This window comes from Channa argus, chromosome 20 (genome assembly GCF_033026475.1).
Source record: "Channa argus isolate prfri chromosome 20, Channa argus male v1.0, whole genome shotgun sequence".
Taxonomy (NCBI): Eukaryota; Metazoa; Chordata; class Actinopteri; order Anabantiformes; family Channidae; genus Channa; species Channa argus.
This window is the reverse complement of record NC_090216.1, coordinates 7563738-7635826: the sequence shown is the minus strand read 5'-3', so window position 1 is coordinate 7635826 and position 72089 is coordinate 7563738. Positions and strand designations below refer to the sequence as shown.

Below are 72089 nucleotides of genomic sequence, written 5' to 3'. Positions count from 1 at the left end.
AACGATTTCCCCTTTATGTTTATTTAATACATTTTCTTGGAGAGTATGCTCTTGTATGTTAATGTAGCTTAACTTCTGGGAATAAGGCTACCTTTAGCACGACACTTAAAATCAGTCAACCCAGGGGATTACAAATCCTGTGGCGTCTCATAGATCCATGCAAGATAACCTTTTGCATCTGCATTTATAGCACAGGTTTTGGCATCCTCTGATTGGTTAAAAGAGTGAGCCTTTGTAAAACACTGGATGAAAGATGGAGAAACAAATATTACCTAAACATTGTATTTGTGCATGCACCTTTTGAGTGGAGTGATTCAGAGCCTGCAGTGAGAGAGGAGAGTCCCTACATTTGTAAACAGTAAAGCATCTGCTAGAACTGCTTCACAGTTGATTTGAATAAATTAATCTACAGCATTCAAAGTGAAGCGAATCTTGTCAAGCAGAAGTCAGCCTGCAGATGAGCATCAGTTTGTCATTCCCTGTCTTCACCCTTTCTTCTGATCTCTTCAGCCAGTCCTCCCATTTATTCCTAAACGACTCTCTAATAGACCTCGTCTGTCCATGGTGGAGCTATTAGGCACAGATTTGTTTTCATCTCTCTGACAAGCTAGGAGAGGAGTGTACTCTCCACACAAAAGAGCCCAAAAGAGCCATGATACAAAGCTGTGAATAAAAAGACTAGAAGATATCATTATATACAAATTAATCCTCTCCTGGGCCATCGTTGCCTCATCTTTTGGCTAAGAACTGGAGTGTCTTAATTGCTTTATTGCTTAGCCTCATGCTTCTCTGCAATCAAGTTGCTTCCATTTAATTCAGGTGCCACAAGATGGGGAGAAAGTGGCCTCTCCTCGGCCCTGGAGCACAATAGACAGTGGAGAGTGAGGATACACCCTCCAAATTGCAAAACACTGGGACATAGATTAACAGAAATGAACACCATTAGCCTGGCAATGTGGAAATCATTTTTTCCCCCTCAGGTGTTTTGGAAGGCACAGTCAGATTGTGGCAACTCGGGATGATCGGAGTCTGTTTTTAGCTGACCCTATGAAAGGATTTGAGACAATGTTTAGTATCAATTTACAGTTTTAATCAAAGTCAGACCAGGAGATTTATCATAACATAATCCTGTTTGTAAAAATAATTAACATAGCATTATAACATATCTCAAACAGATATGTTTTTCAAGACAATATACAGTTAAATATCTTGAGACCTTGGTAAAAATGTTTTTTTATAGAGAAACACAGTCACTTTCCTCTTTATAAATTGCATGTATTAGCATGGTTTACACTAAAAGTTTTGAACACGCTAACTCAACTAGCTTCCACTGGTGGCCGGGATTTATGCAGGGATTTACAGTATAAGCAACTCTATTGCTATTTAGGTTCAAACTTGCTATTGAAATAGTTTTTTGCAAAGAAATAAGAAACCATACATTTAGAAGGAATTACAATTTTTATATTTCACAAAAAGTATAACTCCAACAATACATGTTTCATGGCATCAGAGTGATGTGTAGGTGTTTTTGATAATAACCCAGCAGACATCTGCAAACATGAGACTGTTCACTGATCTTGATCAGCAAGGGCTGTTCTCACACTTCTGCAGCACTTGAGATGGAAGCGAATGACAGGTGCATGAAATTAAATCCCTCATCACAGAGAACTTGCATTTCGCTTTTAGACATGGCATATATCCGTTTAATATATTTGCTTTTGTCTTTGTGCAAAGCATTACTGTCTTACAGACTTCAGGAAAGTTTACATGTTTCGTGACAAACCGACTTCCTGTTTCTTTGAGCCTGCCCCAGTTTTCCAAACTCTTCCTCCACCTCCCTTCAGGTTAATCAGGTGTAATTTAAAATCCAAAATTCCTGACAGTACATTTTCTGATGGTATTGCCTGTATGTTCTGCATGGCTGTTTGGATCAAAGAGTGGTTATCTCTTCTATTGAGCTGTTCTAACCTCTGTCCACTCTCATTACAGGCAGGCAGTGGTGAATTTCCTAAGCAATCAGGACTAACGTTCCTGGGCTGGTATAGACTACGACACTTTACCAAGTTAAAATGCGAAGCCAAGTAGAACATTAAATCAGAGTGAATGAGACAACCAATACCTGGACTCATAGCGCCTAGAAAAGACATTAGAAATCTAGCGACATGTCAGCACAGACATGATGCAGGGAAATGGATAACGGTGTGCAGTATTAAATTGTACATGATAATTTATGTGTTGTGTTAGTATTGTTTACTCTACATTTAAGTGCAAAAGTTTGCATCCCCCCGTTGTTTTTATCAACATAATATGAAATGCACACACACTCATGCTATTTTATTAGAAATATAAAAGTATATTTTTAATTAATGTATTAAGGGCACCACCAATATAATTTTTATTATATTACTGTAACTTTTTTTTACCCTCCTTGACTGTCAAATACTGACACTGTCTCACATCCTGTGGTGTCTCAATATATTCACAAGGGACCTTTACTTGTCCGCATGTGATGTACTGTACAGGGTTTGGCCTTTTCTGATTGCTTAGAAAGATGAGTCTGAGTGTGGTCCCAGTCCCAGTGTGGTTTTGTGAGTCTCCAGATTCACGTTATGAGATGGTTATGGGGCATATCTCTACTTAAAATGTATCTTAAATCATAGGTGTTGCTATTAACAAGAACTGAACTCAGATTACAGATTACAGACACTTTAATTGCCTAAACCTAAATAAATCTTTGCCACAGTGATGGATCCAGACAACTCCACTTCACAACCTGTTGTCATTTAGAAATGAGGGCGACTGTCCTTTCAGTAAGATGATTTTGAAATTTAGTACATTCATATCTCTTTTTTTCTTTATAAGGAATTGCCTTCAGGTTTATTCTTACATTTTGTCCTGAACATGTGTTGGCTCACTGACTCTTGTCTGAGGTTTAGGCTTTTGAGAGCAACTCAAGCAGCCTTGGTCTTTGTAGTCATGAACGTAAAATAATACTATATTTCCCATTTATTAAATATTGGAATATGTGTCAGTCATAACTTGTATTTACTGTGTTTTTTCTTTTTTACACTGACATCATTCTTCTACCTGCGTAATTTCTGAAGTGTAAATCACAGTTTACCTCAGTTACTTTTAACTGTGATTATGTGTAATGGTTCCTTACCTTAAACTACTGAGTTTGCACAGTGAGTTTTTCTTTCTTATGGACTCATAATCTGTACATTTGTTTTTCAGCGGCTCTTTGACCCTGACAAATATCTAAAACTCCTGACGGAAACATTGAGTACTTGTAATTAGTCTGACATGAACCCTTGTCTTGCCTGCAGCCCCAATAAAAGAATCAGCCAGCATCATGAACCTGGGTTATGCTTGGTATTCTGGGTACACTCGGGGGCTCTTTGGTGGGGTCAGGAGGGAGGTGAGGGTAGCTCTGAGAGCTTCAACACTGAGGCACACCAGCTGTGTTTATAGTTTCCCACTGCACCTGCTAGGGCTACAGAGCAAATGCACTGAGGGATTAAGCACTGGGGCACTGGGAGAAGTAGAACAAGGAACAACAGATTCATGTTGCAGAAGCATGTCAACACCTCCCTGGTGTCTGTACTTAAGCTATTCATTTTTGTTGGTTGATACGTGGGGTTTCAAACTGTTTTCTTAGCTATATGCCCAGCTGAAGAAGGAAACTGCCAACTTGTTAACAGAGAAATCTGTGCAGAAAAGAAGAAGACAACATTAAGATGGAGGATAGGGATGATAAAAGCTGTTGGACATTTAAATTTAGCATATAGTAGACATTTACGTTTTGCTGGAGTGTGCTAGTTCTTGATTACAATGTTGACATTTTACTTGAAATTAACCTGATTAATGTCATTGAGCGTAAAAGCCCATAGCTCAGCATTTCTCATGATCACAGGAGATGGATTAAGAAAGAAGGCTTTCAAATTGAATATACCTCTCCCTGCTCAGCCTGCTAATTGTGCCATTTACCACTACTTGAGTCACTGACCAACGCTATTTAGTCAAACTAATGATGATGCACAGTCTAAGCCATCCCTTGATAATTACACGAAAGCTCCATCTCTTTTTCTGTATTAGCGTTTTTTGGGTGAATTAACAGGTGCTCACAGAAACATATCGAGCTGCGGTCACTTTGTTCCTTTAAATCACTCGTGGCATTGTTAGCTGGGAAATGACTTTTTTTTTCAGAATCCATTCTCTGTCACTTGTTATTGATTAGGCAAAGTAAGAACTGTTAACATTCTTGTTTTGAATGTTCAGTCAGGTGAGCCTGTTTATTGAGCACGCAGCATCTGCTCACCATGTTTTGGCTGTCAGTGTTCAGGAAAATGTTAGAATCTCAGCGTAGTTTTAAACTGATCTTACTTTGTAGTTATGCTGTCATTTTTATACTTTCATCATTACATTATTAGTTCATCTCGGATCAAACATAGGTTTGTTGTGAGTCTGTAACCTATAGATACCGTTGATTATCTTGACTAAGATCAACAAAACATGCCTGACAACCCATCATTTGCATCCTTTCTACCCCCCTGCAGTCAGCATCCATTTCTTTTCATCACAACCAAGATCTTTCACTAACCTTAACCAAGCCTAAACTACCAGACCCAGCTAAACTAAATCTTACCCAAAAAGGTGACAGATCAGAAGACACTGTATGATTAAAGGGTCATTTAGAATAATGCCCTGATGGTTGGGGTTTATGTGATTAGAAATCAACTACACAATGCACATTTCCACATACTAATACATTTTCAAACTACTATTTTGGCATTGCCAGTTATTAAGACTTCACATAAATAACTTATTTTAAAAGTCTGTGAGTAAACATGGTTCAATATTTTAGACATATTTTAATGAGGCTGTTTTTGCCATGGCTGATGTCCTGTCTACTCTTGCATGTTTACTTACACTTTAAAGTTGTGTAGATATTCAGGCCTTTTCCAGATTAGGGGAAAAAAATCATCAGTACTGTAATGCTTTCCCTTTTCTGCCCTGATGGACTCTGATATCACCAGTGCCTTTAAAATAAAATGCCCATGTGTCCCCATAAACACACGACATTTGTTCTGTGGCAGAGTGTCACTGCAGAGCAAAGCAGAGCTCCTCTCTGGCAGCACTGAGCCAGACCGAGCCAGGGAATAAGTAAATGAATAAATAGGCTGATGTTGAATTTTCCCCTCACTTGCCTCCACTGACACAAATAGGATCTACAGTAATTTATAATGCTGTTAGAGAGGTGGCTCTCTCTCTAAACGAGGTGTCTGTCACCTCACATGCAGGAGGCCTCTCAGTGCCAGAGTAGAAAACCTGCAGCATCCTGACATCCTGCTTTACTATTCCACACACACAGCCCAAAGACTAAGTGACATCAAGCCTCATTATTGTCATCACATGCCACATTTGTAACTGGTTAGTGAGCAAATTGTGATAAAATAGGCTGATGCCCCTTCTGAGCATCTCTGGCTGCACAAGCTGGACTTTCCATAATATGGGAAGCTGCATTTGTGTGGAAAAAAGGCTGAGAGACTTTTTCTGAATTACAGGTTTGCTTCTATCTTGTACACGAACATGTTACAGTAGCTCATATCAACAGCTGGGATGTTATGTGTCTCATATCACTCTGGAACATGAACTACTAAAGTGGAATTAGCTCTGTCAACTCAAAATGACAAAAAAAATAACATTGAGTTCTGCTGGAATTCCACATTTTACCAGAGGCTGTGCAGTGGGTACTGTAAGCTCTTTGTTTCCATTTCTACACATAAAATGTCTAAATGCATGTCTTGTCCTGGCTGTCTCTGCTGAGCTAACACACATGTTCCTATGTGGTACCAGTTTCTCAATCATCCAGACTTTTTAAAATCCAGCCACAAAAATAATGAGGAAGAAAAATTCTTAGTTGCATCAACCTCAAATTGGCAAAATGAAAATCTGTTTTAAACAAAGGGAAAGACCCCCATGGCGTGTGGGTCTACAGTTTCTGTCACAGATATTCCTTGGAGGTTTCATGTGACAAAACACAGAAAGTTGCTTTGTCCCTCCTCTTGTCACGTTACACCCCTTACCCATAGGTTTTTTTTCCCCCTTCCTGTTGTCTGGCTGTCTGCGCTGTCAGCCCATAGCCTGGCACCTGCTCTCATGTTCCTAATTAGTCTCATTTAATTAATTATATACTGCATCACATCTCCTTATTTCTGGCTTCCTCTGGATTTCATCTTCTTTGTTTCAAACTTGTAGATAAGAGCAGCTCTTAGGAAGATGCTGATGCTCACTCGTGTTTACTAGAACTATTGTGACGTCCATGACAGTGAAATGATTGGAGGAGAAATCATTTAGCATTCCTTCTTGAACTTTCTGTGTGCGTTTCTCTTTATAAAAGTGCTTTGTGAAGCTGTAATGTGACATTCTCCTGTGGGTTGTTGTGTGATCTTGGTAAGGAATACCTGATGGCTTACGCAGCTTCCCAGCTGCCACTTCATCCTCCTGTTACACTGCAATGCATAATGTGCTAAAGAAAAGGTTCCATCAAATATTTACCAACTGATCAACACGCGTACAAAGGGGAAAGATCAAACCTTGCCTGAATAGCTCAACTACAGACTTATTAAATTTCCAGGGCAGAGCAAAGAAACCTATATCAACTATAGAAAGTCGGCAGTTAAACTGTTGAAATCCTGTTCTGTAGAAATCCTTGCTACATTTTTGTGATTATTCTTGTGTAACTACATTATATATCACATATATTAATCACTTAAAGCTTTTTTCTTATTTATTTGGAAAAGAACAAGCTGTTCTGTAATATCATGGTCATTTAGTCATTAAGTCATGTTGCTTTCCTATATTTGGTGTAACAGTACTTAAAGCTTCAATTCACAGACCATTTAGAAACTTAAAGAGTTCAGAAGTGAACAGATACAGTGCATCCAGAAAGTATTCAGCACTGAACTCTTTCCACATTTTTTATGCAGCCTTATTCCAAAATGGATTAAATTAATAATTTTCCTCAAATTTCTACAAACAATACCCCATGATGACAGATGAAAGAAGTTTGTTTGAGATCTTTAAAAATATGCCACACCTATTTTTGGGCAGTTTCTCCCATTCTATAAAAAAAAAGGAAAATTTTACAAAAGTGAACTGGTGAAGTTAGTGACTAAGGGGAATGTTAATGACTCGCTTAGTTTAAGGTAAAATACACTGTAATGAAGAAAATGCATGTGACAAACATGATAATGAGTTGGATTAAATATTATGGTATTTTACAATCTTTGATTCATTTCTAGAAAACCAACAACAAAACATCTTGTATTGCCCTAAAAATGTATCTAAAGGATCACTAGATTTTATATTAAACTCATTGATGTAATCAAATTACCCTAGCTTCAATCAGCTGCTCTTTTTGGATTTTTGGGTTAATATCCATTATTTGAAAAGGTTATTAATAAGCAACATCATCTGTACTTGAACAACAAATGGTTCAAAACTTATTAGATTGTACAGCATGTAGGTTAAAGGGAGTGAATTAATTTCGTAGAAAATAAAACCGCTGGTAATTTACTTTGGTATTGGCTTCTGATGTGTCACTTTAAAATACATTTAAGGAGTTTTGAGCCAGGCAGGACAAAAAATTTATTAAATACTGCTACATCAAGTTTTACACCGCTTGCTTACTCAAAAAAAAATTGTCTTAAAATTGGATTGTTTATACTGCTGTTTATACTACTGCCGAGGTCGTGACCGGACTTGCTGGCGTCCCTTCGCAGCTGACGTGCGATCAGCTGACATAACCCGCTGTTTCCTCGATGACAAGTGTTTACTTTTCAAAGAGGGGTTACACCTCTGAACAACTCTGAGCAAGACAATTGATTTTTATTTAATTTTTTTTTAAACAAGACAGCCGGTGCAATGAAAATATTTGTCTGCTCTTTGAATAATTACATTTTCACCTGCTTTGATTTGGGTTTGTTTCTAAAGGGTCTGTTTATGGAAAGGAAATGACAAGAAGTCAAGTTGACAGGCCTGGAGTAAGACAGTTAAATGCCCCTTGCTGCTCTGGATAATTAATAAATAAAGTACCAGGGGAGTCCTGTCATGGCTTCCTCTATGACAGGGGCTGTCTCCAGTGCGCTAAAGCATTAAATGACCAATTCCTGTCAGGCTAACTTCCACTGCACTCCCTTGGCACCCTTCCTCTCATTCTCCCTCGCTCTCTCCCTCACGCACACACACTGTCTCTCTTTCCTCCAACGAGAGCTACTTTGCTCTCTTTGCTCTGAGTTTTTCAGCAACTGATGGCTCTAGTTCATTTCTGCTGAATTAATTGGTCCCTGAATGAATTCTGTTGACAGGGCAATTCATCATGTGTTTGGCCTGACAGTGACTGGGGTGTTGGGAGTGTGGTGGTGGTGGTGGTGGTGATGGTGGTGGTGGTGGTGGTGGTGGTGGTGGGGAGGCGGGGGTGTAGAGGGAACTGCAGGAGACGCTGGGGTTATAGGGGGAGAAAGGATGGGGGTTGATGACTGTGCCCTCTCTTCTACCCGCTTCTATTATTCTCTCTTCGGCTAACAGGAATAGCCCGCATCAAATTCTGCTTTCCTCCATCACTTCTCTGAATATTTTCCCCCCTGGTTGCAAACAAACATGCCTGGCTGACAGATCCAGCTGATTAGGGAGCTCTTCTGTCTGCTTTGGAGGATATCCCCATTACTAGCCAGTCAGGTAGCAAGCCCAAGACCACCAGAGCCTGTTTTGTGGGACCTGACATATTCACTAAGTGAGGTGCATTGCATTAGGCTTTAATTGCATCATGTATCACACAATAGCCATTAGGGTAATTATTTACTGGTGAAGGGTAAATGAGGTTTGGCGCTGGGTTCAGCCAGCCAGCCAGGACATTTTGGCAGAGGTGTGGATCTCACCTATACACTAACAGATCTAATCGCTGGTCATTTGCGTCATTTGTAATATGCTGTCATCCAAAATCCTACACCCGCGTCTTTTTGTTTTTTTTAGCCATTTTCTCACACACTCTTTCATGTCAAGCTGGGCACTTATTATGTCCAATCAATCAATGCTCACTCATTAGGAACCTCCCCTCAAGTAACCTCTGGATGGCCTCACACAGCAAGAGTCAAAAATGACCTCATAATTGCTGCTCAGGCATCATAACAAGCTAGGCTGCCCCACTGACACGGCCATACAAACAGGTCTAACACGGGAATTGATGGATACTGGAGAATCATATTATATATTGCCATATCCAATTAGATACAGCACATAAAGCAGCAGATCCATTCTCTATTTTCATAGCATCCGAACCACTACTCGGATATAAAGATGTGAAATGCATTTTCATATTTTCTCCACACACACACCCCCACCATCACCCTCATCGCGGTCGTGTCACAGCAAATGATAACATCCTGAGGATTTATTATACATTTGACACACCAGTAACCAAATTATAATTCAGCTGTTGCGGCATATTCATAGAACCACTGTACAAATCACAGAGAGCGAGCATTTTTCAGCATGCATTAATGCAGAGCAGCTCAAAAGGTCAACAACTAGATCTGAATCTGTGGTTTGAAGTTACGTACCATGAGGTTCACTGTTTTAATAACTCGAATAGAAGTATGTCTTATTACTGTCAGAAACATCCTACCACGTGTAGCTCCAGTCTGTTCCTCGTCTTTTTTGTTTTAACGTTAGCACTGAACTGTACGCATAACAGATGACACATCAATGTATATGTGCATATTTTAGTCCTGCGCAACTTTTATGTATAATAATTCAACTTCTTTATGAGCAATCTACCCAGTGGGGTCTACACATTAAAATAATCACTGCTCATCCAAAGAGGAGTAATAACATTAAAGTCACAGTTAGCTACAGATCACAGAGTGGAGAATAAAAAGATTGTTTTTCTCTAAATGAATTAAAAATTATAGCTGTAGATCAGCTTGTTTCAAGTATAAAATCTACAATAAATCATGATTTCAGCACTTGTGCATTAACTTGATTAGAGAACTGTTTTATATGCATAAAAAAATCTCCTTTTTACAATACTCTGTTTCATTTTGTGTGTGTGTGTGTGTGTAGAGAATGTGTCAAATGTCATGCTTATGCTATATCTGTATATTTATGTCTAAAAAAAAAGTGACTGCAAAACTTTGCATCCCTTTACTCTCAAATGGCAAAAAGTCTTTTAAATGTAATACTTTGTTTGACTGGGGGAGTGGTGCTCCTCTCCCTATAGGCAGTTTCTTTCTTGCCACACATACCTATGCGAATTAAAACCAAATAATTCAGCTTTGGCCGCATCATCATATAATCTTGTTTACATGTTACTTTCTATACTCCAAAGTACTTTATGTCTAGGAGTAAGCGGTGCCTTCCTGTGTCATTTTCTCCTAAACAATCCAGATTTTAGCAGACTCCACTTAATTGTGGAGATGTTGACTTTTATTTCGGTTGCCTCTAAAGATTTAGTGAGATTCCATGCTGTGTATTTTGCATTCTTATGTTGCTCTGGAACACGTTTCCTAGCACATTTCTGTTAGAATACTTCATCTTCCACCTTTTGAAAATGTCTGTTTCCTCTATTTGTGGATTATGGTCCTCACTGTTGGTCGTGTTGGTCCAATTTAATACACCGGGTTCCACTCATCGACAGTCTTATATAAAGATCAGACACCTGATTTTACCCACTAAAGTTAATTACCTCAGTGAGTTTTCAAGGGGGGTGCAAACATCTGAACATCTGAGAAAACTTTTATTATTTTACCATGCTTTTCTTTTTAGACACTCCTTGACCAATTTTCTTACTTCTGATGAAAAGAGAACATTTGTATGCTACATTTGCATTAAATATTATGTTGTATTGCTATTTATATCTTTTCAACACAAGGGGATGCAAACTTTTTTCACTCAACTGTATATAAACATGATACATATATTTATATGCAGAGGATGCTGTTGTCATCTGACATGCTGTAGTCAATTTGTGCTTGATTGACAGTTACATCCAGGTTCACAGTTTATTGGTTCTGGAGGAGAGGGCCAGACATGCCAATTTAGACAAAAAAGTGACAAAAAAAGTTTCCATCTAAATAGAATAATTTTGCTTCTGGGAATTCTCAGCTGGGGAGAGGGAAAAGTCAGACTTCAATTTTTTCTTCTGCCTTTTTCTTTAACAAGGGCTGTGAATGACAAACATATACGACAGTTAGAGGCTGACAGAACATCAGCTTTTGATGCTTCACAGGGGAGCTATGAAATAAACAACAGGCAGAGATATTGAATTACAAAGCAAAAAGGGGGTCTCTCTTTGTGGGCCCAGAGACATCAGATTGCACTGAAAAACAACTCAGCTCAGTATGTTCTAGAGAAGCTAATTTTCTTTTTACAATGTTGAAATTTGAAGGCAAAGGTGAAATAGACAGGTTGAATTGAACTATTCAGCCAAATAAACTTCAGTATTTTTAACTGATATAACTGCTGTCACTACAGGAACAGAGGATTAATCCCACTTCTTTTTACTATTAAAACAAGATTGCAAATAGTGCTTGAATTACTGCATTATACATACCCATTGTGCTTCAGAACATAATTTTTAATGTATATGTTGCTTTATCATGCCCCCCTACAGCCCAAATCCTTTGCAAATCACACAGCACTAATCAGGACAGTGTCCACTTGTTGTAAATCAATAATGATATAACTAAGTCATACAAGGAGGCAGTGGCGGAAGGGATTACTGAGCAAAGAAAGAGTGAATATAAGCTCTAAGAGGGATTTCATGCATAAACCTCTCACTGCAACTTAGCACAAATTGAATTCAGGCACACTGCTCGAAAAATTAATTCAGCTTTACAAAGCGAGGAGAGGTTAAACACTTTATGTGCTGCTCAGTGATCCAAATCATGGAGAAAACATTCAGAGGCATTCTAACTGTAGCCCCCCCCCCCCACATGCACCATGTGATCTTTATACCTGAAAAGTAAATACATTTATCTCAAAGCAGCCTGATTAGGTGCCTGAATTCACTGCTGCATATTGTTTTTTTTTAAATTGCTTTAAATAATAGTTATTTGTCATCTCGGGCACATTAAATCTACTTGACATTGTGGGTCAAACTTATGAATGTCCTAGTTGATTGGATTCATGAATCCTCCTTACTCTTGTTTTTATTTTATTTTATTTGTTAAATGCATAGAAAAGTGCCTTTGTTATGGTGGGAGTAATTACACCTCCAGAAATAATGTACCTGTAATTATTTTATATCAGTCTAAATTATAAATATTTGGTAATCAGTCTCATGTGATCTTAATCCTGCGGTCACAACATATAATTTGATCTGCATAGTTACACTAAACTATTTATAAGATTAATTAAAAGTGTGTATTCATAACTATTTAAATATGGTCACAGATATGGTTTGATTGGTATTGATTATTCATTAACTGTTTATACACCAAGTACAGATGTGCACTAAAATGTACATTATATTTGCTTACATTGTGTTATTTGCCAGTGAAAGAAGTATTCTTATCTTTACTTAAGTAAAAGTAATACAGTATAAGAATATTCTATTATAAATATTAGTAAATGTAAAATGTGATGTAAGTGAAATAGTAATAGTAAAAAACTATAAAGTTATTGCTACGAATACTTTTTGTGTGAGCTTTATTTTGATTTTGCAGTTTAACATTGTGGAAATCTAATTTTACAGAAGAGAGCAGAACAAAGTATAACCATAAGCATATTGCATATGCATCATATTTTCTAAATTTTATGTATGTTTTTAATGTGAAGTAAGTTTACTGTCAAATAAATGTAGTAGAGTAAGAACGTTAATTATAGTACTTAATACTACAGTACAGGACTCTTCCCTTTTGTTAATACTCTTTAGTTTTTTGGTCTAAATCAGGGCCACAAATGATGATTGTTTTTGAGGCTGAAGCCAATTCGACATAATTGAATAATTTTTTTTTCTTGTCATTAGTCCAAAGTTCATTTGTTGTTATAATCTCTTAACCTGAAATTTTATTGAATAATCCTATTTTGATGAAGTAATCATTTCATCTCCTCTCCACACGTAGTCTTACACTCTTACACACCATGGAGCCTTATTGCGTAAAAGATTTCAGACACTTTTTATTATTGTACAAGTGAGACCAGTATAATGAAAGTGATAATACCCATGAACATGAAAGACATTTTTTTCTTACTGTATTTACAGAGAAGTGTCTTCACATTACACACAAAAATTCTACAAAATGAGCAATTTGTAAATAACGCAACGTTAAATAAACTCCACCTACCTTTAGGTTTACAGCTGAATATGCATATGATGACCATCTCTGCACTGCATAGAATTTATACATATACTTTTCCTCATGAACAATGTGGGTTTCTCCCTAATAATAACAATAACAATAATACTGCTCTCATGATGCATATAGGCGGCCTGTAAATAAACATCAACAAGAACTAAGTCTTTGGCAAATGCAAGTACATTCACTTGACAGATGAAGAAACTATTCCAGCTTGATTGAAGGATATGACTTGGGCCTGAAACATGTGAAGTAGCTCAAGTTAGGAGGGATCATGTTTAAGGCATTTAGCTGAAATCATCGCCCTGCTTTTTGATGTTATTGGTCTTGTCAGAATCATCCTATCAGAGTGGATTTTGGAAACTTCTTGCATTAAATAAGCAAAACATCATACTGGTTGGACTTGAGATGGCTGTTATATCCTCTTCTATGGTTGAATGCCAAAGACTTAATCAACTTAAATAGATATGTAAGCTGTGAGAAAATAATATAGTGCACGTCAAGGCAGGGACATGAAAGGCCTTGAATTACAGGAAAAAAATTGTGAAACTGTAAGTGCAATTTCAGACTGAGAATTATTAGACTTACAGTCATTTTCATGAAATAAAGCAAATATGCATCATCATTTTTCTGCATAATAACGCTCCAGTGTTGCAAACCTCCAAAATAGTGCAAAATTAACAAAACACAAACAGGTTTTGCCTGATGAGCTCTCATGGCCTGACAAACAAGAAATAGTAAAACACTTGCCAAGCAGTCTGCAGTTTGGTCATTACGAATTATAAAAATGAAATAAAAATATTATTTTAAGAATATATTTACTAGTGTCTTAAAATCTTGCAAATAGTGGACCATGGTGATATATTGTCATGGCTGCCTCTATTTTCGAACTGATGTTTAATTATTTCATTTTCATTTTTACATCTTGATTGTGTATCACAGAGAGCATGTCCTAATCTTCTCATGGCATTTTAAAAAGCGATCGCTTTACTCATGCTGGATGTTTGGTCTTCACTGTTCAGATGGATAAAAACAATGTTAACCTGCCAAAGCCTGCATGTGCTGCGGCTAATGTCCGATCTCACTCTGCTGCCATTTGAATTGAGTGGGAGATGAATGTAAAAAGGAAAAATAGAAGGCTGCTGCTACACTTTGAGATCCAGACAGTGTCCCTGCAAAGACCCGTCAAGAAAAGGAATGTACTGTATCGATCCATGATGGGATTTAACTGTGACACAGCTACAGGGAGAAAATAAATTTTGGATATTGTTGTTTTTAGTATTTGTTCATTTTTTTAAACCACTGCAATTAGCCACAGTTTTCATCGTGTGTGTAGCATCTTTTAGTGTCTCTGATGATGTCATGAAGACTTTCTTTTTTTTTTCTTTGTGTGTCCCAGAAAAAATAAAAGAGGAGAGAGAAGTTGTTCAGAATCCCAAAACCTGCTAAGTCTCACATTGTGTGAGCTGGGAACATTTTATGCACAGTTGCTCAGTATCCAGTGGACCATGCTGCTCACACCGGGGCAATATGGAGGCTGAGGCCATGGTCCTGCAGGTTGATTTGGTTTCCATGGTAACTAGTGACGGTCATAGGCAGTGGCAGCAGTGGGAGGGGCGGAGCCTCTCGATGCGGCACTATAATAATAAGGGGAACCTGAAAGTTAACAGAAGAACGAACCATTTGAAAAAACAAATACACTTTTTACTGCCATTTACTACATTATCTTTAGTTACTCATTTTAGCAGCAGACTTGAATTCGTTAAGCTTTTGTTAATTTACTGTTCACTAAACCACATCCCCTTACTTACTGTTACCGTGATGACACATGCTGATTAACCAACCAGATTTGTTCAAAACAATCACTAATTTCGAGACATGCTTTAAATGAAGACCAAAAAATTCCACACACTGTTCATTACTTGAACTCATATTATTATAGTAGTGTTCTTTGTAAGTTACCTTACATCTTGAATCAGCAGCAAAAAGCTATTTCTAGGTATACAACGATCAAATAGGTAAAATGAAAACTTTAGCTGGGCAATTTTAGCAGCTTCAGCTAATTGTAATATTATAGGTCCCTGATTGAAAACATCCAGTCCATCGCAGTCTTGACTCACTTAAGATGTGAATCTCTCTCTCAAAAAAAAAAAAAAAAAGGGGGTACAAGCATGATAGTGTTCTAAAATATTGAAACTAAAGCTTTCTTATGGCCAAAATCCTCAGCAGCTAGTTCAGAAGAAATTAACACAAAGTAACACAATTGTTCTTACAGTGCAGCGGTAGCATTCCTTTAATTATTGGACAAGGGAGACTGCGAAAGACTGTTATTCTGGTCTAATATATCCTTTTTTGGTTCCTCAGCTCACAACAAAGAAATCCTTTAAGTTGCATAACACTTTAAGAGTAAAGACTTTCAGGATGAACCTGATATTATCATCAGTGATAAACAGTCATCAAATTCAATAAAAAGCAGGGCAGAGTCACTAATTATACTCCTTTTAGAATAAAGGCCGTGTAACTGCTAAGCTTGAAATGCATTTCAATGCAGAGTAACTGTTTATCCAAGACTTCTAAGTGTTTTGCCAGCTATTTACTGGCTGTATTCATGTTTGAGCATATTACAGTAATTTATCTTTGACATGTCACTTTTTTTTTTGGATTTCAGGATTAGGCCATAAAACACTCTAATGCAAGCTACCAGAAGCCATTTGTCCCTATACCTGTGGATATGACCCTCTGGAGCATTGACTATCAGCCGGTGTTTCAGGTGTGTTATCACTTTTTGGTAGGTTTAGGCTTAAAATCTATTTGGTTAAGTTAAGAAAAAAAAGGTTTCTAAACCTAACCTTCTTCACAGTGTAATTTTAAACAGTCTTGCACATTAGATAATTAACTTTGACAATGAAAGTTAAGTATTGCTCGTACTACCTGACATGTGAATAGACCCAAAGCGTGACATCATAGCCTTACTAGCATATGTACAATTACCGCTATTAGACTGTTCAGTAGAGGGGTTTAGCAATTGGTCAGTTAATCGTTCTCATCCAGTTTCTGGGACTTTACTCACTTAGTAATGCTGGGTTGCTGAATCGCCAGGCTTCATTATAGGTTGTGTACTGCGGATGACTGTAGGGGTTCCCCGAAAACTCACTCCCTGCAAAACAAAAACAACAAATCAATTAGCATTTCAATGCATCAAACCCATTACCCCTTCGGATGCAGTCGTTTCTCATCATTCAAAACAGGATGAAATTTAAAGGGCCAAAATGATAGTCATCGATGTGCAACCAGTCAAGTGGGTAATTTATTTCTTTTTCATTTCACTTAAGTTATGCAACACTAAACAATACAGGATGTGACAGAGAAGGCGGCTTTCCCTGTCCCATTTATGGATATCTACCTATTCTTTTTTCTCCAGTATATTCCATACTGAACTAATAAATACAGAGTGGTAATAAACAGTTTCATGCATACATTTTTGATATGCTGCAGTAAATCTAGCAGCCTCTCTTGGAGGAACTTTAACATCTCCGATCTGAAACCCCTCCAGTCTGAGCTCTTGTGTTTCTTGCGACAGAATTTCATAGCAGCAGGAGTAACTCGGAGCATGTCAGTGAATACTGCTGTTGGTTCAACACATTTCTTTCTTTTTATGAGACAATAAAGGCTATATTTTATATGAAGCTGGTGAGAAATGGATTTGCTTTAACAGTGTTTTGTGCCTGTCACTAAATCTTTGTGGTTGTGTAGAGGATGAATGTGTTGTAACACAAGACCACAAGCCATGGCGTTAAGCCTCTCATCTTTTGCTTTGGGCCACATAAGAAGAAATGGAAAGCAAAAATATGTTTGACTTGCTGCTTGTCCGCCCACTTGATTTTTATCGTTTTAAGTAAATCTGCACTGCACTGCCACCAGGGTGCTCTCACATCTTGTCTTTGTATTACTGTTAACTGTCACATTGATCTGGTGAGTTGCCGAAATGTCAAAAATGTTAAGTATAGTTTTTCCATAAAAGAAGAACAAACAAAAAAATCGAAAGCGCTTAATAATTGCATCTATGTACTAAGTCCCAAACTTTGTTTAGATTATTCTATGTTATTCTAATGCAAAGTGCAAATTCTAAATTGATAACAAAGTATGTTATCAAATGTAACATGTATGTTTGGTTTTTTAAACACGGCATATAATTCAGTTCCCCTTTTATCATTTTGAGATAGCGACTAAAAGCAAAAGAGATATACCTATGTGGACAAATGAAACTATTTATATGGCAAAATATATAGAGAGGTCAGAGGAAATACTTTATTTGCCTTTTCATTTCAAAGCTTAAGTAATGTACTTTGTTTTATATTGTTTTTCACCTAAATAATATTCTCGAAAACCCATGTTGGAGCCTTATCTGACCAAGATTCATTGAACAGCAGTGGCACCAGTGCAGATGTTTTTCTAATTTGTTGTAATTTTCATAATAACCTGTCTCTTAAAGGGCGACTTCACCAATTTTGAACTTCCTTTCTATGCCTTTAGTTTAGGGTGTAAATGTACATTAATCCTTTCAAACTTCTCTCTGACTTCACTATATAAAAAAAATTTCTCTGCTTCTAGTTGAAAAACTCCTCCAAATGACATAACCTGAAGGAGTTTTTCAATATTAGGAGTCCTGTAAAAGCAGGATGACCCTGATAACAAACTTCATAGTATCCGCAACAATATAACGTAATCTGAACTAAAGGTTCCTCCAAGTGATGTCATCTGAGGCATTTTTCAACTAGAAGTCAGAGAGATATTTTGCTGTAGAGAAGTCAGAGGGACGTTTAATGCTATTAAGGTACTTGTACTTTCCAAACTAGATCCAACAGAAGCAGTTTCAAAATAAGTGAAGGCATCCTTAAAAAAGATGTTTTCATACAACTAAACTGCAAATGTGAACACATTTTTTATGAGGACAGTAATTACAACCTGGTAACATTTTATGAACAAAAGAGCATAATAATCAGATGTTACCAGGCAACATATTTTTGTCCACTAAAATATCGGTTAGTGCTGTATCCAAGTTGTGGAGAGTAGCTGATAACTAACAGATATTAAATAAGGGCAGCTTTTCTGCATTACATGACAACAGAATGTGTCCTTCATAAAGGAGAACACAAAAAGCCCGAACCTGCGATGTGCAAGTGCATGTTGTGTAATCACATGGATGAGGATGGATGCAGTTTTGGTTCTAGCAACTATGTAGGTATGCGTACGCCCAACAAAAAAACTGCATCCCTGCCTCTTCCTTGAAGTGAAATACGAGCCGTGCCTCCTCAGAGAGTCAGCAATTTGAATATTTACTAGGCTCCCATGCCTCTGCCTTTTGACCCTTAACTGTTTGCTGTGAACCTGAACTGCAGGTTAAGTAGAGGAGGGGAAAGGGATATGGTCTGGAGCGCAGAGGCTGAGCTGGGCTGGTGGTAGTGTTTATTGACGGCTGGTGAGAACAGCTACGCAGGGAGATAATGAGTCAATACTGACTGAGAGGAAAGCAGGAAGGAAGAGAGAGTGACTGTCCTCTCCCATGTCTCTGGTCCCTTATTCAGCCTGTCTAGTCCAATCATACACACAGAGCTAATATACAGATGTGTGTGCCTCTTACTCTGCAGGTCAATATTCATCGTCTCTCTGTGTAATTTGACTCTAAAGTGTCCTCACTCTGCTTCTTAGCTTCTACACCTGTTCATTTTGATGGAAACACCACCTGTTAAATGGGCCCTAATGAAAGTATGAAGTAGTGGCGTTGTCTCTTAACTCACCAGGAACCATTCCAGCAAGCGTGGAAGTTGGGTAGCTGCCTTGACCTGTGGGGGGAACGTGAGGGGGATATCCAGGTAAGGTTGTGTTGGCCATATCCCGACCTGGAGAGACAAAACAAACAAAACACTCATTTTGAACACATGTGAAATATGTTCTTAGACTGAACAGCAAATAGAAAGATGTCTGTAAAAATGATACTTATAGCCTTTGTTGTGAACATTGATCTCCTCCTAAGTGAAGATATTGGCTCTTTTTTGATTAAGTAGTAGCATTTTATGAATGAAAAGCGAGTTTACTCTGATGTAAACTAGTGATGTACAGTCATGAAAATGAATCAGAAAGTCTCAGATGGCAAAGCATCGTGCAAGTTGTCCATTTCCAATGTGCTAGTGTTTAGAATATAATTAGATATAAGATGGAACCTAACCTTCAAATAAAGGCAGTGGAGTAAGAAGTTAAGTATTTCCCTCTGAACTACCAGGCAGATAAAATGTGAAGTGGCATGCAAGGAGTACAGTACACAATCCTTGAAAGCGCATTTAAATACAATAAATGACTAAAGGTACTTGGATGGATTATATCTCTGTTTTAGTGCTCATTTCAGAACTCAAACCTGCTTCTCTACACAACTCCAACACATCACATCTCACAGAAAAAATACTCTGCTCTTCGCTGTGTCACGACTCATCACCCCCACAGCAGACACTCCAGGCAACAAGTTAAAGAATCCAACAGGTGCCCAACAAGTATAATTGTAGTGGACCATTCCAACTTATCTAAATATGGGACACTAGTTGTAAAGGCTGAGCACACAGGCCCCTCTGCAGAGCGTCACCCATTTGCAATTATTCAGCTTTGCATAATTGAGAGTGAATGTTGGGCTGTGGGTGCATTTGGATTGTGGCACGTAACCTCAATCTGCAGCGGTGCTGGGGTAGGAGAGGCCCCCGCTGTAATGTCAGCTATGAGGGCCACTTGGACTCAAACGGAGAGTCATCTCCCATTAGAGCTAATGAGGAAGCATAGTGGAAACAAAATACACCATAGTAACACAATATGACCACAAGACAACAGTTGTCTGTTTAACAACTGTGGCATTTGTAAACAAAATCCTAGCAAATAGGTTCAAAACAACATATTTTCATAATTTATATAATATATTTAAGTTACTTAATGAACTCTCAGTATGGTGTGGTCTTGTTTACGCTCTTTTTGAAGTGGAGATTTTTTGTTTAACACGTTTTATGCCGTACTTTTTGTTTTCAGTTTAGACAAAGTATTTTCTGTTTGTAGTCACATACATTAAGATGTCAGTACTTTATTTTAGATACCTTTGGAAAAGTTATCGTACTGTAACTATTAATGCCTCTGAACTGCAACTTGTCTTGAGGATTCCTTTGCATTGTTTGATACTTTTATTAGTCAGTTTACTGTATGTTGTTGCAAAGTCTCTTTTGAAACATGATTTGTAATATCAAAACATTTGCCAGGTTAAATAGAAAGATATGGCCTATATAAACCTGCTAAAGAAAAATACTATTTTTAGAATATTTGGTGTTTTTATTGCTGTTAAAATGTTTCGTGACTGCCTTCAATACAATATGCAAATTATGAATATGAACAAGATGAATTTTAAACTGAAAATGCAACTCTATCACAATAGTACCTGCAAAGCACAAAACATTTATATGTTGAAATATTTAACACGGAATTGTTTTGTCAGACATGAACCACAGAGAAATTTGCACTCAAAAAACATAACATGAACTAGTTATTGATTTTTAGGATGAGTAAACAAGTCTTCTGGGCATTGAAGTACTGTTACTAGAGGCTGGCAAACATACAGGCTGCAGTGGGAGCTGTGGGGGTGAAGAGGCAGAGTGGCAGGTGTGACAGTTGTACAGTAGTGTGATGGATGACTGAACGCAGTGTGAAAGACACAAGTCATGTAACCTGTTATGAACTGTATTCCTTATCCATACATTATATCTGTGTCCAAACACAATAATGTTATATGATATTCCTAAAAGTCAAAATGAACTGATACTGTAATATAAAGGCTACAGTTGTTAATTTGTGGATTGTGATTTTGCACAGACATAACATCGTATGATCTACTTAATTAAAATCCCAAATGTATTTAAATCATAAAATTCCAATCATTTACTAAATGTGGTATAATAATAAACAGCTTTAAATTGGTCATTTTGTATAAGGAGTGAAAATTGATATTCAAATGCATTTTGCTGTCCGTACTATGTTCTTTTTTGATGCAGAGTTTTACTTCCGCATCCTAAGATGTGCCTATGCAGTGAAGAAACCAACATGTTTTTTTCTCTGAGTTAGTCATTGGAGCAGCTCCAGTTGCTACTTTGGAGGATAAAATGACCAAAGTTTGTCAGTCTGCTGTTCAGCTATGGGAGAGAATTGTTCCATTTGTGATCATAACTCTGACGATAAAGAAACAATTCAGTCTTATGTTGAACAACTGTTCTCTATTATTTGCATATCTAAGCACTGATTGCTGTATTGTATGAGGACCTGGTGAGATGTGTCCTTTTTGGTTAAAGCACTCGAGGGCTGCAGAGTTAAAAAGCTTTACAGAGAAGAGTGAGGTCATGCCGGACCTTTCATTTATAATAAGAATTAGTTAGCCACAAGCCAGTGCACATAAGTCAAAAGGAGCCGTGGGACTACTGTAGGTGGGGGGTCCAGCAGGGGTGAGTCCATTGTGGCTTAGTGTGTGTGTGTGTGTGTGTGTGTGTGAGTATAGACATTTGTAACTATTGTCTGTCTTAGCAAATACTGACTCAGTCCTTTCTTCATTATTATTGCAGCAGCTACAGCTGTCGTACATGTTTAAAAAAGGTAAATACTCACTAATTCACTTCAAAGAGATGAAGCACATGAGTACAAAAACGTGTCTGCCTTGGCAGAAATGTAATCTTAACCTTAAAAGCTGCGTGTATGTTAACTAGGAACAGATGAATCAAACTTTTCCATAATTCTTTCCCCTTGTCTTTATAGTTTATAATCAGATGAAAACACCTCCCACACACCAAATTGCATAAATATAGCAAATTCTAATGTTACTGTTCTAATTTTAGCATCTGTTTTAACACAAACAAATGTCTAAGAAAGATACTTCATGTGAGTCAGCCACAGCTGATCAATATCAGCTCAGACACCGATCCAGTGCATTGGATCAGGCCATCAATACCTTCAACCTTACCATCACTGAAGACTCCTACCTTCATTATAGTCCTAAATAGCAACACACAGACACATAATGAGGTGTTTCTTGCTTAGTTTGTGAAGTAGACGAGACATATTTTGATAAAAGTTATTATTTTAAACAAAAACTATACATGAAAGCCCAGATCTGGACAAGTGGATAATATGTTGTATCAAGAGATCTCATGTCAGCTTAAGCTTTGATGGAAATTGCTGTTATCTGAGCATTTTTTAATCAACTTGAGTCTTTTTTTTTTTTTTTCACCTCGTGTTGACTCTGGTGATTATAATAACAGCTTCTGTAATGTAGTGGTCTGTACATTCCAGGATCCAGTTGGCAGTGACTGCCAGTAGCTCTGTGACTGTTGCTTTATGTCCTCTTTAAAGCCCTTTTTCATAGAGGCGCCAGTTTGGTGAAAACTCTCAGTGCAGCAATGATAGCCTCATTAGCTGCTTCCTATCCTTTGTTGTTTTTACAACAGAGATTTGTGTCCAGATTCTCATTAGAAGATAGGCTTCTTTATATTGTCTGTTTCCTCTGACAGTCTCCTTAGATTGAACGCCAGGAAATCAAGCTATTTATTTTCCTTTGCCCTCCTTTGCTTTCCCTGCAAAAAAATCAATTGAAAGATTTTCTTTTGGTTTGCCGTTACAAAAGCCTGTTGATTTCTGTCTTAATTTGAGAAGTGGCTTGTAACAGTCGCTGTTGAGCTGGGAATACAGTATTTCCTACTTTTGTAAACCAGAAATACCTGCTTTTTACAGACTATATTTGTTTAAGTCTTGTACTTTTGTAATTATTTGACAAAAAAAGGTCCAAGCAGAGTCCAAACTGACAGCTTGATTTGATCTTGTTCTACAGTTTAAACAATTTTACCACTGGAAATCGCCTTCTGTCATGGCAAGAATTTATAGGTTTTATCTCATTTCAAAACAATGTGACAAACATTGTGCACAGATTTAGCATTTATATCAACTCAGTTTCTTAAAATGCAAACAGAAAAGGGGGGTGACCTTCTCTCTATTTGGCACAGAAACAAAGTCATTTGTGAATGACTCTTTTGCTTGCAAGAGTATTAAATTTAGCATGACAGGGACACCTTCATGTTTGCTACAACAACAACCAAAAATCTTTGACCTCCATTTTCTAGGCTATATGCAGAATGGGGCAATTTATCACAAGCCAAAAAATCTCAGCACCCTAATTAATTACAACTAAGTAAAGAATGTTTGGAGAGCCAAATTGCTTTAATTCCCCAAACACCGGCTGAAAGTCATTCATTATCAAATGTGTGCTCAAAGGTTAGTTTGCTTTTGTGAAGACGACATAAGCATTAATTTCGGAGCGTGAGCAAATGTTTTCCCCTGTGGGGGGACAGGCAAGCGGTTTGTCACGAGCCCACACATCACTGACGGCAGGTTCGCTGTCTGAACGTTACTCGCTGCTCACTGGACAACAACAGGTCTTGATACTTTCAGTATCGGGAGCACTCGATCTCCTTAATTGAATTTTAAGTGTGGATAGTTGTATTTGTTGGATGAAGTTTTGTTTAGTAGAGTAACAGGAAGGGATAAAGGGGTGTACACAAGTAGCTGCTTGAGAAGAAGTGTCATTGACACAGGGGCTTTAAGCCTTTGGAGGCCTCCTTTAATGGGCCCAGCAGGGAATATGTGCACAGAGTCTTTAGGATGCACTCACTGAGTGGAGATGTGTAAAACTCCTACTGAATGCTCAAGGGATTCCACTCGACACTTGAAGAGGACTCTTAAGTCTGAACCACCATCGAGAGAACAGGTGGGCTCTAAGTAATTTCAGGAAATACAGAAACCCGCTATAGAAATAGTGGACAATTGGCCGTATCAAGGCCATCTCTCCATTTATTTCTCAAAATACACAAAAAAGTTCCGAACTCCTCCTTCTGCTATTCATAAATTCACCCAGAGCTCGCACTATTTGAATTTTAAGCAGTTTGAATGAAGAAGAATAAGATGCACTTCAGATGAAATCCATCTCTCGAAGGGAATTCATCAAAGAAATTACTTCCCATATCAACAATAGAAATTACCCCACAATATGCAATTGTCCTATCCACATATTCATGGAACCCTTTGGTGTTTTTATGGCGTAAGAGGGACTATTTAGCAGGTAATACAGCATTAATGTGGAGGAGAGGCAGAGAGAAAAAAGCAGTTTTAATGGAAGTGGCTTCTTGCCCCTGAATTTTGATGATGTGCACAATGCCCTTAAATCCCTTTCTTATTTAAGCCTGCTTTGCAGGTACTTTTGAACCTTAATAGGATAAGCAAAGGACACAAAAGATTTCTATCTTTCTTTCAGTTCACTGAGAATCCCGATCTCTGGCATTGAGCACTTCATGAATCATTCATTTTTAATAGATTATGCAAATTCCAGGACATAAAATCAACAAGATCAATAACTGCAGGCATTTTAATTGGTGTTCGAAAACATTTTCAGGATGAACGTAATCTCCAGTTCTTTCCTCCGTAAAGACACAATTAATTTGAAATTGGATCTTGGCCTAAATACTGCAGATAATTTACTAGTTTTTGCATGGCTTAAAATTCCTCTGGTAGGCCAATCGCTAGCAAATAAAGTGTGACACTCAGCCATTAGAGAGACCACACACCTGAATATCACCTATTATCCACACAGGCAGGCACTGAGAGAAAACCAAGCAGAATCCACTAACTAAATACTAATTACCAAGTGGAAGTCAGAGTGATGTTTGCTCTATTAGTTTGACCTCTGTATGTTTTATTTCTCTGCCTCCAATGAGACCTACCACCAGTAAAGGGCATGGAATAATTTACTTACACAAAATCAAGTCATGTTTTTCCATTGACACAAACACACACATACAACAGCAGCAGCAGCAGCAGCAGCAGCATTCTGATATGCAAACAATCCCATCTTTCTTTCTCTACATGTCTCGTTGCACCTGTAATGCAGTAAGGAGACCCTCTCTACGGAGACCATCTAAAATATCCCAGGTGCAAACAAAGCCGCCTGCAGAACCAGGCCTGCTTTCTACAAGACCATCAGTGCACAAAGGACAAACACACACCTTTCTTCTCAGGAGGTCTGCCTTACAGGGGAAATCTACCTCCCACATGTTAATGAGAAAAGGGCCCTTTTCTTTCTCATAAGACTGCTTGGCTATCATTGGAGAAGGGGGGCTGCTGCAATTTCAATCACCCTGTCCTCCCCCACACAGAACTCGTTGGCTTTGATGGCTGCTGCATAATTATATGAATTTTAATAAAAGCTCTGTATATTAATCTTGGGCCCCCGACAGTCATCGTAAACTTTCAGTAAACTTAACCTTCTTCTTGCTAATAACGCAGCAACAACGAAACAATATTTCAATTAGCCAGGCAGTCATTATGTGTGACAAGGAGGGGAGAAATCGTGGAAGGGGGGGGGGGCAGAAAGAGGGAGAAACAGATAGGAGGGTGAAATAAATGATCATGGTGTTAGAGTTAGACGGCAGAAATGTCAGAGCGTATTTACCGAGGCGCATTACTTGGGCTTTGAGACACAAACTGTCTGCCAGCGAGCAAATCACAGGAGCAACACAGCAGCAGCCAACGAGCAGTCAGTCCTGCATGGTGGCCCTTGTTTTTGGGAGACCTTGCTCTGATACACAGTCATAGTTCTGATGTGCTGACACCCAAAGGTCCTTGTCCAGTGGTGACTGAACACCCCCCCCCACCACACACACACACCTCCCCATGTCTCTTATAGCCCTGCTTGCTCAGCAAAAAGACAGACGGAGGACAGCTGTTAAGCTTTAATCGCATCATCGCACCACCTTTTCAGCTCAGAGTTAAGCGGTATTGAAAAAGTCTTCACACTTGACTTTTAGTTTGCTTTTATTTTTACACATATTTTTTTATTCAATTGCACAAGCTTAGCATCTTATACATTGTTGTTGATCAAAACCCCTCAGCTGAAGCTGTGGTTCAGCGGCGTTAAGTCGTACGGTATGGCACTTGATCTTACCTACAGGGTAGCTTTGCGACACACTGGGGCCCAGGTCTGGGTTGGCGCTAGAGGATAAACTGGGCTTGACTTCGTCCAGGCTGGAATTCAGGGCAGGGAGCGAGTACTCATTAGCCTGGGAAAAGGACAGTTGAATCATTACACAACCACACAATACCTAGATGGAAATCCTCCCTTCTCCTCCTCCATTAAGTGCTCCACACAGGCCTGTGTGAGTATAAATTTGTATGAGATCATTTTGTGTGTGTGTGTGTGTGTGTGTGTGTGTGCATGCGTGTGTGCGATCATGTGTGCGCGGTGCATGTCTGTGTGCGTGTGCATGTGTGTGTTCAAGCTGCAGGGTGGCAGTTCAAGCATATCATGAATGTATTTTGGTATTGTCTGAGAGGAAGTGGGATTTTGAGATGAGTGAAAAGCCAAGGCGTCAGCTGGCCCTTTGTGCCTGACTGCAGTCCTACCCCTGATCAGCCAAGGGAGAAAGCAGTTCTGCTTTGTTACAGGCACACCATGTGGCCCTGCTTGAGAGACACCATTCACCTTTTTTCTTTTTTGCTTTTTGCTTTTAATTTGGAGTCTAAACCACCTTTAAATTTCATTGCCTCTTATCTCTGAATGGCATTACTTGTACAACCTCGGCTTTTTGTTACTGTTTAACTGTTTGAGATTTTGCCTTTTGTATGTATTCAGATGTTGTGTTAAAGGACAAGTTCACGCAAATCACACAAAAAACTGAATTTTTAGCCCTAGCTAGGCAGGTTATTTTGGTTCCATGAACCAAATCGTTCAGACATTCACCTCTCAACGTCTAATACTTGTGCTTCTTTAAATCTTACAATATAATTAGTCCTAAGTAACTCAGCGGTGGGTTTCAGTTTTGTTTCAAATACCCAGGTTTGCCTAGTGCCAGGTTGTTGTTATCTAGCTATTTTTTCTATTTAACAAAATAAACTAAACAAGAGTTTCATATTTTCTGAAGATGCTGTTTAGTTTAAAGAACCTGCCAAAAAAAAAAACTACTCATTTAAGAATTAATCTCTGCCTAGGTTGTATTTTTATCATCTTGTTTCCTTTTGTAAATCCAGTTAAAAAAACAAAAAACACTCTCAGCAGATGTTAGCAGTTTTTTTAATGAGATGAGACTTCCGGAGTCTGAGTGTTGACAATGTTTGTTCAGAGCCCAGTGTGAGCCTCAGTGGCTCTGGGGCCGCGCTCCCACAGGGGGACGCCTGTGACCCCACACTTGTCTGCCACTATCACCGATAAACTCTAATTGTCTGCTACAACTGTTCACTGGCACAATGTCGGATGTTTTCCTCAATTCTCTGAGGCTTCAGACGCCAAACAGACGTTTTATCATGCAGATAAAGGGCAGGAGGGGAAACTGAAAAGATAGGTCTGAAAGGGATGACCAAATGGCTAGCAGAAGTGTGGGAGGAGTGAATCCATTCAGTTTTGCATCTCCAGAATGGGTTTTTAATGCCTCGCTACAGAACCCAGACACTGGCTAATAGGGCCACATTTTCCAGAAAAAAAAAAAGTGAGGCACCCATGAAAGGGAAAGTGCTCTGATTAATATTGCATTAAATTAAAGCTGATTTTTCTGGACTGCTCCTGGCCTCTTTTCTTTTTTTCTTCCTAATTCAGCTCCCTTTTTTTTTTTTGTCTAACCCTTTTCCCACTGCCTTTTAATACCCTCCCTGACGCTCTTTGTGATTGCAAGTCATTTCCAATTCGTTTTGGTATTGATCTTCCAGTAGAAATCAGTTTTGTAATTAGCTGCAAATTAGGCCCTCTTCTGGAGGTGAGGCCTGTCCCACTGATTTATCACCTCCGTAATTCGCCCCGATTGGAGAGAAATTAAAATGAACTCAATTAGGCAACTGCTTTTACTTTATGGGTCCGACTTGTAGTTTGGTGGGAGAAATTAATAGTCTCTTGTTGTTTAATAGTATAATGAAAGTAAATAAAGGTTATCCATTGTAATCAGCCCAGAGCTTTTAATAAGCTGTGGTTTCTCACTGCCGTTTTGGTGTGGGGGTGGCTGTTCCCCAAAAGCCTCTTAATTTTTGAAATGAAAATGGATGGTGAATGTGGCTTTAATATCAGAAAGATTAGAAATGTGTAGAAGCTGTTTACAATGTTTCACACATCCATTTCATAATTACATATTACAATAAAAGCGGCTTTCGCGACTGTGTTAGGTGTTCAACGTCCAGATATGACACAGAATTGGAAATTAACCAACAAAGGCAAGAAGCAGCAGAGGGATAGCATATAAGAAATGAAGAAAAATCTAGGTATTGATTAATTTAATGTTGCCTTACTGTTATTCTCAATTATATGGGATACAAGGAATGTGTATTTCATCATAAAATCAATAGTGTGTGGGAGTTTTCGTGGCGATCCCTCCAGCATTATACATGCTGGGTTGTAATCTAGGGTTTGGCCATTTCAGAGGTTTGTTTAATTAGCTTTCTGGTCATGACTTGGGAATATTTGTGACAAAGGTGGAGTTTTTTTTTGTGCTTGATCTAGCATCCAAGTCACACTTTTTGGTACAGTCATGTGAAGAAAAAGTGGAAAGTTACAGTCGTACTAACCTGTTCAGGTTTGATATGCTCCGATGTAGGAAAGACGTCAGGGTACGAGGGGCGTTCAAAGACCCGGTCCAATGCTTCCAGCTGCTGCTGGGTGAAAGCATCTGCCCTCAGGTGTTTCCGTAAACTCTCCACACTACCCTGAGAATCACTGTTTGGGCCAGAACCATCTGAACCATCTACAAGAAGAAAAAGCAACAATCGAGACACTGACCCCAGGAAGCTGGCCTTTACTTCAAGCTATGCACTTTATATTCCCCTCATGTTTTTTCTGCACCACCTCTGTGGGGGATCTGAGGAGGACAGAAAACGATGCAGTGCAGCTTTTCTGCACCTTAACGACTGTGGTGAGCCACTGGCTACATCACACAGGCTGTTCCCTGGACCCCACACCCCCACAGCATTAACACCATCATGATCTGAAAGCCTTCTGGTAATTGATGGATTACCATCCTTTGCAAATATATACATGTTGTGGCAAGTATGTGCACCAATATGTGTTGTAATGAAACAGCAGGCAGCCTGTAATAGTACCTTTTCTTTTCAGTCAGGAGATTTTTTTTATTTTTTTTTAACAGAGCAGTTTTTTTTTAAAGCACAATTTCCCTTTTCGCAATTCAATACTGCTTTCATTCTCTGCAAGTGTGTAGCTCCATTTGGAAACAGCGCAGAGGACAACAGGCTGAATAAAATTGTACATTCCAGTTCAATCATCCTGTTCTCCAAACACAGGAATTTTCTCCTGACTCTTGACCTGATTACCCTTCTGCTGGGAGAAGGATGCCTTGGCTTTTCCCATTGTCACTTGTATGCAATGCTTTAAAGTCTTTTTGGAACAACCTGCTATACCTCCCTCCATCCCTCCCTTTTTCTGTTTTTCCTCCCTGCTTCTCCATCACCCTCCACCTCTATTGGCTGCGGTAGCTCTGTCTGTAGGTCTCCTCCCCGGATCCCAGAGAGCTTCAGCTCCCTTACAAATCTGTCATTCTAAATTTGCAGCAGATTATGTTCTCCCTTCAGTGAGAGAGTGGTGATATATGATATGCAAGGCCCCTATTGATTGCCTGATCTGGTGGCAAGAGGGAGCTGAAATGAACTTGAAATGAACATCATGCCTCAACTCATTGTGCGTATAATACTCTACTTAATCCCACATTTTTCTCTGCCATGGAATTCAATTGATCAATCATGTCTGTGTGATAGTACCATTCAGGAGGGTTATTGCCATTCTACTCTACTGCTTGACCCAGAGGATGAACCCGACTCTCCTGCTGAAGGAGTATAAAAGGGAGCATGAGTGTTTATGCATTGTGTGTAACCTCAAATTGTGCTGATGGCTGCACAAATGTCAAATATTAAATAAGTACGAGTGTGCTAACAATAGCTTGTTAACTATTCATTCAATTTTCAGGGCACAAATTAATGCATTAGGACCTACTTACAAGCGATGTACTATCTGGTGTTTCTTTGTCTACATAATCATTATAAAATTTTAAGGGGTCTGCTTTCTATTACATTCTCACAGGCAGGGTGCTGAATCGGTTTAGTGTGTGAGGAAGTCATGGCCTTGTGTTACAGAAAATCATTCTAATGAGTGCAAAAATAAGGTGTGCAAATTTTTTTTAAAAATGAGAAAAAGAGAATAATTGTTGTGGATCAGTATTGGGTATTTGCAGACCCCCCATAACTCTAACTCTTCAAGAGTTTCCTTAAATTTAAGGGAAAACCATTGAGCCTCATTATTAAAGAAATCTTTGTTTAAACAGTGCACCTGACACACAAATCCAGGATTCAACAATATTTTTTGCTCGGTTATGTTTGCACACCCATTTAAAATGGCCTCTGACCATGCATATGCAAAAATGATTACCTGGCCATTTAAAAAAAAACGATAAATGTAAACAGAACTAATAACTGCATACTATATTTAAATGTTTTAAATCATTCATTTTAATGCATTGACCCTGAAAATGATGACCTTTCAACCTCATAGGTTATCTAAAAAGGGTAGTTTTCCCGTCACTTTTTGGTAATTGGTTTTGAACAACACATGACCAAATGCTTTTAAAGATGAATACTGAATTCAAACATGAAGCTAAAGCCAGGAGATGGTTTTAGCTTAGCATAAAGAAACTGGGAATACAGGTAGCCAGGCTCTGTTCAACAGTAAAAAAAATGTACTAGCATCACTAAAGTTCAGAATTAACAAATTATGTATAATTATTAATACACAAATGTAGAAAACAGTGTAAAATAAACAAATGAAAGGTTGTGATTTTAAGTTGAGCTGCTTAAATACATTTTGCTATGAAAACCAACTCCCTGCTTTGCAGATCAACATGCATCGCAGCATATTTCTCTGATTGAATCGACTCTTTTCAGAAAGAAAGTACCAGAAAAGCAAAAAAAATGCTGTTTTGTATATTTATCTGTTGCATTTCTGTACATTTTGTCACATTTACTTGAACATTCTGAATGTTTTCTGGCCCTCACCTACTTATAGCTGCCGCTCATCACTTTATATAACTCATTTGTTCTCTTTCTTACCAAAGCAAATAGATTCATGAACTACTTTACATCAGCTAGCCCAAGCCACAACACCTGATCAATAGCCCCCACCATATTTGTCATTTACCACTATAGAATAAACTTCCCACACACAAGACAAACCATCCTGGGTCAACCTACGCACTCATCCTCCCACTCAGGCTGAAGACAATCCCATCTGTCCTCCCAGCTACTGATTCCTTTCTGACATATCAGCACTGTGTTTAGCTGGTAAAGATGATTGAAGACATTTTGAAAATGTAATCATGCTTTCTTCAAGGTGCATAATCGACTTTTATGTAACTGTAATAATCAGAACAGTCCTCCTAAGTAAAGCAGCAACTATTGTTGTATCAAATGCCTAAAACCAATAAGACACTTATCTTTTACTAGCGTTCACTTTGACTGTCAGAATCCACTATGATGTCACTTAAACAAAGTAGAATGTCCCTAACCCTCACAAAGTTATTTTTGTACTTAAGAGCCAGATAATAGTAGGAAACATCTGTGTCAGAGAACAAAATCCTCGATGGAATTCATAGTGCTGCACTCTGTTACTGACATGAAAAGGGACTAAAGTAAAATATATCACTTAGAAATGAAAGGTTAAACCCTGCCTACTTCCTTACCTGGTGTAGGTGTATATTTTCATTAAGTAGTCACTTCCATCCAGTATTCTTGAATGTGCCCATTATGCTGCAGTGGTACTAATCTTTGACCAAAGAGGCTTTGTTGGTGTGTTACATGCTTGTCCTGCTTCGTGGTCATTTATTGATCATCTCTGGAGTTGAGTGTATTCATCTTGACATCAGTGGGTATTAACACTCTAGTAACGAGGGAGCAGTATCTATCAGATCAGATAACCAGCTCTGTAAAGCAGACTCCTCTCTGCGGGTTTGGCACCCGGAGGTCACGACCCCTAGTAGGAGGCTTTGGCCAAAGCAACTCATAGTCTGGGAGTGAGTCTGAATGACTGCCCACCGAACAATAACACAACAGTTACCATGAATAAGGTGCAGATTGAGAATGATTTGATGTTTTTCTGAAACTCTGTCCCTAAAAGAGGAAAAGAGGAATATCACAATAAGAGTTTAATGTCTTTTGCCCATAGTAAAGGTGTTTTTAAGCCCTTGTTACAGAGGCATGCGGAGGCGAGCTGGCACCTTGAGGTCATGAAAGCGTCCTTTAGATGAATGAGCTTACCCCCTCAACCCCAGTCTGTGGTGTGTTTAAATAACATGTCAGCATACATACACTCTTGTTCCCTTTACACATTGCAATGTATTTCACAGTAGCAAACCTCAATAATTTCTCCCCTCATTCAATTCTTGCCTAAATGAAATCAAATTAAAACTCATTTGCATCAAATTGGATGAACTCAGGAGCATTTATTCTTCTAATTGAATGTTCTGATTATGTAAACATAAATGAAATAATGTCTTTGGATTGTGATATGTCTGTTCTGCATGAACAAAAAGTAGGTATTAGAGCTTATTAGCTGATTGACTGAAACTTAATCAGCAGTGTTAATCATAGATTACATTTTTTACTAATATTAATCCTAAATATTATCTGATTACAGTTTCTAAATCATGAGAAAGCAAGTGATCATTTGTTGTTTTCCTGTGTGTTATTTGTGTGTAAATTTGTTTCTTGTGGGGGGGGATTGATTTCATAAAGTGCTCAGTTGTAAAAATCATAACTACTTCTATAAGTAAAGAACAAAAAGTGCAGAGATGTTCGGTAACATCACTTACTAATCACTGCATTTCATTTGCAGTGATTACTGTGAGTGTTTAAATGCTTTATTAATGCAACTTAAAAATTGCCCCTAGGTTCTGACACTTTGCAGTGCTCTGAATTCCTGTGTTAATTTTTTCCCTCTCCCTTCTAAACAGAAACTGATACACTGAGCAGGGTGTAACAGTGGCCCGCTCCATTACTCATCTCCATCCACACACATCACTTCAGTTCTTGTGATGCTCAGAGTTGAGAAATAATTAATTCAACAGCTACTGAAGCACAGAATCACATCCGTTCTGACTGCCACTGGCTATTGTTGTTGGCTTTTGAAATATGTGATGATCATCTTATCATGAAATTTCTCTCTTGGTATTTCGCTCATAAATCAAGAAGAAAGCCTGACACAAAGCAAATGAAATAAAAAGCATTCAGAATAGCTGAAGTTAGGAATCATCTACAGGTCTGATTGTGCCATTTTTGGCCTCTTCTGAAAGGACATGTGATATGACTTAGAAAGACTGGACACACTTCATGGACACTGCATGCTCATTACAGACCTCCAAGCTTTTGGACCAAGTCATTTCAGCACATTCACTATTAAGAAGAACTTGAACAAAAACATCGATGAGCGTTTATTTGTACTTAAACATCAGTTTATTTTTAGAAAGATTTGTTTTATTCCTCCTCACAGAAGCAGCTAAAACTTCTCCTTTGTCTTTTCTGAAGTCCACAGTGTCAGTAGCAGAGGGGGGGGGGGGGGGGGGGGTGAGGCAAGTGGTGGGGTACTTGGGTGTTAATCTGTGAGGTAATAGCTTTTTCTCTGCAGAATTGCAAATTCTAATATGTGTCACTTTGTAAAACATGCGGACAGCCGTGGTCACCAAAGACACCATCTCTAGAGGACTTTCTCTCTACCACTCTGTCCATCTGCAACAATGGCTGCCAAGTGTAACATGCTACTTTTAATTTGCAATAACACGTGACAATAGCAGATTAATGGCTCTTATGACACCTGTGTCCCTGAAGCTCCTCTTGCCGAGACCCAGTGTACATAACGTGTGTCACACTACATTATCTCTACATCCCTCCTGTAATGGGGGACCTTTTTTAAGGGCACTGCTGACTTGGAAACTTAGGAGCTGTCTGCCTGCTTGGCAGAGAGCCACAGCTACTGTCTAAAACAAATACTCTGGGCTACACAGCCAATCCATTTCACCAGCGCTTGTGCTGCACACAGAGCATCCCCTACTCAACGCTTCCCCTCCTTTTCTTCCTTTTCCTTTTGCTCATTTTTGCTCATGTTTTCAACCCTTGATAATGGCTGCTTGTGCCATAATCATCATGAGGCTTACCAAGTTAAATAGGGCTCAGGCAAGCTTCTGTGCTGTAAGGAAATTTAATTCAAGCATTAACCGACTATAGACTTTTGCCTATTGAGCGATGCAAAATATGTCTGAATGGCAAACAAGGCCACACAGAATCTCAGGCTTCACGTGGAAAAAGATTTGAACCAAATACAACCATTAAACACCAATGTAGCAACACAACCATGTTAACCTTGTTTAATTAGTTGGAATTGACTAACTTGCAGTTTTACTGTTATGGCATTTGATTATTTCCTGACCATATTTCTTGAAAGCTGAAGTCTTACTTTTTAATATACGCCACTTTATTAGGTACACCTGTAATACAAAAATATCAAATCAACCACACAATCACATGGCAGCATCTCTGTACATTTGGTATGTTAACATTGTCAAGACCTGCTGAAGTTCAAAATTAGCTTCAGAATAGGAAGATTTGAGATTTAAATGACTTTTAATGTGGCATTGTTGTTGGTGCCAGACGGACTGGTGTATAGTAAATGTTTCAGAATCAGCTAATCTACTGGGATTTTCATGCCCAACAAGGGTCTACAGAGAATTGTCTGAAAAAGAGAAAAACGCCAGTGAGTGTTCTTTGGGTGAAAATGTCTTGTTTATGCCAGAGGTCAGAGGAAAGTGGCTGGACTGGTTCAAGCTGATAGACATGCAACAGTAACTCAAAGAACCACTTGTTACAACCGAGGTATGCAGATGAGCATCTATGAACACACGTCATACCTTGAAGCCAACTAAACCATGTGCCACTTCTGTCACCTACTGTAAGAACATGAAACCAAGGCTACAATTTGCAGGTGCTCAACAAAAATGGACAATAGAAAACTGAAAAAACGTTGCCTAGTCTGATGAGTCTTGATTTCTGCTGCAATATCTGAATGGTAGAGTTAGAGTTTGAGGAAACAACATAAAAGCATGGATCCATCTTGTCTTATATTATTGGTTAAGGCTGGTGATGGTGTATTGTTGTGACACAATTTGGGCCTTTTAGCACAAATTGAGCATCATTTAAATGCCACAGCCTACCTGAGTATTGCTGCGAACTAAGTCCATGGCTTTATGACCCAGTGTACCCAGCTCCTGAGGGTTAGTTAAAGCAGGATAACGAGCCATGTCACAAAGCTAAAATCATCTCCAACTGGTTTCCTGAACATGACAATGAGTTCACTGTACTCAAATGAACTCCCCAGTCACCAGATCTCCATTCAAGAGGGCACCTTTAGAATGTGGTGGTACAGCAGATTCGCATCATTGTGCAGCCAGCAAATCTACAGCAACTGTGTGATGCCGTAACATAAATATGGACCAAAATCTCTAAGGAATTGTTGAACCTTGTTGAATCCACGCAACAAAGCTTCAAGGCAGTTCTGAAGGCAAAAGGGGGTTCTAAGCCAGTACTAGCAAATAATGTGGCCAGTCAGAATAAATGTTACATTTCATGTTATAAAATACATGCATTAAAGAAAAGGAAATCTCAGAAAACAATAGCATCTATATAGAATAAAGCAAAATATGTCACATTCAGTACATCACAAAAAGGATAACAATGAGGTAATACAGGGCCACATGAACAAAGGTTATGATGTACCAGAGCTTAAAGCTAGTTAAATTCCAAAATAAAATGTTTTTTTTATGCCACACTATGTAGATCTAAACGAAAAGTTACTGTAGGATACAAAAATTTTCACATTCCTCAAGACATAACCTAAGTGTCATAAATGACAACTACAGTATAGAAGAAATGTAGTCAGACATATTTCCTCACATATTTCCATCAAATGACTCAACTAACATTTTAGCTTTTACAGAAATGAAATGGTAGCAGAGAAAGCAGGACCTTTTAAAATTCTTGAAGCCATCAGAAGTTGTTATAAGTTAAGTGTTTTAAGAAACACACCCCAAAAGTTACAATATTTTTTGTTTCGGGACACAGACGTGAACATCGAGCTTTGGAGGAAATTTTAAATTAAAAGTGCTCTTTTTTTTTTTTTTTAAATGACACAATATTTTGAGTAATTATTGGTTTCAAAGGCAACACAAAGATCGAAAGTCCCCCAAACACTGACGTAACCTAGTGTAATGAGATCTATGGCCTAGTTTGACAGGCTTACCCATTTCAAAATATTGGAGTTCCAGTGTTTTGTTTAGTAAGGTAGACTTTAAGAGAAGGCAGCAACAGGACAACTGTGTCCACAGGGCAACATCATATGTAATACACTATTTTTACAAACTGTGTCTTGAGGCAAGACATTGCTTTTGCAGCAGTGTGTGTACAGCCAAGGCCTGGGGTTTATGTTTTGGAAAGACAAAGCACCCCTGACCCTGTGGTTCCAGGTAGGCACGTAGGCACCAGCTGGCCATTTAGACAGTGTGTAAGAACTAAAGGTCCCCCTCTGTACAAATCCTGCCCCCACACAAACACACACAGAAAAGCACACACACAGCTTCCTTCTCTTTCATCGTAATGCTGGCCGAGCACCTAAATCACACAAATGGCAGCACATCAGGGGAATCATTTGAGACTGAATAGCCATAGAAACATGGTGCTGTCACCTGGAAGACCTCCACAAAACAGGCCAGCTCTCCACCTCACACACACATACTTTATTCCTCTCCATGCCCTTTAATACCTCTTTGCCCTTCAGTAGCAATCTGCATAGAAATGTGTGCATTCTATCATTCAGTGACTAGACATTACACCCTGGCTAATATGAGAGGTCCTCGAAAGACTGAAAATGAACCCTTGAAAATACCAGACGTTTGCATTATGCCTCCTCAATTGCATCTCTTACAGGGAAAGACTTGATTATGTCATTTGCCATGTCCACGTCATGCTGGTTTTTATATCTTTGCCAGGAAATCTACCTCTGACAGGTCATTAGTCATCCCTCCCTTCCCGCACGCACATAAAACATCAATTCCACTCAATATCCCGCAAACCCCCGTGCATCTCAACAAACGCCAGAACAAAGAAGACGCTATGTAAACTGCCGCCGTGCTCTGATTAGCTCTCATTCCACACCACTGCAGAAATAAGGCACTCATTCCCCACCCTGTTTGAGATAACTGCCCCTTTTCAGCAGCCACATCATCCCTCCATACCCATACACGCCTCGTGACATGAGTGCATTTGTTTAGCTATTCTCATCAGCTACTTATGTAGTGACATTAAGGAAGCCTATTGCTTACAGAACCAATAATCTATATTGCCTTAGGCCCCCTTATATCCACTAACCTACTACTTCAGCAGCAGCAGCAGAAGTAGAGCCACTTTTGTTGAGGAGGGGGGGAAAAAGCCCTCCACAGAGGTATAGCGGCTTTCTTGACTGACCTGGGTGGTTGGCTACATCATCTTGACATGTAATTATCTAAAGCCCTTTAATCACTTCCATAAAGATTAATTGCAGGAGACAACAGCGGAGGTCGTGTCTTCAAATCAAAAGACTCCTTGGCAGATTGACACAGCGGTGTAACGGAGTTCAGACTTAGGTGTTTTATAAGGGTCATCTACTGGAGCTGAAGCAGGTTTCAATGCTGTAATTGCAAGTTCAGCAAAGTGGGTTTTATGGCATAAAGCTGCAAAGAATTCTATTCATTTTTGTAGCTGTTTTTTTTTTTTCAGGCTGTCAGATATTTTCTGCATGCTAATTCTAGGCCCGACTATGGTTGTGTTCTTCCTGTGACAAAGAAAGGATCTTACCTTCATCCCTTTTCCTCTTTTCGCCGTTGGATCGTGGAATACCCAGAATCCCATTGATGGAGTAGGATCCGGCAGGATCATTGGAGGCGCTGGTCACAGGTGGAGAGGTTGTGCTTGGTACTAGGTGGAAAAAAAGCATTGTCTTTTAGAATGGATACATGCTTGTACAGTAAGCAATGTGATTCCATATGATGCTCCAGCTGCACTGTTACCTATAGTATGGCCTGGCGTCGACAGGGACGTCCCATCAGGAGATGGATGGAAAGGCTGTTGGACTTTTGTTCGGATGATCCTGGGGAAAATAATAAAAGCAGGTGTCATGGCTTTTCTATGGCCAGCTTCCCTTCCTGGATTTTTCCAAACTGTTGGGTCACGGCAGCTACCATGGATATACTACATGAGTAATATATCAAACACGACTCATACACTAGCCCAAAGGTGAGGTCTGGAGAAAAGTCTTCATTGCACTTTTGGTCTGAGTGATCTTGCAAACAAAGCATGAAATCACATCAATTCACCTCAATGATCAGCTTCACTGACTCTTCCTGGCCCACACTAATCAGCTCGCGCCTGCCCCCCCCCCCCCCCCAATATGGAGGAGGGTTTCACTGGAGCCAATCGCAGCCCTATAGTAGCCCTTTGCTTCCCAAATCAAACATCTCTGTAGAACCAGCAGCTCCCATGTGCCAATGTGGATGAGGTTGTATTGATTGGGGCTTGGGGAGAAAAAGTTGGGGATTAGTCACACGGGCAAACAGATGCAAATAGAAAGCTATAAATTATATGTGACAGGAAAGCAATAGTTCCTTATTGCCTTGCACAAGCTCACGCCAGCATTAGATTCCTTTAATCTGAATGGCACTTGGGGGAGAAAAGGAGCTGTCACAATAATTTGTAAACTTTAAAACTATTCATCACGAATGCCACAAGAGCGATTTTAGAGAACGGGGAAACCATTTGGGTGGGGACTAAAGAGCCTTTTATGCTTGATTTCTCTGTGCAATTCAGATTTTGTTCTGTTTTTCTCATTTCTTTGCACATTTTATTTTAGTGGGATGAAAATATTTACTCATGCACATAAACCTGCACAGTTTGCTGCACTCAGGTTATAATTTGGATCCAAAGATACATCTCTTATTTTCTTCTATATTATGATTTTAATATTCATCTTACTGTAAGTGCCAGAAGGCTTCAGAGAAATAAATCCAAGGCTGTCAAAAAAATATTTTAAAAAATCAAGCTACCAAACATCAGGCTTAGCCAGGGAGTGCATATTGATGTTTTAATTTTTTTCACTTCTCCCCATAACAGTTATTCGACCCCTTGACTTGTGTGTGCTACATAAATTCAAAGACTTTGTTTGGTATCCATGTTCTTGATATTGAATAAGCAATTTAGGAGAATGAATTAATGACTGGGCTGTTGCTGAAAATCCCCTGAAGAAATATTAAAATTGCTTTACTTCTGAATCAATAATTTCGAGCGCCATTGAGAACCTTTTTTTTTTTTCTCTTTCCTTTTTTTCGTTTGTCTGACAGCAGGGTAGCATTACTTGTTGGTTGTGGTGCCTAGTACAACACTGTCTCTGTAGCATTTAATAATGCATGCAGGGAAAAGGTGTTTAAATAGCGCATCCTCTTTTGTCAACAGTTCTGAGGTCAGGCTCTCTGCCACAGAAGCCCACGACTTGCCCCAGTCAGAACCATCCAACTGGAAAAGACTCTGGCTTCATTTTTTTTTACTGTTTTTTTTTTCTTTCTCTTTTATTCTAAGCTGTGTTAACTGGGAAAAGTCCCATTTAAATTAAACTCGTTGTTTATTTATTTTAAGATAAATTTCTAGTGATTTTTAAACAACTCGAAGTAGCATCAGATGATCTGGTGCTAACTCTACAATAGCGCTTGCATGATTTCATTGATTTTCGTGGAGTGCTGCTTTAGAAATCCAAGCATGTATTGAGATATTTAGCTGCAGCTAAACCAAAACAAAATGGTTGTGTCTTCTTATTTGTGTGTATGCTCGACTGGGTGTGTGTTAGTGCGTGTTTGTGTGGCGCTACAGCACAGAGCAACATACTGAATTCTTGTGCAAAAAAAAAATAAAAAATCAGCACTAAGCCATAATAGAAATTCAAAGTAGCTCTCATATTTCGCTGATAGAATTACTGCTCTTTATACTCACAATTTAATTTCCCACATAAACAAAGACACATAAGCCGACCCCCCAGTTCAAAAAAGAAAGCTTTAATTGGAAGTGAAAAAAACTTTATAGGGCTCTTTTAATGATATTAATGTACATTTTGAATTTATCACATACATGTGTCTGAGCCTCCTTAAATGGGGCTTTTTAAGCAGCCACGAAGCATGAAATGAATTTTCTTCAGCCTTTTCTCTATTTAAAAGATGTCTTGTGTGGAGCTGTCCATGCTCTCCCATCAGCTCATTAAAATGTAATGCTGATGCTGGCTCTATGGAACAGTGCCTCTTAACCAAAGTTCATCACCAGGGATCTCTGGTGGGGGTGGGGGGGTGAACAGAGGATGAGGTGGTGGTGGGGGGGGGGGGGGGGGGGGGGTTGTCCTGAGCCCTCCTGTAGCTGCCATTCTCAAACTGTACTACTATTTAGGACTTTCTTTAAGAAAACCTATGATTTGCAGTGGGATGGTTGTAATGCTGCATTTGGATATTTCCACGGATAAATAGACACATCAGGGATTTCTATGAGCTTTTTAATGCTACAGTGAAGGCAGCATTGATATTGCACTTGCATGCATCATAATAATGTTACATCAATATTAATTACAGCACCTGGAATTTAAATGCAAAGATTTAAATTAGGAGCGCAATGGGGTTTTTAAGGGGTCGATTTAAACCCCACAGAAAGACTCCGGACAAAATATGCTGGTGCATTTCATGAAACATTTCTAACACATTGCAGCTACGCTATTTTCCTCCAATTAGCCCCTTTTAAGATAATTCCTCCCTGGTAAAGCCGTTGCACAAGCGGCAGCGTTGCCCTCTCTGTGTGCAGCAGCTTCAACACCTTAGATGTGCTGAAGAAAATTGGCCTGTTTTATAGCGCCACGGGATCTGGTCACCGAATATTGATCGGTTTTCATCTCGACAGATTCACTCAGTCCTGGATGTACTGCTGATTGTTGAGGGAGTTTGGTCTGAAAGATTGAATTGCACCTCTGAGACCGCAGGCAGGCAGCCTCGGCGTGCCGGGCAGCACAAAGTTGGTCAAACAATATTCTGCTGTGGCTGGTGCGCTTATAGCACAGATATACTGTGATGAATGTTTCCTAATTTGTGCTCTGCCAGCCCTCTCCATTAAAGAGTTTGCATCCTGCTGCCCGCTGTTTAACCCAAGTCCATTCACAAAAGGGGAACAGAGAAGACTATCATCTCTTAATGTACCAGTTTTTAGATTATGGTTAGATTTTTTTTCTTCCTACCTGTTAATGGATGAGACGCTGGGAACCGTGTCGTTGTCGCAGATGCCCTCTGCCAGCAGCCTGTCTCTGATCTCCCAGGCAAACATGGTTGGGTTTTGTCTCTTGTAGTCCGCGATTTTTTCCACGACTTTTGGTGTGGCCACTTTAGGTTTAGACCCACCAATCACCCCTGGTTTGATACTTCCAGTCTCGTAGTATCTGCAAAATTCAAATTCTCCAATGAGGCAAAGGCAGCTCACTATATTTAGGATGAAATGCCCCCGATACGCCCTTAAAATAAGTGCTTAACATTGTTTTTAAATTCATATATCACAGGTTTTGGAGAGGGACTGTTTTTTTCTTGCAATGAAGTGTCCAAAAGTCAAAGTGTTCTGCAGTAAAGCATCAAATTTAATGACTTTCAAAAGTGTCCTGGCGTCTTTAAACGCAGCTTTTCTTAAAAATGCCAGACGAACGCGTTACCGCTCGCATTAATACGCTACATGCATGCAAATTTGTAAAAATGTTACCCAATATTTCCAATGCTTACCAGAATCCACACACACAAAAACAGAACGACATCTTAACCCTGCTAATCTTCAAAATATGTGTTAATCTGTATTTTGACTTAAGCACGAGTACCCGTTTAGGGGGCCCCTTCCCCTCCCCGTCCACCTTGCACAGCCCACCTGGCTTGCACGCAGGGCTCGGCCGTGGACAGTTCACCTACCTGCCCAGGATCTTGCTGACGCAGCCGTGACTGACCCGCAGCTGTCTGGAGATGTCGCAGGGCCGGACGCCTTGGTGGGCCAGCTCCACTATCCGCTGTCTGACCACGTCCGGGAGGGGTCTGCCGTTCACAAACACCCCGCCGAGCTGGTTCACACCTCCGTGCCCTACGTGGGATACAACAGCAGCACACACGCACAACCGTAACATTACATAAAGCCGTTGTGGAGACGCAGGCGCAAGTGAGTATTTTTTTCCTTTATTTTACCACTGTGGAGACAAAAAGAAAAGCTCGGAATAAATGGCTGAAAAAAAGCACTTTAGTTGTCCCTGATTGTTTGTATATATTAAATTATCGTAGTACAAAGAAACATTTAAATTTAAAATGTTTAATAATTTGTAATTACAGTAATTTCCATGTTATATAATTAGAAGATTGTTTACTACCCGTCCCTTACTTTACTCTGTGTAAAACGTCATAATTACAATCACCAAATAGTAATATTTTCTCACTTGTTAGTCAGTATGCTAAATAATTATTGAATTAAATATTTTATTTAAGAAGACAGTTGATTACAAATACTTTATGTGCAACATATGGGCATATTGCAATAGGTATATGTGCTTTTAATTAAATAAAAATTGATATCGCAGGTGAAAATCTCTTATTTTAATCAGTCCATGTTTGTGTGATTTTATTCCCTGGGTTTTGGAAAAACAACATTTATCTTGACCTTTTAAATAATGAATGGTTTACAATAATTGCTTTATTATATATATATATATATATATATATATATATATATATATATATATATATATATATATATATATATATATATATATAAAATCTCAAGGATAATCCATAATTATGCAACATGTATGTTTTTTATGTTATCCAACATATAGAATTTGCTCATTAAATTCTGCCTAACTTTACCTGTAGGCCTGTGTCAGAATTTAATTTCTGTAAACATAAAAAAAAAAACTACCTTAATATTTCTCACAGTCAAACTTCCTATTTTCTCAGCAGCGTTGCAGCTCGTGTTTAGTCTTAAGTTACAACATCCTTCATTGTCTCTGCTCGGCAATTTTAAATAACTGAACGAGCTTTGATTACTCGCATTACATATTGTTTAATAAAAGCAGAGCTCAACAATTATTTACACACATTCACTAAATACACGTAAACAACACTGCATATCGACTTTTTGCTTGCAGTTATTTTGATAATTTGAATAACAGAGGTGCAACTAATGTGTCTTGACGTATTAGGCCCAAACACACACGAACACACACATACGCACACGAACACACACAGTGCGCGGGAAGCTGCAGGGTGATACACGTGTAAATTACAAAGTACCTGCCAACGCACGTTCTTTGTTTACTATGAGAAGTTTAATTTGTGCACATCGCTGCTCTGTGCACAGAAGAATTGTCGTTTTTACACACTGAGGCTATTTCAGCACATTTTACCACATTATTAGCGGAAATTTGGACACATAAGAAGAGGTGTGAAATGTGTGAATATATTTCCACTGTTAGCCTCAAGTTCCCATGTTTGTTCGCCTGCATGTCAGTTTATTAGCTTGCAACTTTGTCCTTTTCATCCGCAAAGATGCTTTTTGCACGTAAAACTTGCCAGTGTTCTGAGCTGCAGGCATCTGTGTAATGCACAAATGATTCATTTCTTCCCATTATTTTTATCCGCATGCAGTAAAGGCTGCATTGGCAGGAGAAAAAAAAACTCAGGCTGTGCTACTTACGGTGCATCGCTGTGAAGGGGTCCGCTTTGCAGTGAATATCCATTGGATAGCAAAGGAAAGAGAGATAATCAACTGAAGTCGCCGTTTCGCCTTCCTGTCAAGGATGACAACGTGAAGAAAAAATGTGATTCTACTCGATGGAGGGACTTAGATTGCCCCTCCACCCCCGACTCTTCAACAACCGATCTGATGGCAACTTCTTCCCCAAAAAGTTGCCTTTCTTTTCTTCAACAGTCCGGCCCGAGAGCGGAGGTCTGGCAGGTGCGCAGCATGACCGAAGGATTGTTTCAGTAATGCGACCTGTGTTCAGCTTGTCGCTATATTTTTCAAAGCCCTGCGGTGACCAGAGGTAATTCTCAAAGCATGCCAGCGAGCAGAGCGCGTTTTTTTTTTTTTTAAGCAAAATGCCACGTCCAGGTCCAGCTCGAAGGGCCCGGTTATCTCCTCAATCCTGGTGGCCTTGATTCACGCGTCAAAACGGCGGAGAAACGCACGCACACACGTCGGGTTTCTCCCTGGCGCTGGATGCGTTAGGCTGGATATTTGGGCTGGGAATGAAGCCTCTCTCTGTGTCTGTGGTTCTAAAAGCTGCAAGCCTCCCCTCTTCTCCCCCTCTCCTCCCCTCTGCAGACCCCCCCCCCTTTTTTTTTTGCTTATATGGATGACTTGTCAGACAAAGGCAATAGATGCCAACACTGTGTGATTCGCCAACGCAAAAAACCGGGGGTCCAAATGAGGAGGTCTCTGGGTCTGACACACCAACAGGAAGGGGAGGGAGATAAATAAAGGATGGATTCGGAGTTACAAATATCAGAGTTTATTGGACATTATAACAGCTGTAAATTATATGCTCGCTTACTGGAAGTTTTGAATCAACGAAATTAAGATTGTCATATTTGTGTTTGTGATATTTTTTCCTTAATGACACGATATGTCTGTCTGTGGGAATAAAAAGGATGTTTAGCTCCATCTTTCTTTGAAATCTGTCTTTTAAATTTTTTTCTTCATTATACTTTATGTCTTTATGTCTTTATTTCCTGTCTGGAACCCAGAGACCAAAAAAAAATAATTGTCAAACTATTTCTTTTGATTAGTGGGTGTAAAACTTAAAGTGGTGGCTAATGTGCTAATTATGCAAATGCATCGAGCTTCATTGAGCTGATGGTGCGACGGTTGCACTATTACTACCTGTGAGCAGTGGTGAGGGTTGGAGGTTGGAGGTGAAACTGACCTGCAGGCAGCAGTGCCGCCGAGCTTCTGTAGATGGCGCTGTATAGTTTCTGATATTTGACGGTGCCGTCAAAGTAGTCCCAAAAAAGTCAAACTTGGGGTGCACTTGAGCGCCTGCGATGAAACTTGCAAGGTAAAAATATTCTTGTGGAAAAATGTTTCAGTTACAGGTCCACGTTTGGTGTCAGAATAAAACGGCCGATAAGGTTTGACCCACAGTAAAGTCATGTGAGAGGGAAATTAAACTAATGTACAGTGGATTCATAAGGAAGTCAGGATTTTTCTTATTTTTTCTTTTATAGATTTGTGATATCTCAAATACCGAATAACGTCCTCTATTTAAACATACTGTAAATCTGTGTTGCTTTGAATAAACAGATTATTATTATTATTATTATTATTATTATTATTATTATTATTATTATTATTATTATTATATATGTGTTCTATAATAAACTGAATTTGTGAATCCCGTTTTTCAAAGCTGTAAGTTAGGGAAAAATAATTAAATACAAATCCAATGCAAATTTTAAATATATTTAAAAAAAACTTGAAAAATACATGAAAACTATAAATGTCTGAAGTATTAAAAACAACAATAACAATAAAACTGGATTTTCAAAATAAAACGCATGTTAACTGCTAATTTTTCTGTTTGTTTCTTCATGTCTCTCTGGCCACATACTTGGCCGTTTTTGCTGGGGGGGCATCTCTTAGGGGCAGCCGGCCACATCTCGTGCTCTGCCTCCTGGTCAGGTTAGGGGATGATTTCTCTTTTTGTTACTGTTTTTGGAGTGAGCTTCTGGTACAATATGTAGCACTATAGGCTGTAATTTCACACCCGGCTGCACATTTCCCTTAAAGCTACATTCCCCCCCCCACACACACATAAGACCCCCACTACTACCACCATCATCACCTACCCCTACCCCCCTCCTAACGTATGCCCTCCTGCTCCCCACAATTTGATCTCCCCAATGCAAAAATTAAGCAGGAGGAGGGGGGGGGGGGGCAAAATGGGGCAATTGTTTTTCTTTTTTTAAACACATAAATACACAGTTTCCATGTGTTTACTTTGGTTTGCTTTTGTTTGAACAGCACGTGTAGTGTAGTGTTTGCAGTCAGTTGGGCCTTACAACCCCTGTTTTGTAGGGAGGGGGCCGCTCCATTCAGCTGGTACAACACCGGGGTCAGGGAGCCCCCCAAAAAGCCATTCAGGAAAAATTAAATAGCATTGCGACTGATTTATAACTTCATTTATCTCCGTTTTACCTCTAATAAATACACGCAGTTATATGATCATGAAAGGCTGAAAAAAGCCAGAAATTATCAAGTTTAGAAAATTAAAAATGCAGAAATTTAAATCCAAACTGGGCACTGTTTTTCTCTCTGACACACGATTGCAGTATTTAAGACGACGCCTCTGCCATGTCAAGAGTTTGGAAAATGTTTTTGGAGCCTGTGTGCACCCATTAGGAGAGGTGTAATGTATTGACAGAGAGCAATTTATCTTTTGCCCCGTTTCCTAATGGCCTGTGCAGAGGAGAGAGAAGAGGTGGCATGGAGGAGGAAGAGGAGGAGGAGGAAGAGAGCGGAGAAGGAGCATCTAGGGTCCAGCAGCTCCACCCGCCGAACACGCAGCTTACACTCTGAGGCGACCGTGGGGAGGATGATCGAGACGTCTGGGTACTGGTAAAGAACTTTTACATCTGTACTGCAGGTGAGAGAGGTGTCATTTCCTGCATGTCTTGCGTTATTCCAACGTCACCAATCGATCCAAGATTCCCTGCAGGGGGGAGGGGGGGCGGCTGACAACACTGGTTGTAAGTTGAATATTAATCCTTTTGGAGTCAAGGGAGGGGTCTGTCAGGAGGTTTGTGGCGATTTAGATCAAATAGTGGCGAAATCGAGGCTGATTTTGGACCGTTTTTTAAAATATTATTTACATTTTGTAAAAAAAAAAAAAAAAAAAAAGAAGATAGGAGTGAAATAGCTTCGGGATGCTTAAAATAAAAAAAACATTTTAATGCTCTAACTTTTACAAATAAAATAAATCACTTAAACGCGATTATTGCTAAAATGAACGTAAATGAGGATGTGAAAGAAACAGGAGGAGATTTGAGAAGTTGAGCTGCAGCCTCACCCGCATTTCTCCACCTACACACGACGCAGCAGCTCTGCCAAAATGATCTCCTCACACTGTATCTTACTGTATATTGGATTTGCACACTGTGTCCTGTTCCCCTGCAGCGAGGCTACTACTCCGGGCTACAAATCTTGCTGGCACGAACAGATGGAGCATCAATTTGATTCCATCCTCGACACCGCGAAAGATTGATTTTGCACTTGCTTTTAATTTTGCCCATAATTAATTAGATCATTACAACTGTTTGCCATTGATCCCACCATTTAAATGTGAAACTAAAGGTGAATTAGAAAGTGATCTATGTTTCGTATCCTTACATTTATTGGTATTTAATTATAATTATGTTCTGTGGAATAATATCCTGCAGCAACACGTTTTAATTTTTTTAAATGATTAATTATTGTTTATCTCCACATATTTAGCTATTTCTAATGCAGTTACACCTAACTGTATATTAGTTTAACAGTTATATAGTCAATGAAACATCAGATTGTGGCCTATTGATTTGAAGAGTCTCACACACACAAACACACACACACACACACACGCTGGTTCTGTTCTGCGAACGTTTGCTCCAATGTTTCCTAAAATGATTCTGTATTTTGTTGTAGTGACCTTGTAGTTATTCATGATTTCCCTACAATGTCTCCTGTGATGCCCCTATAATTTTCCAATATGCGCAGTGTCGCTCTGAATTTATTACAGGATTACTGTGGGGCTTTATTTTAATATTATTAATTCGTCATCAGTTGTCAGGCTGCATCTCTTTTTAATGCTCTCAAGTGTCTTTAAAAATAAATCACTTTGATATTCAATAAATAAATAAATGGCTTGCTCAGCTGAAAACTGCATTTGTTGACCATCACTCTGCAAATACAAGGTCTTCACTGGATATTACAATATCAGCTCCCATGTGCAGGTGACAGACAGGATTGCGAGTGATTGAATTGCTCGGCCACTGTACCTCATAATACAGATAAATGATATAAATAAATAACACACAATCGCTTTTGCCCTGAGTTCACGGATGTCAGATGTGTAATTGTACTTATACGTAAATGAAACATATGTTTAATTAGCAGAAATGTGTTTATTCGTTCATGATTAACGCTAAAATTCACTTTTGAAATGCAATTTAATTTTCTTTCCATGGATTATTCATCGACAGTGTGATGACACTCTATAACGTATATTTCAAGCCACATTTCTTAAAAGTGTAAATATGTCAGTTTAATGCATCTAGTTTAACCGATTACTGTCTTTGATAGGGAAGCATCAAAAATTAAGAATAGGCGTAAAAGTCAATGCGAGAGTCTATAGCTGTCAGGGTCGTATTTCAGAAGATTAAACACACACACACACACACACACACACACACACACACACACACACACACACACACACACAGGCACAGGAAGGACATGCTGCTGCTCTGTCTCTCCACTGTTACAGTCAAAAGTCCACACTTACAAAAAACCCTCCATCCAGTTTGGTGTTAATTAAAGTTTTTCTTAATTGTTCAGCACATCATTAGTCCTCTCTCTTTCTCTCTCTCACACTCACACACACACAGACACTCACACACACACAGAGAGAGAGGGAGGAAGAGGGAGAGAGTGGGTCCTGCGATTTTGCATTGTATTATATATCAAAATGCAAGTGTGACCAGGTTACATTACTTTGATTAGAAAACACTTTGTTAAATTACTTTTCATACCCTGAGCACAAAAGCAGACAGTCGAGATTCTGAGCTTTTCCATGCCTCAGGTACAGCAAATCATTAAGAAAAATTAACATCTCATTTGCATTTAAACATGAAGAAAAGACCTATTTATAAAACATACACATTGTTATTATGTTTAAAAATGTACAACTTTAAAGTTGTTTCAATATGCAAAAACACCCCACCATAAATGTGTCAAATATTCAGACACGCTGTCTTTCTATCTCCCATGCAAGTTGGGGAATAACGTGCCAAAGTCTTAAAATACACTCTTGCTCCTCATTCATTATGCAGATTTAGAAGTAATTGTTAAATATGCCCTGCAGTGTCGGATTAAAAATAGGACTGTATCTTGTCATTTTTAAAAGTATTCTCTGTGTTACATTTATTGTACTGGGAACAAGGGCTAAATCCCTTCTCTTCCCCATCAAACTTTCCACATGAATAGTTAAATGTGTGCCCCTCTGGTTGGAACTTAACAAAGGCTGGAGAAGCTTTACAGAACTGGAAATTCATAAGGGGACTGAAAACTAAAGTTGAGGATTTTGCAGTTAATTGTAGAAGAATTCATTTGAATCCTATATTTCAAATGGTTTCTTCACAATTGCATTATTTTCCTCACCATTGTATTTTACAAAACAAGTCATTAAAGTTAAAACAGCAACCTCATCGTCTCCACATTCAACGCCACATCCAGCAACCACCCGAGCTGCACAGAGGCCCTTCTTCCGGTGGATAAATGCAGCACACACCACCCAATTCTCCCATCAAGCCCTGGGTTTACTGCTGCAAGAGAGGCTGGATCCTTCAGTGGATCAGCGTGTGTATGTGTGTGTGTGTGTGTGTGTGTGTGTGTGTGTGTGTGTGTGTGTGCAGCACAGATCAGCCTGAGGCGGCTTGGAGGTGTCCCGCCAGCTGCCTCTGTCCCAACCAGACAGCCAACAGCTTCCAATCACATGTCAGCAATATGGGAACCAGAGCTTCTGTCCAGTGGGCTGCTGACATGTGTTAGCCTATGGCATGTGAATGCATAATGTAGCAGTCACCTCCTGGTGGCAGCCTTTGAGCTCACAAATGTTGATTCTTTTTTTTTTGTTTGTTTGTTTTACCACTGACAAGTTGATTTCTTTAACATCCCCTCTTTGTCTTGTTGTTTTCTGTCATTTTTCTCCTTTGTCTTTGCTAGTTATCTTCATTGCAATGATGATAATATGTCAGCTGCACACTGTGATTTGCTGATTAGTTTATGTGTGTGTGTCTGTGTGTACACATATATTCCTCTCCCCCAGAAATCTACGGATGAGCAGCTCCCACATAAGCTCCTGATCACTTCTGTAAATGCTTCCTGTCACCTTCAGTGGTGTAATGATCATGAAAATTGTGACCTTGATCTATGGAAAGCCATAATGTGACTGAATGGCCTCCTCCCACGCACTTTCTCACCGACTCCGTGCTTGAAGGTACGCTAAAAAAGGACGGCTCTGAGGAAGATTGTTTAGTGGTAATAAAAAGCCAGTAGTTTGGCTTGTAATGGGTCGGGCATTCCTCCTCTCCACAGCCATTTGGCTAAATCTTCAATGATGGAGGCCCTGTGTGAATGTAGATGAGAATCAGGGAGATGTTGACGCCTCTCCTCAGGCACCGGGGGAGAGTTTATTGTCTGGTGGTCCAACATGATCAAGCACATAACTGTGTTTAGAGCATAGAAGAGCGCAACATTGATATGTCCTGTGCTTATCATGTAAGGTTATAATTTAAAAAAAAAAAAATCCCTCTGCCATCATGATGTGATTGTGTTGGAAGCGTTATCGTCTACTGGTTTATTATTGTTTACTTCTGCACCGAGAGAGTCGAGCTGTAATCTGTGGCTATGACCATAAAATACACACTATCATGGTGTCAGTCACATTAGACATGAAGCTGGATTTTTTTTTTCTAAAGTGCATTGTTTTGCAGTTTAAATAAAGTATCTGTTTACATGAATTTTAATGTGTGACAGTCTGATATGTTTGGCACAAGAGCAACTTTTGCAATGTTTGTTGTTCATTTTTGTTTTCTTCCAAGTAAAGATAGAAAGAAAAAAAAATCCATCTCTGGCATGATGTTGCTGGAATTCTCATTTAGTCTGGAAAATCTGGTTTGCGCAACATTGTTTATGATCACACCCTTGCCAGCTTTTCATATTTAAACGAGCAAAGGTTTAATTACCAAATGATGACAGTGTCATATGGTGCCATGATGGCACAGGGTGCCTAATGAATGCAGAGGAGCGAGGGATGCGTACGCGACACAGAGTGACAGTGGGATGCACAGATCAAAACAGAAAAAAATTAGAGGAAGAGACAGTAAAACATCTGTAATTTGCAATTCACTAATGTTCAATGGTTGCTCATGGATTAAGAATTTTAAACTATTGTCTGCCAGATGGAAGAGAAGAGGGGTGGGGGATTGTAGTGGGGGAGAAGGGGTCTTCTAAGCCGCATATTTACATCTGTACATCAACACTGGATTTAGTAATCAGACAGAGAAAAAAATCGGTTGCAGTGCGCCTGCTACCTCTTTTCCGTCTCGATATAATCACGGGACAGTTTGGAGAGCAGGACCCAGGGTCTGCACACAAATCATAGGTAATTTAAACAGGATGCTGTGAAATATTACACTGAAGTAATATCAGTTAGTGGGCCGACAAAAAATGTACATGCTTAACCAGGCGTGAAAGCTTGCTGAATTACATCATATCTCAGCTTTTTTGTGATTCAAATGTGGTCTGTTTAATGATGCACCATATAATAATGTTACATGTAACCAAACTATTGGCACATTTCATTGTGTGGCTTCAACGTTTTGGCTTAAGATACTCCAACAGCTGCAAAAGTATTCGGATCCTTTAAATAAGTAAGTGTAGGCATACTACAATGCAAAATACACATGTATTACAAGTGAAATCCTACATTCAAACTTTGCAGTAGTATGAAAATTATATGAATATGATGATATGAAAATCGATAATCAGTCTTTTGGGATTCTTCATTGCTTTTTCACTTTATCTGACAAGTGCACAGTGATAAAGTACAAGACAAAAGCAAACAAGAGTGTCCTCATTGGTTTTTATGCCATATGTAAATGAATGGAAACCAAAGGCTGTTGAACCACGACTGAAGTGAGGTCTGTCCTGTCCTGTCCTGTCCTGTCCTGTCCTGTCGCGTGTAAGGCAGCAGGATACAAAAGCAAAACAACATAGGTTATTTCTTTTACACACGATCAGACTCTCTAGCATTTTTGTTATAAGTTACTGAATAATTTGACCATTTCAGGTGTAGTAGATAAAAAAAAGCTTTTTTTTTGCATGAGTTTTTTACGCCGGATGCCCTTCTTGCTGCAACCCTCCCATTTTATCCAGGCTTGGGACCAGCACCAAGGTGGCCCTTGGTGGCTGGGAGGGGTCACACCTGGTGGGCGGGGGTGGAATTCGATCCCGCTGCCTTCTGCATTCCAACCCGATGCTCTACCCATTAGAGGTCCGAAAGACTTAAGTAAATGGAATTTTATTTATTTACTCACTTTGAAGGACCCACTTGTGTCATTTTAATATGTTTTTAAAGAAAAGAGCTGACTCCTTGTGTTCAGTGGATACTGGATGTACACTGAGTCAAACACATGTTGTAGCAGTTGTTGCCGGCGATATATCTGGGCCCTCTGACTGTACAGGTCTCCCATGGCTTTCTCCCCAGGACTGCGAAAACATCTGTCACAGCGGCTGCCATTTTCCTCTGTGGTCAGCGCGTCAGGTGAAGGTGCTGCCTGCTATTCTCATGACATGGTACACATGGGTACCTCCAACAACAGTGCTCATTAACAGGCAAATGGAGCAGGAGCCCCAGCAAATTGAGCAGCATTTCGCCAGGATCGGCCCTGCCAGATTGTTCAGATAGCCAAAGTGACATCACAAAGTGCCAGCCCCCTTTGCCCCCGCCCTCCTCCAAAAAAATTAACATCCCTAATCATCTGCCAGGCTAAACATTATTCTTCATGATTCAGATCAGCCATGCTTGCCCTCTACTCACAAAGTATCTCTCCTCTCTCTGGGCCAAAAGCAGCCAGCCTTGGACTGATTGCTCAGCCTTTTGTGCCCTTCGTTTGCGAGAATGGCAAATCGATTCAATAATCATCACCCGTGAGCAGCTCTCATGCAGAGCTGGGCGCATGAGTGTTGCAGATATGAAATGGAAATCAGGAAAACAGAAAGTGGGGCCCTGGTTTTGGAATTAGTGCCACTTCAAAATAAGTTACCTGGTATCAAATTAATTCACTGTTGGCTTAATACGTAAAAATGTATTTACTATAACAGTAATGAGCTTTGTTTATCTCAGTAATGTAACATTAAATTTACCAAAAGACACAAAATGCTAATGGTCTTTTTCAGAGTAGGACAAACCTTTCATTTGCTGAAATTAACTTCTGTTTGAACCTAACAAAAGTAAGAATTTTACCTTTTAATATTTGGAAACTTTTAGCCTTATAATTACATTTTCAATAATTTACTTAAAGTTTATTTTCTTAATTTTAGAGTCATCTACTCTTAATGTGCTCTTCTGCTTATCCAATATTTTCAATTCGTGTAATATCGAATATGTTACAAAGATGTTCTCCAACTTGAGGTCTGGCAGCGCTTCGTGCAGTTGCTTCATGCACATATTAGTTTGAATCAAATAGAAAGGAAGGACACTGAGCAAAAGTATTGCATCTCTTTTCTGAGGAACATGTTTGCTGTTAACCATCCTAACCAGAGAGAAAGGCTGAAAACCAAAAAAAGTTATGTACAAGAAGATAGATTCACACGAGGAACAGAAAGGAAGCTTGGCATATTTAATTAATTACTGCATATTACAATGTTTGTTTACAGAACTCAAGTGCTACAAGAGGTCTGCTGTTAATTAATTTAAAGTGTACTTGCCCCCTCACTCCCCACAATGTGTTGATGACTGTTGTTGAGGTACTTTCATGGCAGGTAAACCTATGTCTCATTGGATTTCCATCAATGGCTCTGAGGTGTGTATAGAACAAAAGCCTGCCACGCAGATTAGGGAGAGTGTTAACATGATTGCTGATTAATAACGCCAATTAGAATTCACAGCAAGGCAACGAGAAGAGCAGATCAGCGTGATTATGACAAGAGCAAGGAAGACTGTCTGATTCACAGCTTACACGAACCAGCTCGGCCGTAGCATTTCCTATCACATTTCAAAGGTCCAAAAGTTGAAAGACGACAACCTTAAGATTTGTTAACAGTTTCACCGAGGAATAACCTGTCACCCCACATGCAACCGCATGCTCTGCTGTATTTTTAGATTTTGCAGAGCGCTGAAAGTGAGCAAGAAGTGCTTATCCATGTGTCTTGTTGACTTTTTTGTGTTGCCACTTTATCAGTGTGTCTGGGAGTGAGGTGCAAGGCTGCACACACTGTATAAGCAGAGTCTCTGGAGGTCTCTCTCTGGACAATGATGTATTTAAGCCCCTCCAGAGGTCAGATGGACTCTGTCCAGAACATCACCTGCAATCAATACTGTTGGTAAACCAGGCACAACTGAGCAGACATGGAGGGTCCTCTTCTAAACACACTGAGAGGGAAGCGCATGGGCCATTGCACTGCTAAAACTGGGAGAAGAATGGCTTGACGTGCTGCTAGTGGCGAATGAGGAAGGACTTATTTATGCTGGGATCCAGTGGTCGAAAATCTCTGGAACACAGAGAAAAGTCACGAGGAAGAAACTGCCTTGTATTAATTTATAAAAGAATGTCATATCAAGGTCAAACACAATTACATTTTTTTTGTTGGACAACAACAAGGCATGGCTGTAGTTGCAGGTACATTTCAACTATGCATATGCAAAAAAAAAGGCAAGAGCGAAAGAGCAGAGTGCATTTTCTGATAACAGTGAAGAGAAGGGAAATGTGGCAAATGAAAGTCAGTGACGGCCAACGTTTTAGTTGGAATTGTGAAAAAAGTAGTGGAACAAATCTGACTTTGAGGAAACCTGATCATAAACTGTAGTCTGTGAACTGAAGCTTGTTCCAGAGTTACTGTCTATACTGAATGTCAGGGGGTCTAAAGAATTTAAGTTCCACCGTCCTGTGAACATAGGGCAACTTTCTGGTACATTACTGGAATATCTCTAAAACGCCAACCTTTTAAAATCTCTAATAGTACTTAATCTTTCATTTTGTCTCTAAACATTTCAGCAGAAATGTGGTATGGGTTTCACTGGACAAATACTTTTATTTTATTTGTTTTTATTTGAGTTTGTTCTTTTGTAATTAATAGACTAAATATTTTGTCCCCTAATTATATCGTCTGTCGCATGTTCAGCCTGTTCCAGTCAAAAACAAAAAAGTATTTGTATCGCACACATTTAATGTAAATACATTTCTCCACTTTTTCCATTTTATTGTTTTTTATAGTTCACGTTACTGATCTTTGAGTGACTGGGCTTCAGTTACTGTAACTAACAAATATGATTCTGAAGCACCTAAATCTTTATCCTATGCGGGTCTTTTCCAAAGTGCGAACCTGAGCCCCAGAAACAATGAATGCAGAGGCACCAAGTGTCAAATGCAAGTGGGTTTTGAAGAATTGGCATAGTCATTTAGGCAACACCTCACATCCTTCACAAACAGATGAAGCCCCCAGTGCTTCAAAGTGAGATTGATCTCCTTTTGAAACTCGGTACAGAACACTTGGGATTCTGAATATTGAAAAAGGTGTCTTTCTCCATGGAAACCCAGTGTGAACTCGCCCTTCCCCCTCATCCCATCCTCCAATGGAGTGATGTAGAAAAGGAGACCCGGTGGAGTTTTTCAACTTCATCAATATTCACTCATTCATCGTGAATCCTGGCAGCAAATTCTCGACTGTATTACTGGATGGATGTTCTCCTTTGTCACTGTGAGAAGTGTCTGAAATGGAATTTTAAATTAGAATAGAACAATTCCCAATTTTTATGGACTCCGCTCACAGCCATATATATCACTTAATGATGGAAAACTTTTCAATTTTCTTGTGTGGGACTTTGGCACTATCCAGGCGTTAAATAGTCAGGGATGAATGTGTATAGTTTACTCTCAGGTCTATGAAAGAGATGGGAAATCCTGTGCTGCGTTGATAAAGCTGCTTATTCGAAAAAGCATAATCAATAACAAAAAAAAACGATTGAATTTCATCTGCACTGCTGCTTTATTGTGTTTCTTTTATTTAAACGCTTCACCCTGAATGCAAACTCTCATCGATCCTCAGTGTGTTGAGATATAAATCTGCTGCTGATAAAGATGTTTCGAGGAGGTTTAAAAGTCAGTGAACCCAGTAAGTGTAAGATCATAGCTGGTCACCCTTGCTCTCAATGACCCATGTGAGCATGGGTCACAACGTCTGCAAAAGCCTGTGACAGAGAAACTCTTTCTCAGTGTGTGCTGTCAATATGTGTTGAAATTTGGTTATTACATGATTAGCGTGACAAATCACCCGCAGTGTAATTAGATTAGTGTTCATACATATCAATGTGATAAAAGAGACAGGACTTTTTCTGTGTTTATAAGATTATAATATTAAAAAAGACGCAGAGAGAAAAAGTTGGCGGGGAAGATAAACCAGAGCAAGTTTACTCTTATTATGTCTTATATTTGGACATATATATAAAAGTAAGATAATAAGTTAAAATATCCAAAGCAATGCTGCTTAAACATATCAAAGTGTCATCAAAAGACTAAAATTGAGCTTGTTATGAATTGTTCCTCTGTGTATTCCAAACCTTTAAATCCAGATTAAATGTTCTTTTAATCACTCAGCTTGAAGCCTGAATTAATTACAAATCTGCTACAAAAAGCGTATTTTGTCATAAAAATGTTAATTACCAGGGGGTACTGACCTCCCTTTTGGCACTGTGTATCCCCAGCTGAGGACAGGGCCTTTGTCCACTGTCACCACTTAATGACGGTAATATTAAACACTCACAGAATGTTGTCGCGCTTTTGTCTTCATTCATATCAAAATGAAGTTCTTGGAGGCCCGCATTTATCAATCACGGCAGGGCTCCAGCTGTTCGGGAGTCTTTGGCCTGGCTTCAAAAGCCGGGCTTACAAATTGTCTCTGAATAGCGTTGAGCAAGGCCCCTTCAACCCCCTTTTGTCACTGTCTCCTGACAAATGCTCCTCGGCCGCCTCTCCCAGACACATGCCTCCTTCCTACCTTCTGCTCTCTGCTATCAGATGGCCTGCTTTGCATTCTCACATGGTGCACTATGAGCTACTTTATCTTCGTGGCTGCTGGAAGCCCAGCATCAGAGCTACGCTCTATATCTAAACTGCTGAGTGCTTTTTTCTCTCACTGGCTCTGAACTGAGATTATTATGCAAAATCTGCTGAGGCACTTTTATTTAATATAAGAATGACTGGCAAGGGAGGGTGCATATTTCTGTTTACAATATGGTTATGTTTCAAAACTGGAAAACAATTTTAAAGTTAACAAACGGCACATAGATTTAATCCCTTTGATGCTTCTTACAGTCAGGAGTTTATTGCCCTTAATGTTGTGGAATTGAGGGCAATGGAAACAGAATGCTAATGGAAACACGTGCTAATGAAACATGGGCAATTTGATGAAGAAGTCAAAGCTACCTGAGTAAAACGTGTTACTTGAGCAGCTTTGCATTCTTCATTTGAGCAGCCTTAGACTTTCTTGATGATTTTTTTTTAAATTGGTCAATGAGGCAAAGTCAGCAGGTTGAGAAATAAAAAATAAAAAAACATTTACCTAAATAACAAAAATGAACAATGATGTCTAAAGTGAAACCTGTGCTAAATAAGAATTTATCTGTGCATCATTCCTGTTCCCCATTAACTTTATTTTATTAAATCTGAATCATATTTTTGTGGGAACTTTTTTGACAGTGCATAGGCACCCACACATTGTGTAGCTGGATATTGTTGTTGATTATAAATTAATTATGTTAAAAAAAAACATTTTTTTGTAATGGAGCTAAACCGAGACATTTATAAGGTCAGTTCCACTAAGTTCTGCTGCTGTTTTCTAAAGTGGCAGCACATTTGCAAATATTCATAGTTCTCGATGAATAAGACTGCAAAAAGCACAGTGGAGAGGATATAATGAGTAGATAACAATTAGAGGAAAACTAACAACAATCAAGAAGCAACAAGCAGTACACTAGTGGAGCCACTGCAGAAGAGAGAAGATCACAAACGGTAAAACTGTGAAAGCCATTACTTCAACACAGTCAGACACTGATTCTTCGAACAGAGGACAGAGACAGCAAACACACAGTGTCCCATACAATGAATATCAAAAAAAAAAAAAAAAAATGTGAGGGAACACAAAACTAAACCAGTCACTGAGTAGACAAGCTTTTCTCATTCTCCATCCTGAGCATCATTTAGAACTGTCAAACACTCTGCCCTCAGCTGACCGACAGCCAGAGCCGAACCTGTATGTTGGATCATCTGTCAGACTCTCAAAAAAGTCTCGCAGATGGAGATGGACTGAGACTGACGAGCTACAAGTGCTTTCAGCTGCTGCTCACCAGCACTTTGTAGCTGACAGCAGATGGTTGTGGCCCTGAGTGATTCAGTGTTGATGGAGAGACAGGGCCCCAGTAGAGTTAAAAGTAGGATACCTCAGCCACTGACGTCTTCACATCCGGGTGAAATGTATAAAAAAAAAAAAGTTAATAAAAATGGTATAAAGTCAAAACAGAAAAAGGCATCAGTGCCATGTGCCTTTTTTAATTCAGTATTTTTTTTCACTATTATTTTAATGTTGAAAATATATGAAAATACAAAGTTCTGTCTATATATTCTCGTATAGCTGATCAACAGCTTTCGGCTTGTCCCTTCTGGTTCTGCGTGTTGATTTGGCCTTTTGTTTTTTACGCCAAATGTCCTTCATGCCGCTCCCCTCCCATTTTTATTTGGACTCGGAACCGGCACCAGGGTGGCCCCTTGGTGACTAAGCGGGGCCACACCTGGTAGAGTGGGATTCAAACCTGCGACCTTCTGCATCCCAACGTAATGCTCTCCCACTGACCCACCAGGCCCCCAGAGACTTTTCCAACTCCGCAGCAAAATTTACAACAAATTTAGAGTCACGTTTTAAAGAGTAAAAGGGCGTTTATGTTATTTCTTATGGTGGCAGCCTGTGAAGTCAACTATCCAAGTAAATGTATTGTTCACTTGGATTTCTGTAATTTTGCATTATTGATAATATTTTCAAAATAAACTGTTGAGGCATTTTATTCTACTTTACTCTATTTACAGCTACATGCTGTGCAGCATTGCCAGCAAACAGATACTGTATTACATTAGACACAGTTTCTCAATGTCCTCAAATGTCTCGTCTGGGTTCCGGTCCACTGGAATGTTGGATTCGCTGAGTCGCACTCAGCAAAAACACTAATGTCTCCTTACAACACAGAAGCGTCATTCAGGCTCTCTGAGAAGGGCTCATGAATGTTTGGATAGTCTGTGTGACAGGGGAACCATTCAGGAAAAGCAAGAGAAACGTCTTAGAGATGTGTAGCATGATCTTTTGTAAGTGTTTTGGGCCTTTGTCATTTCACTTTCACGTTTTTATTTTAAGTTTAGCTTATAAAGTAAGCTTACTTTTGAAAGGAATAATGTAAGTGAACTTATTATTAACCTTTAATGAGCAGAATTTTCTAATAGATTGCTTTTGATTCGTAGTCTTCCTTCCTCACTAACGACCAACCCTCCGATCAGTAGATTGACTTTATGCTATAAAGTAGCTTAACCAGAACTACCAAAGAGTCTTCTGTTTAGCTAAAAAGGTCTTTGGGAAATGAAAATAAATTGTAAAGTTTCCTAAATATTGCTGGGAAGAATGGAATTTGTTTCATTCTTATGATGGAATGCTGGTGATTTCCTGGCAGGTCTTTTACACTGATAACCATCACACAAGAGAAGAATTTAATATAAAGGTGTTTTTTAGGTTTTCCATCCTATTCTTGTGAATGGAATTTATCAAGGACTTCTTAAGGGAACTTCTTTAGATTTGGCACAAACGTTTACTTAGTTTTCTGGATGAACTGATGAGAAAATGAGTCTGGACAGAAATGCATGTTAACTGCAACTTGACTGGTTGATGAAGAAAATGCTTTGTCTTCTGAACATTTTTTATGTATTTGTGAATAAATATTTGTAAATAACCTGCTTTCCAGCCTTCCTCCAGGTGAAGGCAATCCAACATTAAGGTGGGAGAAGCCAAGGATCAAGATGAACCTCAAAGAGGGACAGAGGCAGGCCAAAACAAGAACTTTCATAAGGCCTTAGGGCTATCACACATGTAACATAAATAAAGGTTTTAGCAGATAAAAATTGAAATTCCCCTCTGAGAACAAATTAAATCTTCAGTTTGTCTTTTGTGTCCATTTGAGAGGAAATAATTAAGACAGATGGACAGATGAATTAACTGTCCTCCAAGGTCAAACGCTGATTGCCTATGAGTTCACTCTGGTGAAACTATCACCACTGACACATTTCCATAATATTTCCTGCATCTGCACCGGAAGAGAGAGTGAGAGAGAGACACACAAACTGAGTGTTTGGTGGGCAAATCAGTCATCTTCAGCAGATGGATTAATGGGTTTGATGGCTGTCGCAGGTTGAAACAGAGAGACTTGGCGACAAGAGGGATTGGTTTGAACCCCAGGGAGCTGCATGGATGTGGGTTGCATGTAAGGTTGCTTGGTTTGGTTTTATTCAGAGGGAGGAGCTGGTGGAAATTGTGTGGTGGAGTTCGATGCATTCTCAGGCTTCACTTTTGTTGCATTGCTATTTGAAGTCATTGACTTGCGTGTTCAGGCTGCCCCATGTGTCAACCAGACTGTCTTTTTACAGCTTTGCATTTCCTACAGAACAAATCCCCTAGTTACAAATTCAGAAACGTTGAGGCAGTTGGCATGGTATAAGTACTGGTCTTTAATTTGTGATGTTTGGCCATTAGCGTATGGGTTCAGCGATTACCACTATCACTACTGCACAGCTCCACTTTTTTTGCGGCACAAATTCAATGTGTCTCTTTGAAAGTGATCATTTCTAAAATAATACAACCACATAAACCAAATTCTGATTTAAAACAATTCGACAATAAAGCTGTTTTAGTTGGTGTATAAACTTCAACAGGCTTTTATGATTTTTTCGGTTAATATTTGGATGTAGTGAAAGGAAACTACCAAATTAAAAGAGTTGAGTTATCATTAAATCAGATAAAGTGGGAAAAGTAAATGTTGTCTTTGTTAAATAAGTGTTGAGCCCATTTGAGCTATGTTCATTCATTAGTAATGTCAGTCCCTAAAACTGGAAATACAAATTCTTCCCCCACTCCCCCCTCTATTCCACCTGCATATTTAACTTTTAAGATAACACATTAAAACTATTTCATTTACAATCCAGTACAGTACAGTAAATGTACTCAATTTTTAGTGAATGTACTTATTACATATGATGAATCAATTTTTCTAAAAGCAGATGGATTTATAAATTATCTCCTTGAAGAATCCCAGGATCTGGTGAAAATAATCAACTCCACCATGTAATTCCAAATATTTGTTGCAAGAACTTGATTGGGGTCAATGCCTCAATACTGTATCAGGGGAACAAGGAGTCCCATAATGATTTATTACCAGCTCAGCTGCACATATTATTATGAAATGAGTTTATTAGTTTTAAAACTCGCTGTAATGTGCTTTTGCTTTAGGGGAGCAGGCATGGGTGACGAGAGCCTGCATTAGCCACTTGACGTTAAGGCTCCATTGTACTACATCTAGGCCTAATTTGGTTCAGTACCACGACATCATGCACATTACAAACCAATTCAGCCATAGTACTTGTGTAAGTGTATGAGTTTGAATTGTAAAAAAAATTATGAATCTCGCACAGTTTTCTGCATCCAGACTCATAGGAAAACAGTTCATTATAAACAGCAAAAATGTTTATTTACAATATGCTGATCTATGTAATCCCACATGAAATAATATTAATAAATATAATTAATATTGTCATAAATAAATACAAAATAAATAAGAATATCTGATGCCCATTCCCATGTGATAATAATTATAGCTTATTTAAGTGTAATAAGTGTATTATATAATTTTAACAATAATGCTTCATACCAGCCTCAAAGTTAATAATCTCCCCTTTCTACATGTATTTATAGTCATAAACAAGTGTTTAGCCATCTTTTTATAAGGGGGGGGGCACCACTGGCCACCCCTCTTAACCTGCCCCTGTCTGCAAGATTTGCACAGATCTATTATCAGAAGTAAAAGTTCTGAACAGGAAAGTGCACCATGTGGCTCCTCACTTCTTGTTTTCATAGTCACAGGAGAATAATAACTAAACAAGAATGTTGTTACTCTGTAATGGGAGTGAGACAAAATGGTTTCTCTCACCATTATCAACTCCATTTCTTCCTTCCATTCCTTCTGATGATCAATTAGATCTTAATGGATAGCCTGCTGTGCTGGGAGATGATGACCAACATGTTTTTGTGTTGAACTAAGTAAATGACACAACCATACATGGCAGCACAGGACTGAACCTCCCATTCAAATCGGTCTCTGTATGTCTCAGTCATTGATTACTGCATTTTAAATTTGTTCTTACTGGATTTGTTTGGTGTTTTCAAATAATGTATTACTGCAGTTATTGTTTAAAATGTCTAAATGAAGAATTCTTTACCAGTAAATTCCTTTTACTGACAATTCAACTGACGATTGAATTCTTCTATTTTTTAATGTGAATTGTAATGATGTTGAATCTGTCTCTAGGGTTCTAGAGTCCAGTATTTCCAATGGAAATTTCTCATTTTTCAACTCGGCCAACAGCACTGAGAAATGTCACTTTACACTATTTACAGGGACCCATGTAACTTGTTGCTTTATGATGTTTTAAGATATGCTTTACTCTGACTTTAATTAATAGATTCACAGCTCAACTTGGACTGTTTGGGTTAGAGTTAACAGGAAATTATGTGCTTTTTATTTCTTTTGACTATTTTTTCTTTTTCTTTCTTTTTTGTGTATGTTCAGAGGCCACTTTTTTAAGTGCAATGTTTATGTACCACATTGGATTTATAGGGAAATGACCTGGTCGGACAGGTGGACACTTGGTAACAAAGAAGCCAGTCCACTGTGTTTATTTGGTGTAACTACCAGGTCAGCACCCTGAAATAATGGGCGAACATTCCCAGCTTGGCAGAGTGGATGCTTCTTATTCTTCCCATTCTGCTGACATTGCTTGAATGCAACATTTAACGCCAGAATCTTGGGTTCACATCCATCTTGTGGTCAGGACTAACCATGTTTTTGTATTTTTGTGTTTTTCTAAATTTAACCAACTGCTGTTAGCATCTTAACCACTGTTGTCACAACAAATTGATTTTTGTAAGATATTTTTGTCAAAATCCAATAAAAATTAATCATTTTCATCATTAATCATTTTACTGATCAACATTTATTGTGTACATAGTGATGTGTTTCCCTTAGGGAATAAGTAACATATGACAACATAACCCCTGCTGCTTTTTAGCCCACACAGGTACTAAACCAATCAAATCATTAGTAGCGACATTGTCAGTCAAAATCATAAAATCACCATCATTAAAATTTAAAATAATAACATCGATCTGTGATTAGTCATCACAATTTCAAACAAATTTGCACACAAATAAAAACATCACTAATTTTTTGATTTTGGATGATGTCTTTCTTTTCATTGTTTACCCATTCGTAACAAAAATTGTAATTTTATTACCATGGGTTCTTAAAAACTTGTCCACACTACAAAGTGAGATTGTGTAAATAAAGTATGTGTGAAGTGAACATTCTTCCAACGTGGCTCTTAGACACCAGTGGACGCAGAAGTGGATGTTTACATCTGTCTTCATAATAGAGTGAAACAGAATAACATGGTGTTTCAGTCTTACTCTCATTTCAGCACAAATGGCAAGTCCCTATTTCATATGACAGCACCATTAGTAGGAAAAATATTCTCGATGAAAGCCTCTAATATTCACCTGGTAACCCAGCAGACATTGAGATTCCTGCTTCTCTCCCAATGCTCAGTCCTCCTACACTGCCTCTGATACAAAAGCCTGATCAACACCCAAGGCTGCCGCTTGTCAGCTAAGGAATATATAAAGATAAATGATATTATGTTAAATTCCACTTAATGACAAATTTTTAATTTTCTGAACATGGTCATTTTCTGGCTAGTGAATCAAGTATAAGGAGCTAATTACGTGAGGATCTGAACAAAAATAACTCCTCATTTTCAGGGATAATGGAAGAGAAATGTTGTAGATTAATGGCACTATTTATCTTTTTTAAATTTCTATCTTTCTCTGGTGATGGCTGTGCTCCCTAAGGAAAATATTCATAAAATGAAATTGAAGTCGTAACTTAATAGGTTATTAAAATTTTTGAGTGCATATCACTTCTCCTTTCATAGCACTGTAAATTTAAATTGAAGTTTGTGGTGTTCGGAGTCACCGGTTTAGTCTTTTTTTTTTCTTCATGATGGCACAATAGAAGACGAACATGCATCTTTGTCAGAAGGTATTTGCTATTCTAATTTTATGGCAGGCCAGATTATCAAAAAGGAATGTCACAGTGTTGGCTGCTGACAACATCTCTGCCTTCAGCCATGTGTTTCCATTAGGGACTCTGAGCCATCCAGGGGTTTGTTACCCCTATTATTTTCCATTTCAGTCTTTTATCTTGATTTAAAGTGAGGCCTGCTGAATATTCCCCACCCCCTACCATTTGATTCCCTTTTTAGGAAGTGAGAAATGCTATATTGTATAAGGTTTCACAAGAGGGACTGCTCCTCCCGAGGGAGGTAATGTAGATCGGTTCAAGGTGGAATAACTATCTTTAGCCATGCAGCATGTTTGGAAATGCAGGGAAGAGGGACACAGAACCTGAAATGAAGAGCAGGGAGGTGAAGCAACCTGCAGCAAAATGTTTGTCTCAAGGTCATAGGGCAAAACCTTTCCTCTCAGACATGTTTATGAAAATAATAATAGTATTAATAATAACAATAATAAACATATTTATTAATTTTTAAATTTTACATATACATATTTATTATATTTGACTGTGTGTTATACATATAGACTGGGACTTTGGAGGAACACCAAATGTACAGAATAAAAAATATCTTACAAAATTAAAAGTCATGAAGTCATGAATACAGCTAATGTAATGGCATTAAATGTGTTTGTAGAGCTGCTAGAGAAGACAAAACATGCCGTGAGCACTAGCGATAAATAGGCTTATGTTCTTACTTTACTTTATTTCACTGTCATTCGTGTGTCTTCAATTGCCCAAATAACGCAGTTTGATTTACCCAGATATATGTGTAAATAACAAGCTACATAAACACTTTTAGCAGCAGATTCACACTCTCATTTTTTTATGTTTCATATCAAGTCGGTTGAACACATTATAGGATCATATATAGACATTGTAGACAGACGTCCTTGGTTTAATCCAAGTGCCTTTTAAATTCTTAAAATCCTTTGATTCTTTCATCACATAGCGCTGAGGGTTCAGGCACTTAATTGTGTATATATGGCCAGTTATGAAATACTATTAAGTCAGGGCACCTCCAGAGGACGAGAGCTGGGTCTTATTATATGGTTTGACTGCTTCAAGACAGACTAAAGCGCAGGGATGCTCCACAACACTCAACCTGAACAAAAAGCTGAGCTGAAGCAACTGTCAGTCAATCATCCTCTCCACAAGAGTCATATTACTTACAGTCTGAAAAAAATGTGATACGGAGGTCTCCAGTTGGTTTGAAATTAATAACATTTTGTTCCCCCATTTCAAAAATGGACACAGTGCAAATGTATCATTTCTTGGGCAAGAGGCTCTGCAGCATCCCCTAAAGGATGCTTTCTTTCCTTTCCTTTTTTTTTGTACAGTTTCTATTTAGGAATTCTGCGAGCTCAAAACCTCAAAGTGAAACATATAGGAAAGCTCAAACAATCCTGACCTGTTTATGCAGTATAAAGTTGATAGGCTGTCAGGCCCCAAGCGAAAAGGCCCAGAGTGAAGCAAGCTATCCTTTAAATTGCCGGGGTGATATTTGCAGATAATAAAAGAAATAAATCAGACAATGGGGCTGAATATTTCATTTCTTATCCATATTCCTTATGGGCAAAAATGATATAGAAATGTAAAAACAGCAATTCCCCTTTACCCCCTCTGGAATTGTAACACTTGAGATGCTGTTTTCATGTCTGAAGACAAAGTGCATGCTTCCCACCCCCCCCTGCAACAGATAAATCTAATAGGCAGCCAGAATTACTGGTTGTAATGTTGTATAGGTTTAACCCAGTCTGCTTTTTCCCTATTTTTATTTCTGCAGAAATAACTGGGGACCGTTTTCTATTCATAGATTTCTGGAATGTAGTACAAAAAGAGGTTAGACGATTGATGAACATACCAGTTTACTCCACGATGCTCTGGAGCAAAGTGTGCTAAAAGTGCACATTTGCTTACATAATCCTAGATGGAAGTATTGTGGTGACCCAAACTACGAAGACACTTTTTCTGCGGTTTCTGTGTCTCTATTGATAAGCCTGTTTAAATTAACCCCATTACTACAGTACATTAATAAGATGTTTTTCACCCCCTGAGTACCATGCTGAGAAACACTGGGCCCTGCTGCTTCTGCTTCTGTATGATGGCTCTTTTGCAGCACAAAGCCCACAGCATATCGCTCATCACCAAAGCCATTGTACATTATGTTTCTGAGATGACACCTCAGACCTCCCACAACCCCTGGGTGAGATTTCCTCCCCTCTGCAGTGGCACTTTAATCTTTATTTCGTCATGTCCGTCCTCCCTGGACCTCTAATATACTGTCTCATTTCTACTTTGCCCATTTCCTGCTAATTCACCACCATCTGCCTTAGCATCTGTTTGAGGCGAGAAACAGGGGAAAAAAATCTTCGCAATAGTCTGTTCATTCTCCTTCTTCTTCTTCTTCTTCTTCTAACTTTTTCTCTTGCTCATTGTGTCTTTTGCCAGCTTTGTCACTATCAAAGCCTCCGCCCCTCTCTGTCTTCCTTTTTCACATAAGCCTCTTCAAACCCCTTTTAAATTTAATGCTACATGTAAACCTCAGACCTGCTTCCTCTCTTGTTCATAGAGGGCCCCCAAAGATGAAAAAAAAAATAAAAACGGGTTAAGGGAGGGAGGGAGGCTAAGGGTGGGGGTCATATCCTTTCCATGTCCAACCGCTTAGTCAATAACCACTGTCAACAGGAGTGCACAAAAGATCAGAAAAGTGCAATTGTAATTTTCAGACAATGACGGCGAGCTCTCATAAGGCCAGGCTGAGAAAAGAACACCACCTCCCCAGTGCCCACCCCCCTTCCTCATCACTCAGGCTTCCTCCCTCTCCTCTTTGAGCGTTGCTGACAATAGGGAAGCCTGCTGCATTGCTGGGGAGAGCCACGGGATCACCTCAGTCAGCCTGCGGATTACAGACATTCTTTGGCAGGGCCAGTGTTGCTGCGGAGAGCCTGGGCCCTCGTGGGTCCTCAGAGGCTGCAGCACCGCCTCGGGCCCCCCCTCCCTCCCAGCCTTCTTTCCTTTTTTGTATTGTGTTCACATGTTTGACAGACACAGAGCCCATAATAATCTCTTTCCCGCAGGGACCTGCACCATTTGTTTGGCAGACCCTACAAACAGTTTCAATCCCTTTTCTCCCTGCCTTATCTTCACTGCTGTAGCCCATCACTGTCATTTAATTAATGCAACCTCCCTTTTCATCTCCACTTCCTGTTCATTGTTTGATCCTCTCCCCCTCCTCTCTTAAGTCGCAGATTTAAAAGTCACTGCCTCCACTGGTTATCATAGCATATTTAAGTGGCCGGGGATTAAAAAAGTGTCTTTTCTGTGGATTATGACTTTCTTACATATTCATTGTTTTTCCATTACTTCTGTTAATATCCTCAGAAATGCAGTTAAAGAGGTCAGGATTCATTTTAAACAGAGTAAAAAGGATTAACTAGTTCAAGCTCGCCTGTTATTTGAAGCAGCTTCATGTGATTTAATTTGCAGCTAATTGTGTACTTTCACATTGTTCTTGGAATTAGCATTTTAATTAGGATGTCCCAAGAGACATAGTTATATTCTGAGACTATATGCTAAAACAGAGTAGATTTCGTTTACATAATGACACATTCGGAGGGAATACCAAGACAATAAGTCTAAATTATTAATATTTACAGAAAGACAGGGCTGTAGCATGGCTTTAAAAGCAGAGTGGAGGTCATGGGTCAAGACCCCTTAATTGAAAGTCCATGTGCATTAAAAATAAATGTGTTTTTTTCACATTTATATACAACAATTGTTTTTTTCTGTTTTATTCCCTTTTATCATAAAACTAAATTCAGTCATATGTACAAATACTGACAATAAAAAACTTGCCATGCCTTGTTTTTTTGTAACTATAAAGTATCGTCTCCTCCATGAGTCTTTAAAATGCTAAACTCAAAAGACAAATCTTCAGACCTCAGTGTTGTCCACAGTCCTAAAAAATGAGGATTTGCCAAAATATCTTTGGATTATGTTTAAAGATTTCAGAACTAATTATATATGGGAGGTGGGAATTGCTTACTAAGCAGTAAGGCCAGATGGCCATAAAACATTTGACCTAACAATAATGACAATATATACAGAGTTCAGAGGAAATGAATGAACAAACAAGTTACAGTCATTACCAGACCACAGACGCTTACTTTTACACATCTTTTCTACATACTTTATTATGCTATTTTTATTACCTGCTATTTTTATGTTTACTCCACGACATTTCACGAGGAAATATTGAACTTTTGATCTATGATATTTATTTGATTTTTTTTGTTACATTTTAAATTCAAATAAAACAGAAAATCTATAGTCAAAAAATAAATTATAATGTGCTAATATTTTTTAGGTGAGGGCCATCCAGCAGTATTCTTAATAAAATTATCCCCACATTTACCATATACATCCCTAAAATGATGATTATTAATACAATACATTTCTCTGAAATGGGCCACCCCTCCCACTGTTAGAAGGTTTTTTTGCTTCAGATATTTTAACTTCAGATGCACAGCTCCTATGTAGAATAACTCTACACTGTTTCTTACTTTTACTTCTTACGTTTTCCACGACATGCCTTTGATTCTCTGCAACATGTGCACATTACACACCTGAGAATAAACATTACTTCACATTTTTTGTATTACAACTTGTTTGAGATTTTAGAGGCAACTTTATTACATTTGTCAGAACTAATCTCAGAGTGTCTACATATCACCCTGCAATAATACCACCATAATTTTAACTGCAACACATCTCATTCAGACATTACTCTCTTTAGAACTTTTTCAGGGTTTTTTTTCTCATGCTTGTAGAGTTTTACTGTAGTCTCTAAAAGTATAGCATGTGTACTCACTTTAAGGATGGCTGTTACCTTTAATGATACCAACAGACAAGCATCTCCATATGGTGTGATATAGAGCCAGTGTACACAACTATAGCAACCTATTTATGATGTCTCCCTCTGTGAAAGAGAGATTTGGGGGGCTATAATTGGTTCTCCTCACATGTATTCTCCCCAGTGTGCGCCCTGCTCTCTCCACAGGGAGCACTTTGATGATAACTTGCTGCATTACACGCTAACTTTTCGACAATGGCTACACGCTCTGTCTTTATTGCCCCAACTCCTAATGGCTATCTTGAAGTGCTGCCTCTGGCAATCTGGTCGCAAATAAATAGAAGCTGACACAGTAATTTACTCAAATCTTCTCTACAGTTTTGCCCCATTCTCCCTCCAGAGATTACGCCTGTAACAACAATTATTCCAAATGTCATTGAGTCCTGCCCGCAGGGTACAGGCAAAATGGACATAAAATCTCTTCACATGGTTAAAATGTAAATATTTTGATGGTTTTAAAGACATGAAGGGTCTCGTGAGGTGGACAACAAATGTAACCACTGCTTTGTTGTGTTTGTGTTCTGAATCAGACGTAAAATCAGCTGTTTTCTTCACCAAATGACTATTAACCTTTATCTAATAGGGGCAATGGCTCTCATTTAGAGAGGAGACCCAGCGGAGGACATATAATTCCCTTTCAGTGGAGTCTTGTCAGCTCAGTGCACTAAACAAGATGAACACATGGCCATAGTGCTGCTGTCTAACACAGCAATCCTCCGCTTGCAGAAGATATGGGGTAATGCAACCTGAGACCTTGTCAAAATAGGAAATTAACTTGAATTATCTTAAAAAGAAATATATCTTTAACTGAGGCTTTTACAAGGATGATACTAAGACCAATTATAGAAGTATTCACAGATATTTTATGTTCGCCCTTTTTACGTTCACATGTACATGGGTGTACACGTCTGAGTAGCTAGGGGGGTGGGGGGTGTCAGGTAAATGTTTGTGGCTCATTTCCTTGTTTCATGTTGTTGTGCAAGGCACAGCTCACTGGAGGGGATCTTAACATGTCACAGTGTCATGCCAGTGTCTCTGTCTGGTTCTACATGACCTCTTTCACCCTTGGCTCTACTCTCCATGGACGTTGCTTGGCCAGACAAACAAGATAATGTTATAAAGATATTTCTGCTCCAATAGGAAATAAAAAAAGCCGTCCTTGTGTGACCGACTGGTATTGAACTCCGCTCTTCTGTGGACCTGAGCTAACCTGTGAGCGTAGGTCTGTGAGGTTGTGGTAATAGTAACGCCCAGTATGGACTCATACTGTGTGTAGGTTTAGCACAGCAATTATTAAATATTGAAGCAACTCTTAGGCCAGCAAATAAATAAATAAATCAACTTTGGGTTTTTTTCTAGCAACATGGATACAGCTTTGGCATTTTAGAATCATGTTAGGAAAAACACTTTAATCAATCAGTGAATAAATGTGTGAAAATACACACAGACAGGGTGACAACTAAGATGCATGACCTCAGTTTTAGGTTCAAATTAAATCCCATTTGGCTGAAATTTGTTGGAACAATAGCCAAATCCATGTACACCAAGGTGTCAAAGTGTTAAAGAGGATTATTGTCTCTATTCCTCATGATTTAGTCAACATGAACAAAATAGAACAAAACATTATCACTTTGTCCATTGCCTAACCTTCCACCAAATCTTAGTTTATATCCTGCCAACCAACCGGCAAACATGATAGGAATAAAAACATGATGCACCAAACAACCTGATTCATTTTGCAAGGAAACAAAGAGTTTAAAACATAAAATGAAATTTGCTCCATCTTCATGATCATCTCTGGAAATTCTTTATTCAGAAATGCTCATTTACTAAAAATAATCTGCATTATAATATGAGTAGTTTAAAAAAAATGCAGCCAATGGCTTCTCAGTGATTACTGTGCTTTACAGCCATTGTCTATCAAACCCTACATCTCAGGAGTTGGCTGTAATAAGCCATAAAGCTTATCCACAACTGTCCCAGATTGCTCAATATTCAGTTTCTGGCCCAGTTTGTTGATTAGTTAGCCTCTTTCACAAAAATACTCACTCACACAGACAGACACACAAATGAGAATTGCACCCAT

General features: G+C 38.9%; 1 protein-coding gene across 2 annotated transcripts; it reads right to left on the bottom strand.

The window, feature by feature from the left end:
- Positions 1 to 13163: 13163 nt before the first annotated feature.
- Positions 13164 to 44947, bottom strand: pax2b (paired box 2b). 2 transcript variants are annotated; one of them, XM_067489125.1, is made up of 10 exons: positions 44316 to 44947; positions 42548 to 42713; positions 41839 to 42036; positions 38594 to 38673; positions 38382 to 38501; positions 29016 to 29191; positions 26416 to 26530; positions 19157 to 19258; positions 16429 to 16515; positions 13164 to 14995 (listed from the first exon to the last, which is right to left on the bottom strand). In XM_067489125.1, the coding sequence occupies exons 1-10, from the start codon at positions 44356 to 44358 to the stop codon at positions 14874 to 14876; spliced, it is 1209 nt and encodes a 402-aa protein (XP_067345226.1). In that variant the 5' UTR covers positions 44359 to 44947; the 3' UTR covers positions 13164 to 14873. The 2 variants fall into 2 exon arrangements, with proteins under 2 accessions (XP_067345226.1, XP_067345227.1); XM_067489126.1 differs by having other exon boundaries at positions 13165 to 15014.
- Between the last annotated feature and the right edge of the window lie 27142 nt (positions 44948 to 72089).

Excerpts from the sequence above, each read along its gene's own strand:
- pax2b (XM_067489125.1), bottom strand. The coding sequence starts at position 44,358 with ATGGATATTCACTGCAAAGCGGACCCCTTCACAGCGATGCACC. Across the intron at positions 42,714-44,315 it reads CCCCTTCACAGCGATGCACC|GGCACGGAGGTGTGAACCAG; the intron begins GTAAGTAGCACA and ends TATCCCACGTAG. Across the intron at positions 38,502-38,593 it reads GACGCCAGGCCATACTATAG|TACCAAGCACAACCTCTCCA; the intron begins GTAACAGTGCAG and ends TTTTCCACCTAG.